Source organism: Eucalyptus grandis, chromosome 3 (genome assembly GCF_016545825.1).
Source record: "Eucalyptus grandis isolate ANBG69807.140 chromosome 3, ASM1654582v1, whole genome shotgun sequence".
NCBI classification, from domain to species: Eukaryota; Viridiplantae; Streptophyta; class Magnoliopsida; order Myrtales; family Myrtaceae; genus Eucalyptus; species Eucalyptus grandis.
In genome coordinates, this window is record NC_052614.1 from 23,331,262 (window position 1) to 23,403,350 (window position 72,089).

Genomic DNA, 72,089 nt, shown 5'->3' on the forward strand with positions numbered 1-72,089 from the left:
GGGCCGGGTCAAATTATGAGCCGCACGCTTGTCACGAATCTGGGCTTATGGGCACAATTCGGGCTTTTATATCCAGCGGCCCGTCAATTCTGACTCTACTGAGCCCAATACACATTATACCTATTTTAAGCCCATTTACCCACATTAACTACTCGAGCCCACTTTCTCTTCTAATTGCACCAAGTCCATCTTTAAGCCCAATTTCTTCTACAGATGGATTGAACCCTAAGCACACGCTAACCCCATCTTATTATTATATTTTTATCCAATTTCATCTTTTCTTGCATCTTTCATCATTTTTTACTATTATTTTCTTCTTTCTTCTTTCCGATCGCCATGCTCTTCGGACTAAACTGAAAATCTACCAGCTCATTCACAATTCAATACGTTAAATCCACATAACATGAGCATTATATTTCATCCTCCATTTGTATATATCCATCACTAGCTATTTCCTCACCGATGAACACTATAGAGACATCACAAAAATGTATGTGAAATTATAAAATAAAAATATTTAAAAATTGATGCTTGGATTTGCTCTTGATAATAACGGATTATAATAAGAATTGAATCTGAATGCTAGCGGACTAACTAATAGCAAGTAATTTATGCTAAAATTTCTTCAGATTGAACTAGATCAAGAATTATTTCACTTATATTACTTTAAAATATATAATTAAACAGTCTACGGGCACTAGGGATTGAATCTAGTCATGAAATCGAAGCTTGGTTTTCGTCTAAAATCAGTATCAGAATCATAAACTGTTACAAATCATCTAATTACAATTTAGAACATCAAGTGATTCACATGAGTTACATGAATGTAGTTTAGTCATGCATCTTTCCAAAACAGGGCAGGAAAGAGGGAGTGAGAAATTACCTTGTCAAGGAGGAGTTCTCGATGGCGGTTATTGGTCAAGCTTGCACGAAGAAGATCTGAAAAATGTCGCCCGTGGGAGTGCGGCTCGGCAATGAAGCTTCAAACACCAACAACATGGTCCGGTTTATGGGCTTTTATGTGTCCGAGTAATGCAAGTTGGGCCTAATAGATGGACTTAACATATGTGGATGGGCCACGGGCTTGGCTTGGACGAATTCGATCGGGCCCAGCGCATCGAATGAATGTCCTTCCCAATTAGTTGATAAATGGAAGTCCCTCTTATGTTATTATTTTTTGCATTATTCATTTTGGTGTTTATTTATTCACATTTTTTTTATATAAAAACTGCCTAAATTGCCGATTTTGCTTAAATTATTCACTAAAAATCAGGCGTTGACACCACCTCCAACATCTCAAAATTGGGTGAAGCAATTTCCTAAGAAGCTGTAGTAATTTTGAAGGGGCTACAATTGCGAAATATTTGCTAAATACCTCAAAAAGTTAAATCACCCATCTTTTGTAGCCGAAGTTACTGTTAGGAAAGCTTATCAAATGGTCTCTTTTAAAAAAACAAAGTTCTTTGTACACCTAGCATTAATTAGTTTTACTCTTTCCAAAATCATTCATATACTTTTAGATAGTCATAATATGAATCAATTATATAATAATTTCTATGAGAGTCAAATTGTTACTTCTAAGCCTTCAAGCAAAGAATTATAAAAAAGGAGATCGTCAATGGCATTGGAGGCAATTTGGTAAAAGTAGTATTTCTATGTCAAAACTCGACAAAAACGTCCACGGAAGTGTTTAATTATGAATAAGAAGAAGCAATGCCATTCACTAAGGGAGAACTCATGCAAGCAGAAGGGCGGAAGCAAGGGAAAATGGCCCCATCTTCGGTCATCTCCGGTCACCATTAGATAACCTTTCGTTATCACAAGTTCCGATATAGCCACTAGCTACCATTGCCCGATCATTACAAGTTCCAACTCCTTCGCTGGTTGCCGCTGTCGATTATCGATCTCGGAAGGAACACATTTGGTTCATTTCATCGAGAGCACCATTCCAGAACCAAAAAAAATAATAATAATAATAAAACATCGAGCAACGAAAATTCATCTCAAACGATTCCGTTCGATTCAGTTGGCGATTTTAAGCGTTCTCAATTCATTCCAGTGGCCATTGCTGGCATCAACAGCCTCTTGAATGCCGCAACTCATCTCCTTCGTTTCACTCTGTTCCGTGGCCGGTAGCTTCGTGAATGTTCCCGATCTGCTCCAAGCTTCTCCGCCAGCTCAGGTTTTGATCATCGACATGTTCTAGAGCTTCTTTCAGTGATTTGTGCGCCCAACTGTGGCCTCAGTCCCCTTAATTAACCAGGTAGGATCTCCTGTTCTGTCATCACACATAAGAGGCGGAGAATCCGATTCTCTAATTATGATGAGATTGATCATATTTCAATCTTTTTTTTTTAAAAAAAAAAAATTATGATGTACTGATTTAGCTTGAGTCTAGTTATACATTTGAGTTCGAAATGGCTATGATCTGTTCCTCAACCGATTGACCATAATGTGTTAGATGAAACATGCTAAGACCTTGTTGTGAATTGGTTCCAGTACTCGTCCAATTTGAAAGCACATTAGTGATGTTCACATGATATTGTTTGATTTGTTCATCTTTAGACATGATTATGAGTGTATGCCATAGTTTCCAAGAATGAGACCGACCCTCCATTTGTTTTCTCTGTGCTTCTTGTGATCCTTTAGTGATCGGTGCCAGTCGCCGGTAAGAGGAGGCTTGGAGTCACTTGCACTTGCATTGATCTTTGGTGATGATCATAGTACGCCCTTGGACAGAACCGAGATGACGTCACTGAGCATTAATCGTGATCATGCCAATTCAGATCATGAACTTCGACCGACACCTGTTACGGTCACTAAGAGCAATGTTATGGCCGGTCGCTATCCCCGTCCTTGTTGCTGAGTCACCGCGCAATGCCCTCGACCACCAAGCTTTGCTTCTGTCCATGCCTTGCAGTCCATTCTTATCGCTGTGGTAAACGTAAACCTTACCATAATGTCTTGATACTGCCATAGATTACCACCGCAAGTGATCTCCACTTGTGACAGCATTGTTATCAGAGGATACTGCCATAGATTACCGCTATGGATTGATGTGCCAATAGCCCTATATCCACCGCACGTCGTTAGAATTGGATCGCCTCACACCACCAGGTTATTTCTGTTCCGACTGAGTTTAGAGTTGATTGTATGTTCAGATTTCCTTCACTGCTTTGTTTCCATGCTCAGCTTTCCATGCGTCTTCTTAAACCGATTCATGGGAAAGCTAAGTGGTTTGAATTCCAGTCATCACGGGGTCGATATTTTGTTACAGAATCACTGTGCATTACCTGCCTCACGATTCCTGTCTCGTCCTTCAGTTATTGATTACTCCAACTTCGTCAATTTCATTGTCCAGAAGCAGGTAATCAATCTAAGAGCCACTAAAATCACATTTTGTCTGGGCCATCTGCTTCCTGCTTCATTCTCTGTGCATGACATATTATACTTCATGCGTCCTGTGGGGGGAAATCGATGGTTGACGATCACTATGAAATGAGCAAGTTATGCTTATCCCGTCTTTAGTTGATAGTTCCGGCACAATCAGTGAATTTTAGTAAATTGAGGATTTACTTCTTTCTTGGAAGTGTCAATGCCGTCGCTTCGTCTCTGATATTGGAAAGAGTTTCATTGTTGTTTTTGAACTTGCCTAAGAATTGATGGAATGCTCATGGAGAATGAGTACCGAAATTTACAAGTTATGAATTGGCGGTGTCCTGTTGCTGCATATGCTGGAGTTTAGCGGTTATTGTTCATTTGTCTGCTGGACCGTTTGATTTATCACTTCAATCGACAAAATTCTGATAAAGACACATGACAATTGCGAGAGATCTCGAAACTAGCGCTTTGGTGATGATAGTACTCCTTCATGGCGACTTTATGTGCTTGTTTTAGGAAAAATCATTCATGATGTTGTAGAAGTGAATATGCGTCGAATGTACCTTGGATTCATAAGAGTAAAACCCTTGTGATTTTGGACCCACTCATTGAAGAAATGGAAAAGTATGAACGTAATTACTTTCCTTCTCTTTGCAACAATTTTCTGCCATTCCCATAGAAGTTGCGAGAGTACAACGAGGTCACTTAAAAATAAGAAAACAGAAAATGGAGAAAACATTTTGAATCAGAAGTAACTAAACTAATGTTCTATTATGGTTTTCTCCTAAAATATGTGGTGCTTAGAACCATTGAATACCTAAAGCAAAACACAAGTGAGAGAGAGCTTTCAGGAGTAGTGCTCATAGCGGTGGCTGATCAGTCAAATGGTACATTGAACTTCGTACAAGACTATATGTTAAGCAGGGAGAATAAGATACGTATAGCCGTGCTTACTTTTCTTTGTGCTTCCAGCTGAGTTGAAGCTAGATGTATAGAGTGGGCGTGCATCTACAAAGAAGTATATCTACAGTGTCAGAGTAAGCGAGGGAAGTCTGATAATTACAATGGAAATAATATAAATTTTCCGGGCCCAATAATGAACATGTGACGTTTGGCCAACAAAATGAACATATGAAACGCAAAACCAGAAACAGAATCTTTCATTGTCACCGTCGGCACCAGTAAAAGCATCACGCACCTGCAAACTTCAAACATCTCACTTTACTGAGTCCAAACTCCAAATCTTTGCGTGGAAAGTAGAATTGGATAACAAAAATGTTCACAGCATACAAATAACAAATGCGCCCTCTAATTTGGGAATCCTCACTACAACAGCAACTACCACAATTTCTTTCAACCGCAACTGTTGCTTCAATTTTGCTGCTGAAGAGCACCCCACTAATTTCGGAATCCTCACTACAACCGCAACTACCACAATTTCTTTCAAGTGATTTACAGTATGAACTCATCTCCCAAAGCTTTCCGTCCACTTTTGATTCATTGAGTCGATGAACGTAAGTGTCCCCAACATAGTCCCAAATATGCTGTGTTCTTAAATCTAGAGAATAGCAATAATGTGTATTTTTCCAATAGCTGATTGCATGCTTATCTTTGCGTCTGCAAATCCCAAAAGGAAAAGCTGTAACAAGACAGTTTATCAAATCGCTAAAATATAGAGAGAGCGAACATTCTAGCACATCATACACCTTCCACATCCTACAAAACCACATATCAGACAAACCCAAAGAATTTGCATTGTTCCACAAATAAAGCAGGCTGGTACCTCATCTTGCTGTTGGCATGGTCGGCAAAACTGAGATAGAGCAGAACGAAAATATTCTTCAGTCAGTTCACAGATGGGCATCCCTGATGATGTTGCAATATGAAACCACATGTCTAATAATGTTTAATTCTCGCAATCAGATCAAGTATGTGCCATGCTTGAAATCTTTAGCAATGCAATTGAACCTTGCGATAAAATCAAAGGAAGACCCTTGGCACATCACCAGCATGGGAGAACATCATATTGAGTTATTTTAAACATAAAGATTGACGAATCAAGCAAAGGGTTAGTAAGCACATGTCCATCGATGTATATCTTACAGTGTCTACTGTTTGTGTCAATGTTGTTTTACTTTATTTCTTTAAATGAATAGGATGAAGCGATGGTCATACAGAGAGAAGACAATCAATTTGTCATAGAGATGCATCATAATGATGCCACCACTCAAAAGGTACTTTAAAACTTATTTAACTAAGCGACTCTGTACTTGAATGATTATAAGTGCCATTTTAACATGAGTATTGTTTGGTTCTTAATAGCATGAATGGGGGAGGCAGTCGAGTCATTTCTCTGTTAAGAGATACCAACAACGTTGTGTACAATGCTGATAAGGTAGAGAGTGCACCTCGAATATTGATCACGACAGTGGGATTAGAGGTACAGCTTTATGGTAGTATACGAGTCCGTACGTAAAGATTTGAAATTTGATTTGATAGCGTGCATTTATTTCGTCCAGCATCAAGAGGACAGTATGAAAAGGGAAACAAAAGAAATGGAAACGAGGGGCAAAGCATTTGAAGGACATTAGAAGTGTTGGATCAACAAGACCTCCGAGAAAGAGAAAAATTGACCGTAAGTAGCTGTTTAAAGAGTTGGGAGTCTGGTAATGTTTTAGCACCTTTTGTTGGTATGATACTCTTCAGTTTAAGATCAAGGGATGGAGTCTGCTTTTCACATTTTCTGCTAGTGTTTAAGATGTGGGAATGATACTGTTTAAGACCACAAGCATTCTAGGCAAAGGCTATTTGTGCTTGGGAGTATATTTGACATTTGGAAAGAAGTGCAATTAGCATCATCTTCGCCTAATATGTTGGTGTTATAGACAAGGCTCTGTCCCCAGTAACAAGCCAAGCTTGTTTAGAGGTGGGACATGAATTTTCTTTCCTAGCAATTTCAACAGATTTCATTCTGAAACATATCAATTTTCTTCGCCAAATGAAAGAATCTAACAATTCCCTTCTAACAATTCGATTTTTTATTGCAAAATACCAGCTATTTTATAGACATCGTCACTAGTAAAACTGGAGATCCTAATCTTCCAATTATTCCGCAGTTCCAGCCGTGGAACATTGATATCGTCCAAGTAAAGACCAAAATGAAAATCCACACCATTTTTTCAATATCTTTCCCAATAGTATTTGCTTTCCAAGACCTCAATGTAATCTCCACGCCAACGACACCAGCTCCTTTACAACAAAGATGAGCTCCGTGGCACAAGCGAGCTCGTCACCATCGATCCATTTCTCCCTTCCATATTCCTCAAATTCAAAGTGCCTAAGCAATGCAGAATTCTCCGACTTGAGCAATCTCGCCTTCAATTTGGTTGAATTTAATGGCTTCACCTACACGGGCATATATAGGTGGTGCACCGTCCACAACCTCAAGATTTGCATCGTCGCCGGCTAGACCTCAACCCACCAAACCATCTTCGTCCTTGAGGCTCAAAGCAGGTCGTGTGAGAAGTTCGAAGTCTGAGTTGATGAAGAAGATGAAACGTTGATGTCGAGGAAGGGGTTTATTTGAAGCCCAAATGTTTTGTTTTTCCTCTTTGCCAAGTATGAGAATAAACGTAGATGGATAAAATAATGGACGTGCAGACTCGGCACTTTATATATCCAACTGAGCGCACGAGATTTTATGTCATTAAATAATCTCTTATTTGTCTTTTTATCAAACGGAGTGACGTTATAAAAAAAAACACACACACGCACACCAAAAAGAGAGAGAAAGACGTCCGATACTTATGTTACAAAGCCACGTGCACTAGGTGTAACAATAAAATATTATGTTATTAATAGATTGAATCAGATACATATTCCATCTTCTACCAACGTCCTCAACTTTATCAATATCAATAGAACACCAAGAATGGTACTGTCTTATTGGGCTTTAATTGTTTTAGACCAATTTAAATCTTTTAAACCAAAGTTAGGTAAACCATAGTCTTAATTACCAGGTAATTGAATCTGAATTGCAGAATGAGTTTATCATCCATATTCTCACCTCTAGTGGTTAGCTGTGTAATGTGCATTAATTCTTCAATGGATCTTTCGTGTTAAAAAGGGATAAACAAAAGTAACGTATGAGCCAAATTGAAGCATGTAGTTGCATCCGGGTAGGTTTCAATTTAAAATTTTATGTAAAAACCAAAATGATTTACAAAATTTCGAATAACTATTTTTTTCTTTTGGTCAGTAGAATAACTATAGATGCAAAGGCGCTATTTAATTCAAGATATGTGTGTGTGTGTGTATAACAGCAAGTTTTCATTGTTTAAGCTGTAATAAAATTATCGCTCACCAAAATCCTATATGTCTGTTGTAAAGTTCATGATGAGGCATCCTAACTTGTTGAACTTGGGTAAAGGTGATGTATCATAATAACATAAGATATGCACAAGATGACTTTGTTATTATGCGGAAAGTGAAATGAGTTATGCACGTTTAAAAAGGAGAAAGATGAAGTTATAATTAGAGCTAATGTTCTTATGTGGCTGGCTTCCTATCACATCAATTATTTTTTACCTTGTTAATTAGTCGGGCTTTATTATGTAGCTAGAAAATCACGGCAAGTAAGAAGAATATCACTAATTACAACTTTCTAATTTGAAGAGAAAAGCAAAAAGAAAAACTTTAGGGTCACATTTTTTCCACTCTCGCTGTGACTAAAACACTTCCTATCACAATATTTTGACAATACTGAGATTTGTGTATTCACCTTCTTTAAAGCATTTCATTATGTGGTGTTCCGTTTGTTTTCTTCTCTCTTTTCTCATGAGGCCTACTTTTCTTTAGGTATGTCCCTCTGCTCCTTTCCATTCATTGCTTCAACATCCTCAGTAATGAAATGACCAATATCTGTTCATGGAATTTAGAGTAGAATATAGATTAATAATTCATATAAATAATTAATATATACGTGTTCTTTGTAATGTAAGACATAAAGTAGGGATGTATGGAAACTTTGAGTTGAGATATAATAAATACATGAGGTTGCACGGAAAATGATTTTTGCACCAATTTAAAGCTCGAAAAAGTTTGTAGAAGATAGAAAAGGTCCTTTGCACGCCTTTGGCACTCTCTTATGCCGTACTTGTTTTAAGGCCCGGTGGCGATACTGGGGCTCACAGGCTTTGCTCTCTTGATCCTGGCCTGTTCCAACCGAAGGCTCTCCGGCAACAGGAGCAATACCCAAAGAAATGAAGAAAACAAAGGCGAAGCCCTCGCCGCCGCCGTGCCTGTGTAGCAGAGGCCCTTCTTTTGGCGATTCTCAAGGCAACAGCAATGGCGATGGTCAGAGCTTCAAAGCAAAGGCTAAGAAGGAAGACAGTTTCGACAAGACCAGGGAGGTTAATGAACATCAACAATGATGATGGCGATGACTGATTTTGGCAGTCATGTTGCTCATGGCCATAGTTGAGAGGTGAAGATGTAAAGCACCACAACTTTTCGCCGGTGGGGAAAGACGAGTTCTGGCCGAAAGCCTCTCCAGCCGAGAGGAACTCTCAGCGACAACCAATGAGGAAGAAGCTGGAGAGGGAGGCGTTCTTGGCAACGAAGATGAGGGAGATTGAGGAGAGAGGCGAGGTCGGGAGCTGCTGGAGATCGGGAGGTCGATCGGTAGATCGGTTGAAGCACTGAAGCTTGCGCTCGCGATGAATGCACTTGGAACCGATGATGTGGACAGTGATTTTCGAACTCGATTCTGACGAGAATTTTCGATCGAGAAGCTTTTGTGTTCTTTTTACGTTGAATGAGAGACTGTCGCCACTTTGATTGCTGAGAAAGAGGTCTCATATCAGTCAGATACCACCATGGCTAAAACCATGACCGAAATTAAGAGACAACGAAGAGAGAATTACAGAAGTGGAGGAGGAGGAGAAAGTGGGACCCACAAAAAGAGAGCAGAAAACCAACGGGATACAAATAAAAAGAGGAAATACTTTTTGTGGAATAGCAATCAAAGGATGCTTAAAAAGGTAGGACCCAATATTGTCAGAACACAGGGGAGCGTTTTAACATGATAGGGGTGGAAAAAGCGCGATCTATTTAATATATTTAAAACAATTTTTTCCACATAGTAATAATTATTTTTGGTTAGGTAAAAAGCAATAGAATGCTGCGTTAAGAAATAAAAAATAAAAAATTATTGCAACTTCATCGAGAAGCCACTTCACCGATTTACTAGCCACGCCCCTTCCATCTTAGTATATATAAGATTCATGCGCCTTGGATCACTCGGAATTTAAACACAAGTACATGTCAAAAATGGATCACTAACTAAAATTGTGCTCCAAATTTCACAAATGGTCTGCTTGCTAAGTTTCTATTTGTTTTACAATCAAATATCGAAAAAAAAGTCTAGTGTGTGATTCGATTTCAGTCTAAAATTGTCAACAAATACATCGATGAAAGCCAAGTTATCATCTTATACGCAAAAAAAAAAAAAACAAAGACAGTCTATCCCCGAAACACCAGACCGTAGTAAACGTCATGACATTGGGAGGCAGAACTTAACTCACTTTCTTGTCTGGCTCTTCATTATAGTCAGATGGGTAGGACTTCCATTCCACTATGGCATGCTTGTAAGATAAGTCTGTTTTGTGAAAAAGAACTTGAAATTGCAGTCAAGTGTGCCGCCATGTATCGAGTTGAGGACCATCATCTTACGGTCTGAACTGGCTCGACGCCGATACCAGTGCTTCGTCAAGTTCCACTTTCCATCCCTTCACATAAGTTATAAGCAATCCAAAAGGGAACTCAGTTCTCCACTTGTGCTAGAAAATGATGAACAGTATAAGCTTAATGCATAATCTAAAAGCTACAGCTCAAATACAGAGAATGCTCAAGAAGTAAAAAGAGGGCATAAGCTTCAGAGACGCATCGCCCTATGTACAAGTAAGAAGATAAAAGGCATGTCACATGATGATTAGTCATTCTGCTGAACAAAGTTACAGTCTGCAGATGATTACAAGGATATCTGAGGAGAACAGGCTCTTAAAGCATCGAGCAAATTCTTACCAAAACCAATTAAGCGTGGTCAATCTCTTCATTTCTTGTTTTTTTTCTGATTTGATAGAGGGGGTGGGCTGACTGTACAGAGAATGTTAGCAAAAGATTCTACAAATTGCTCTTGCAAAAAAAAGAAACACGACAGGCAGCACTAATGAGGGATGCACTTGCTGCTGGTGTAAAAGACTACTGGAATCACTAAGGTATTGCAAGGATTGACTAGAAAACTGCCAAAATATCAACAATTGAATGTAACAGAACCAAATATTTCTCTATTTCAGGCCTCTCCATAAACTTTTCCTTCAAAAACTGTGCTTGGTGAAAGGTGCACAAGCATCGACGAATCAAGGACAAGCCCCCGACTCAAATAAACATTCTTTGGGGTCAAATTTATACCAATTCTGGTCAAATTTAATGCATGCTTCAAATTAAAAAGAATAATGGAATGAATATATAATGAGCAATCCTAGGATACATAAAAACTAAAAACCCTTGAAAGTCCACCTGCAGCAAACTGCTCCATCTTCACTTGGTTGAGGATCGCGAGTTCGGATTGAAAGTTCGTCGTTAGTTGAACCAGACTCGTTTGAGTTCTCTACTGCCTTGTGGTGGATGCTTTGAATTCTAGTGTCTCTGAAAGAGGAAAGATCTTTGTGTGAATCGGAATCGATTTGTGGCTACCTGTATCGTGTTGAGGAAGGGAACGAGAATAATTCGGATGCATTGAGGCATTTGTCGTCTTTTCTTTTATTTTTTTTTTCTTCTGATGCAGTTGAATGATTGGAATTGGTGATGATTTCATTTGAACCGAGTTCTTGCGTTCGTTATAGCGTTTGATTACCGGTCCGATTTGCTGTTTGGAAGGGGCAGAATAGGAATGATAAACAATTTCTTCGCATTAGGATGACCCGTCTTACTTTCCTCTTCTTTTCTTTTTTCTTTATTTCTTTTCGTTATCACTTTGCCTTTTACACATGTGCAAAGGCCTCGAATCGAGATTGATCTCTACCTCGAACAAGCCTCGATCCAAGCGATGGTGGCATCGTGGGCTTGGAGCTCGAAGCTATGCTGGGCGGCCGACGAGGACAGAGATGGGAATCCACCCCGAAAAAGCTAGCATCCACTGGCTCCACTCGAGAGCAAAGACCAGTAAACAAGTAGAAGACTTCCGCGTGGATTCAGGATCAAACCCTTTTCGTTGTTCGGAATATGGTTCCGATGGCTCCTGTCCGGCGAGCTTTCGAGGATCTGATGATCTCCGTCATTGTTGGCGGGGGAGAGAGAAAGATGAAGGAAGCTGCAGCTTTGTACGGGAGGGGATTGCTCAAGTTGGTTAGTGGCAGTCACATGATATGAAACAGAGGCCTACAGAAATCCCTTTTCAATTTTGCTCTTGGAGGGGAGTGCTCAAGTTAAACCTATATTTGTCACACGACATTGCTAACAGGAAATTCTCATTTTGTGGCGAAATTTCACGCGAGTTTATGCGCGCGCACTATGGAAAGACAGACAGAGAGACAGAGAGAGAACCTGCAAGGGAATAGCGTGGCGTGGCGTGGCGTGGCGTGGCGTCGTGGCGTCGTGGCGTGAAGCGAGAACTGACGAGAGAGAGCGAGAGAGACAGAGAGAACCTGTGAGAAAGTGGCGTGGCCTCACGCGAAGCGAGCAAACCGACAATTGGCATCGAACTGAGATAGAAGCCAAACGGGCCTCGCCAACACTCCAAACCGACCCTTTGAACTTTTCTTCTATAAAAGAAATGCCTCTTCTTCGCGGCTTGCGCAGGATCACGGTGGCAGCGATTGTCGTTTGCTTCTTGCGAGACAAAGAAGAAGAGTGGGGGAAGAGAGAGAGAGGTGAGGTACCTGGGATATTTTTAAAAGAAAAGAAAGAGAGAAAGGGAGAAGAGGCCGAGCAGGAAGAGAGAGAGACAGCGTGCCGCAGAAGAGAGACAACAGAGAGGGCACGTAGTTAACGAAGAGAAAGGACGCAATGAAGGGCTCATCATCCTACAGTCTGAGCCGCCCCGCTGCGGATACCAGTGCCTCGTCAGGTTCCACGTTTCATCCCTTCGCGTAAGTTACAACTTTCAACCAATCTAAAAGGGAACTCAGTTCTTTGCTTGTGCTAGAAGATGATGAACAGCATTGGCTTAATACACAATCTAAATGCCACAGATCAAATGCAGAAATTGCTCAAGAAGCGAAAAAGAGGCCATAAGCTTCAGAGACTCATCGCCCTATGTACAAGAGAAGATAAAAAGGTATCGCATAGTGACTTGTCATTCTGCTATTCGAAGCCACAGATGATGACAAGGATATCTACGCAAAACAGACTCAGAGCATCAATCAGGTTCTGGCCAAAACCAATTACGTTTGGTCAATCTCTCTTCATTTCCTTTTTTTTTCTTTCTTATTTGATAGAGGGGGTGGGCTGACTGTACAGAGAATGGTAGGAAAAGATTCTATACAATGCTCTTGCAAAATAAACACGACAAGCAGCACTAATGAGGCATACACTTGCTGCTGGTGTAAGAGACTACTGGAATCTCACTAAGGTATTGCAAGGATGGACTAGAAAACTGTCAAAATATCGACAATTAAATGTGATAACCAAATATATCTCTATGAATACCCTCTCCACAAACTTCTTCAAAAACTGTGCATGGTGAAAGGCGCACCAGCATCTGATAAAATCTTGGACCAGCTCCCGCCTCGAGAAATATTTTCATGCCATCTGCACATTCTTCGGGTTCAAATTGAGAACTATACCAATCTGTTAACTGATAATCTTCAGATAACCTACCCATCATCCTTCCTATCCTCCGAAGACGCTTTCATCGCTTCAGCAGTCATGAGAGCAACCACAGCTCTGTGAACTGCTACATCTGCTTTGCAAAGAAGTCTCTGTGCCCTCTCTCTCTTAAGCTTAGCTAAATTAGATGCATACCGTGCTGCACCAGATGCATCCAACAATTTATATTCATCCATATCCATCCGGTCCCACTGCTCACTAGATGGTCTCTGAGAGCCTTCGGACGAAAACTGTTGATGAGAATTCCAGTGATGGGTATTCTTATTACTGCCCGTGGCTCCCCTGCTGTAGGCAGTGACCACCTGTGAATGTCGAGGAGATGCAACAGCACCAGACTTCTTTGACTTATATCTCTGTAGTCTCGGAGGATAATTTCGATTGAATCCATCATTGCCAATTGGAAAATATCCCTGGCCAGGGACATCTCGTGGAGAATATCCCAATGGAGACGTCTGTGCCATTTGAGAATTGTCTGCATGTCCATAGTTAGGTCCCAAATAGACGGCCCTATCATCTCCAAAACTAGGTCCGTTCAATCTCCTCCCTGACAGGAACAAAAAGATAACGACGTCAAGATTCTGGATCCAAGAAAAAATAACCTAAAAGTGTTCCGCTTGGTAAAATTCACATAACTTACCATAAGTATGGAAACTGTCCTGATCTCCATGAAAACCATTGCTTTGCCCCGTGACTGAGTATCGTTTTTGCGATCTTTGCTTTGAGCCTTTATTAGGGACTTCTAAGCCCCTAGGTTTCATACAGAAAGCAAACATGGGAGGTCTTTCAGTAGCTGAGGCCTTCTGACATCCATCAGAAGCAGCAGAGTTCCCTTTATTCAAAGCTAGCTCCCACTCTCTCAACTGCTGCTGGTACATTTCCCATAATGGTGGCTGCAAAGCATGAGCATGAATTGAATAAACGATACCATGAAATTTAAATCACAAGTTCAAAAAAGTGCACCTATGTGCACACAAAGGTAACAGACAGGATTAATGATGGCAGGAAGATCTAATTCACAAAAAAGAGACGTACAAATTAGCATCTGATTTTTAATAATACGTCTAACCAACTAATCAATAACTGAATTAATTAAGAGCTAATTTCAAAGGCTATTTGTTTCTTTATTCATGCTCAATGCCCTATTAATTGAAAAACCAAGCATTACCATCATGCATGAAGGCTTAAGAAGTTGATAATACCGTATCAGCCCCATATCAGACGAAATTCAAAGCACAACTCCAGGAAAAGATAAAAACGAAACGGGCATGGAAGAGAGGAACAAAGCAATCACATACCAACAGGTCCCCTGACAATCCTTTGCAATTCACTCAAATAAAGTACACCCCAAATTAAAACAAAACGAGTATCTCAACATGGAAACGTTCATCTGGAAAACCGAGTGACAGAAATTGTTCCCAATGGCGGATTAACAGTAATTGCAGAAAGCCAAATTAAATGCAGCACCTCACGTAAATGTGTATCTGGACAAAATCAATAAACGACAAGAAAAAAAAATTTAAAAGGCACCTGAAGATGTCGAATCAATGGCATTCCCTTCTTTTACCTCTTCTGCCGCCAATGTTCATAAAGACCTCTTACCACAGGTCCTGCACCTAACTTCAAATCGTCCATTTCCTCGGATGTGAAATGGTCACGCTGTAGAGCATGAGCTTTCTTCTCAAACATGTCCATTGTCCTCTCAAACATCTCCACAGATATGTGCCCATAGCCATTATCATTAACATCTGAAGAACTTTGACGAGATGAAATCCACCGCTCATCATCGCTATCCATGTCATAAAGGACACGAGATGGATTCAAGGCCATTTCAATATCTGTTTCAACCTGCTGGCAGTAGATAGCAGAACTGCGAAATGACAGCTCCATTCCATTATCTCATAATCTTCTACCACACGGACACCAGGAATTGGAATGTTCTTGACTGATGCAGCACGGAAGTTTCGGTTGTGACACTCTTCATGCATCTCCTTGAAAAGAGCCCATTGGCTTCTGTCTGAAAATTCGAGTGTCCACTCTTTCCCTTCTCGCCACATCATAGCATGTTTATACCTGTTAGTGGACCCAGGCTGCAGAAACTGATGTGCTTTATGAGAATATTTTGTGGTTCCTGAAACTTTTACTGCAAGGTTCCACTCATTCTCAACAAGTTCAAGTACCACCTCTGCCCCACTCTCTCCCCATCCCTTGTCCCCCACTGTAATTAACAAGTTCGCATGACACGATAACAACTCCCAGTTTCTTTGAGGAACTCGGGCGACATCTGAGGCCCTCTTTTCATTGGGTTTCCTGATTCTTTTGTGAGGAATTGTTCCCTGCTGTGGCTTTGAGCTTGAACCTGAAGCTCCAGAAGGATATGAGTAACATGTGTCCGTGGTTTCTTCGGTCCATTGCCAAAACTATTCAGAGAACCGTCTGATTTTGCGTCTGACCAACCACGTGAGAAGTGTCAATAAAACGAACTACTACTGCGATGCCATAGGCTTCTTGGTGCGGTGGGATTTGGACTGGGAACGAGGCTGCCATTCATATCGCAAGCCATACCAGTAGGCGGCAAACCATGCAGCGATCCATCATCGGCAGGCTTATCACTTCATTATAATGGGGAATATCTATCTTAATACCATTCAAAGAAGAACAAGCACCATTTGTGATCCTCTCCCCATCAAGCAGAGGCCTTGACATTTTCTCTGATGCTGCGTAGTTTCCTTGCCCTTCCTGCACCTGGCCAACCTCATCACCAACTACAGCAGTACCACTGTGAATCCTGCCAGCATGAAGATCACTGCTTTGGTTATCCTCAGGGGTCCTCAAATCTGCACCCCCGCAAACAACTAGCTGAACAGCTTGATCATCTTTAGCACAATGCAAGTACCTATCACAAGGACTTTCTCTTGATGGAGCTTCTTGGCTAGTATGGAATCCCACATCATTCTTTGAGCAGTCATCTATGGCGATGTTAGATTGAGCCAAAATGCTTGCAGTTTCAGTGCTCTTCTCCTGATTAAGCTCAACAATACTAATTTTGGAGACACTATGATTCATAAGAAGCTTCAGGTGCAATCTCAGAAAGAAAGTAGGAGCAGCGGAAAAGGACAGAGAAAACGGAAGAAGCTTCTTGTACTCTGCATCAGAACCTGAAGAATTTCCCCCATTAATGTCGTCATTATCTCTAGATACACCCGAGGGCCGCATTGCTTCACCGGTCAGCTTCTGTAGACCCTGATCAGTTAAGCTTAGGACAATTGATACTGGTTTTACATAAGTAACAACCACAATACTAAGCACAAAGTAAAAGTTTGTGCGTGTGCACGTGCGCATGCCAACAGAGAAGAGGGAAGGGTGGAGGGGAGTCTAAGAAATTGGTTCATGGAAGAATTGTAAATGTTGAGATACCAAAAACAACAGAAAATCATGCACATATTGCTCCACAACCCTAACTCCTGAACAGAGAAATTGCACATTCTGAGAAGAAATTGGTAAAGAGAATAATACCTCTCGCGAAGAGTCCAAAACAGCTGGTGCCAGTAACGGGACGTCTCCATTTTGAAGCGCACTGTAAGTGCATTCAGAAGGAGAAAGTTTCTCAACTAGCAAACAATTCTCCCTCGGTATCGACTCCAAACACAACCTCTTAGAACGTTTTAATCTCAAAACGTTTTAATATCCAAACACAAGTTGGCTTTCACAACCTTGAACACTGGAGAATTTGAATCTAACAGAAGTTATTGGAGATCGCAAGCTTACAAATTTCACCTCCTCGTTAGACTCTCAAGCCAACGCTGTGGCAACGAGGACTTTGGCAAGGGCATTGCAAGCTCTCACCTAGGCCCTCTCTAACAATGGCTTAGGCCAGGGCCATGACGTCCTCGTTGAGGTTGGCAAAGGTTGCAACGCCCTTGTTGGCAATGAGCAATGGCTCACAAACCCTTCCCAATGACTCTACTAGCCTTTACTTGGTGGCTGACAAAGGTTGCTAGCTCTCGACTGCAGTAGGCCATGTGTAAAAAAATGGAGAAAAAAATAAATAAATGAAATAAAAATTGAAATAATAATAATAATAATAATAATAATAATAATAATAATAATAATAATAATAATAATAATAATAATAATAATAATAATAATAAAAATAAATTGTCTATGTTATCATCACCTATGCCACATAGGAAGATTAGCAGTAACGGGGCTGTCGTGCCAACGACATCTAGTCTAAATTAGTCTGAATGACTAAATTGATAATTCGTTAAAAGATTTAAGACTAGTTTGACAAATTATTTAAAGGTCTATAGCTAAATTGACACAATTGAAATGTTTATGATTGAATTAGTTAGTATACAATAAGCTTAGGATTTTTTGAACAATTGTTCCAATATTACGTAGTAGTAAAGAAATTGAGGGCAATACTACCCATAAAAGTCGGGGATTTTGCTTATTTTTCCCTAATTTAATGAAATGCGAACCATAATTACTTACATAATTGGATCTTGGACCAAACTCGATTGCCAACTTCCCCCCTGCATGTGGCCCAACTATATGTATGTCCTCTTTCGTGTCCCAGATTCTAAAGATTAAGAAACTCTACCGCATATAATACAGCCCAAAGAAAGTAAATATGTAGGAACAGCAAAATAGCTCAAGGTTCCTAATTAAAATGATATAGGTGAGAGTAGCTTGCACAAAGAAAGTGGTAATTGTTATATGATATGATTCGGGCCTAAAAATTTAGGGCTGCAATTCGTATATGCAAATTTACCTAAACTAATCTTGTAATATGATATGATTAGAGCCTATGATAATTTTTTTTTAGTCTTGCATAACCAAAAAATTAGTTCTGCAAGGGAGAAATATGATGTATGAGCCGAAAATAGAGCGAGTTATATTTGCCTTCGCATCCGAATTATCTAAAAGCAAAAAAGAATTTTTTGAAATTTTTTGAAATTTTTGAATTATTATAGATGCGAAGGCAATTTTTAGTTCACGATGCCCGTCATATATGTGTTGCGCGCGCATATGTAAAGCTCTTCCTTAAGGATTCCCTCTGAAAGGGTCACAATTTGCAAGGGATTGATTATTCTTCATGTAAAATTCTTTGCTACTCAATCAAATTTACATTAATTAACCCCCGAAATATACATAACGATGAAAGCAAATTTTGGCACATGATCTTATGAGGCCTTTTCCTTTTTTTAGTTGTTGTTTGTTATAATTCTTAAAATTTCTTATTTAGTAATATCAGAGTGGCTACTTTTATTAAATAGTAACAAATTCTTCTCTGATATTTGGTGACGTTTCCAAACTGGATAAACTTGGATACATTCAAATAAAATGCTAAATAAGAAATCCAGTCTAGAGGATGGGATAAACCCAAAATAGATATAATTTTAAAAAAAATCACTAATAGAGTGACGCATCTTATATTGCTTTGTCGGTGGCATTGCACAAGGGCATCGCCAAGATAGCTTATCATCATCACTTCTGACCAGAGCATGATCATTGTCACCTCACTAGGTCGATCGTCACCACCAACCGGCGGTGAAAGGGATCTCAAGACAATGTTGTCCTAGGTTTGCATAGATCATCCTTTCCATCCCAATTCCATATGTCCTTCATGTCGAGCTCAACCTTCCACGGTGACTCACAAGCCGCCTGTTCACTAGTTGGTCGACAAAGAACGGCCAACACACCATTGGCTTCGTGGGGACCTTTCTCTGAAAAATGCCACAACAGCACCGTGATGTGGAATCTCCTCTCGCGGGCCTTCTTCGGTGATGAAATCCAGTTGTACAACCCACAAGAAGTGCCTCTCGTTATCCACGAGGCTTTTCCAAAAATTACGTGAACTCCTGTTGGTTGGGAGCCGTCATGCATCGAGATCGAATTTCCAACTAACCACTCGATCGGAAAGGTTTGAAGCCCTAGGGAGATGGGAATTTCAAAGATTTTCAAACGCTAAGGATTTTCAAAGATTATTAATCCTATTAAGTTGTAGATTTTCAAATATTTTCGAAGATTTTTTTAAAAAGATTCCAAATCTTATCTTAGGTAGCAGAAAAGATTTAATGGGATATATTTGCAATCCAGGGATATTTGGAGGATTTCAAATTCCCCTTTATCCAATTTTATTCCAATTGGAATTTGGACGATGAGACACAGCATATAGATATATATTTTTTATTATTAGTATTATACGCAATTTATTTTTCTTTAATTTTTTATATTTTTCATTTACTTTACATCAAATAATAGTAAACAAGATATTTTCTTTTAAAAAGAAAAGAGAGAGATGAAAAAATACTTCCATCTTTTGAAAGTCACGTGCATTGAATAGGTTGACGAAAAAAAATAACGGAGCCTTTACAGTTCAAATATAATGAAAGTTAAGAGGGTATTAGATAATAGTAGAAAATTTGGGGACTAACATATACTACCCCAAAGGTTCGGAGGGGTTTGGTGGAAGTGGCCACGCTTGCTGGCCATGATTATGTAACGTTGCTAACTGTTGGAGAGAAATTCCTCGACCAGGAGAAATGCTTACTAGACCCTTTTATCTTTCAATTACAATGGAGCAGCTCAAAATCAAACACGACCCCGCCAAATTTAGGTTACCCTTGAATTGGGTCATTTGGTCTAACGCATTTGGATTTGGCATGAGGAGCAAGCGTCACAGGACTTTGCGAGTGAGGGTGTCTACGGTCGGGGCAGCAATGTCGTCATGCTTGGAGTGCAACATCAATTTCGGGAAGCTACAATCTTCTCCTTAATTGAAAGACAAATCAGGAAGAAGATACATGTTGGTATAAATATATTAATAAACAGGCTTTTTGATAAATTAAGGGGCGTCTCTATTAATTGTTGATATACCTTGTCGGGTTATGAGAAAAAAAAGTTACATTAATTGTTGATATTTGAAACTCTTTAGCTCGCTAAAAATTAGTATCTACACTTTTAGGAATTACAGTCATTTTCTTTCCCAAAATATCTTCAAATAATTATTTTGTGAATATTCCCTATCGATGGAAAAATGCCTACATTAATGATTTCACTTTGCCTTCCACGTATTTCAATTCTAAAGTTTTAATCCTTTTTATCTAATAAGTTATAAATAATCTTGCAAAAGAAATTCCATCGTTGAAATAGTTTTCACTTTCCACGTATACATTGTACACAATTCCAGCATATTGTACCAACAATCTATTTCCGATCATCAATTATTTAAATAATTTTTAGTAAGGGAAATTTGCTATTAGTACTAGAAGAAGCCTTATTATTGATTATGAAGATTATTTATTTAGTACGCTAAAATGTATAGACTAGAAATAAAAAATAAGAGGAAAAAACTTTTTTTTTAATGAAAAGAGAAATAATAGTTTTATTCACCGAGAAAGTTTTGAGGAATAATACTTTCATTTACTCAAATTGATGATACGTGCTTGGTTTTTTTTTTGTCTATTTTTTATAATATATAATTAAGCCAAACAGATAGGGTTCTGGTGCTCGAAGATATTGCTTTCAAGACAACAGTGATCCAGCATTCTTCTCTCACCAAAATTAAATATGAAATTTATATTCAAAATTCCATTATGGTACTTCGCATGACATATTCTTTGCTCCTTACCCGTATGGTGACTTTTCTATTTTTATACTACACAAGAAAACGCACCTCAAATAAGGTTTATACTATCAAATTGAGTAATTAAAAGTTTTCTTCTTGGAAGCTTTCCGGTAAGTAAACCTACTATTTCTCTTTTCTTAAAAAAAAAAAAAAAAAGCTTTTTCTCCTTTCTTTTTCCTCTAATTAGTAGGGAAATATAAGATTTAATATTTAATTAGTACAATGTAAAACTTAAAATTACTAAGCTTATACTATCCAATTACGACAACAGTGCTTTATAAAATTTTGAAATTTACAGATAACCCAAAAGAACCGAGATAAGCGCTCTCATCTAACCGACGCCCCGTAAGACTCTCTTCTTCCAGACTAAGCCAAACCGAGAGTGACAGGCGTACGTAGAGTTGGCGACCGAGAAAAGCGCTCTCTTCTTAACTGACCGAGACTTTTGGGGGGCATTCGTTGGGAGGGGATACAATTCACAGCCGAGAGAACACCAGAGCAAGAAGAGTTCCTAGAAAGCTTATCCTGGTTTGTTTTAGATTTTGCAGACCTCCATCACCTATCTGTTCGCCGCGACACGGTAGTCTCGCTCGAGATTTCTTTCCCTCCGGGTCGCCGACCACCGGCGGAGATGCTTCCGGGACTTCGAGTTCTTCGTCCGACCGTTGTTCGTGACCATATGCTGCATCTCGAAGGTAATTATTGCATCTCTGCTCTGGTAGGTCGAGCCCGAGTTATTTGACCGAAGTCGGAGAAGAATAAACGATGCCGATTTGGGATCTAACGTTAGTCTAAACGCACTTTGATGCCGTCAGGATTGTATGGATCTGAACTTGTGCTTCGATGTTGCCTCTGTGTGTCCTCGCTTTCTGATTCCTTATCTTCTCTGATGTCCTCAGGCCGTGGCTACTGCCAACTGTCCGTTGGCGGTGGCGGTCTCAGGCTCAGCCGCAACTGAACCGAGGCCTTTCAAACCAGAACGGAGAGAAAATCCTCTCTCAAACCGTGAAGTTCCCAGAAGCTTCTTCACAAAAGGACAGAAGTTTCTTGCACATAAAAATATGAAATAATAATAAAGAAGTAGAGTTCCCAATTCATTGGTATGGTCTCAATGATGAGCTTCAGTGCTAGGCTTAAATCGAATTCCATGTAGTTTAGGATGTTGTCCTTTGTTACTTCACTGAACACGAGTTTCTCTTGCAGCTGTACCACTGATTGACATGCCTCAATTGCCAATTAATTTACATTGCAAGTCTTGGAAGACATATTTTGTGATTTTTTAAAAGTTGATGACAAATGTCCAACCCTAGTTGATTGAGGACTTCCATCCTCCAGTGAAGTGACGTCGGAAGAAGTACGTCATCGCTTGCTCTGTTGTGGCCTTCACGAGCTCCCTTTTGCTCGATTATGGTCAGTCCACCGAGCAAAAGGGGGTCATGGGGCCATGATGGCGCAAGCAAATGCATAACTTGTTCAGGTGTGGCTTGACCGGAGGATTCGAGGGCTCAATCGACTCCGGTTGGATGTTGCCATCTACTTTAAAATCACTGTGTATGTTTTTTAATACTTGCAAAGTAAGTCAATTGGCACCTAGGTAAGTCAATTGTTGATGGATGGTTGCAAGAAAGTAACCAAAGATAGCAGACCAAAAAGATAAAAATATGACAAATGATACAAGAGAACATGATTCCCTGCAAAAACAAATTGAAAATCTCACTAGAAGAAAGGAAGAGAAAAGCAAACTTACATTGATCAATTTTTTGCGAGCTTCTTAAGCTCATTATTGCCATTACGCTCCTTTACTATGATAGCTCGATTTAGTGCTTCTACGTCCTCAAGATTTCCCTCTTGTTACCTCATATTTGCTAGCAAAATAATTATTTTCAAAATTGAAGTATCATCCACATCTTTCACGTGCTTTGAGACATTTAATGATCCTCTCAATTGTTCGATTTCCAATTTCAAGGCTTGTTTGTGCATCAAGTTGTTATTTACAGTAGAATTATTCGATTGGAGAGTTACTCTTTTTGCCTCTGAACACCATAAGTTTTAAAAAGGAAGAATATGAAAACATATGTATTAACTTCACAAGAGAAAAATATATGAGGAGAACATCTTCTGTCATTCAGCCAGTTTCAAGACTTTTTTAGTGACTTTTCGTTGCTTTAAAGCAGCCTATTTAAGCGAACTATTCCTCAGGGCATTCTGTTATTTTCTTATGTAAAAAGGACGTTAGCACGAGTAGCGGTTAGAGATCCTGATGGCAAGTTAGATTTCGATTCATTGTTGTCTCATATGTTAGTGGTTTAGGATCAAAATTATCAAAGAGTGATTGCACATCATCTTTTTGAATGAAAATGTACAGAAAAAGCATTAGATTTATTTAGCGTAACCAAATCTTAGTTTTATGACATCTCTTGTTTGCAGAGGTAAAATATTTTGGTGACGTTTTCCGAATCAGATAAACATGGATACATTTAGATAAAATGTCAAATAAGAAATCTAGTCTAGGGGATGGGATAAACTTGAATTAGATATCATTTTTTTTAAATCACTAATAGAGTGACGCATCATATATTGCTTTGTTGGCAGCATTGCACAAGGACACCACCAAGATAGCTTATCATCATCACTTCCGACCACAGCATGATCATTGTCACCTCACTAGGTCGGTCATCACCACAAACCGGCAATTATGTTTTGACAAGCGAGGGTGAAAGGGGTCTCAAGATAATGTTGTCCTAGATTTGCATAGATCATCCTTTCCATCCCAATTCCATACATCCTTCATATCAAGCTCAACCTTTCACGTGTGGCTCACAAGCTGCTTGTTCACTAGTTGGTCGACAAAGAACGGCCAACACACCATTGGCTTCATGGGGACCTTTCTCTCAAGCATGGAGTTCCAATTGATGTGCACCGTGATGTGGAATCTCCTCTTGCGAGCCTTCTTCGGTGATGAAGTCCGGTTGTACAACCCACAAGAAGTGCCTCTCGTTATCCACATAGGCTTTTCCCAAAATTACGTGAACTCGTGTCGATTGGGAGCCGTCATGCATCGAGATCGAATTTCCAACTAACCACGTGATCGGAAAGGTTTGAAGCCCTAGGGAGATGGGAATTTCATAGATTTTCAAACGCTAAGGATTTTTTCCTTCCTAGTAAATTTTAATATATGCAAGCAGGTTGGTGCTTTTGTTGTCTTGAAAGAACTTGTGGTTGTATTGCCAGATTGTCTTGTTGACCACATTGGATCACTTATTCCTGAAATTGAAAAGGCACTAAGGCTGCGCATGACAACGTTTTTGGCTGGGGAAGAGTTTTTTTTTTTTCCAGAAATAGTTATTTTCTATTTCTATTCGGGAACAATTTTTAAGTAAAATAAGGTGTTTGGTAACTACACAAAATTTCTACTCTAGGAATAGAAAAAAAAAATAGAAATGCGTTTGGTACGAAACAATTTCTTTTTTTTGCAGTTATTCGTTTTTTTATTCTTGGTCACGGATCGCCGACCACCGACTGTCGACCGTCGCCGCTCGCCGTTGCTACTATGACTGTCGCCCGCCGACCATCATCGCCAATCGTCGCCGCATAGCCCATTTGCCACCATTGATTGCCGATCGTCACCGCATAGCCCATTTGCCACCGTTGATCACCGATCGTCGGCCGTGGTGGCTGTGGCTCTAGGTGGTTGGAGGTGGCCACGACAATAGAGAGGAACAAAAGAAAAAGAAAAAAAGAAAATTGACTTATTTTTAGAAATTGTTCCCCGAACAAGAAGCAATATATATATATATATATATATATATATATATATATTTGTTTTTTGTTTATGCTCCAAATCTATTCCCAAGCTAACTTTCTATTCCAGGGAGCAGAAAAACAACATGGCTTTACCAAACGGAATTCTGTTTTTTTTTTGTTCAGATGAACAAAAGAAAATAAATTGGAAGAAACTGAAACATTGTCATTGTCATGCAAATCCTAAGGGGGTGCATGACAACCCAAAATTTCTGTTTCAAAAATAGTTTTTCTGTTCCAAACCTATTTTTGGAAGAGAAATCCGTTTGATAAACTTATTCAGTTTTTCTATTTCTGGAGAAATAGGTTTGGAAGAGAAATCAGAAGCTAAAATTTTCTACTTCTGATTTTTGAAAGAGAAATCAGAAATAATTTCTCTCACTAAACCCTAATTTCGGTAAGTCCTCCCTCATCTCCTCTACGTCTTTGCCTCCTCCTCCTCCTCCTCCTCCCTCCTCCTCTGCCTCTCTTCATTTTATCAAAAATAAAAATAAATATATTCATTTTATTCATTTAAAAATAAAAATAATTTATTAAAATAAATAAATTATTTTTATTTATCATATTATTATTATTTTATTAAAAATAAATTTAATAAATTTATTTTGATTTGCCTTGAGTGTTTTGCCAAATAAATTTTTTTTTTTTTTTTATTTTTATTCATTTTAAAATAAATTTATTTGTAAAATAAAATAAAATAGAATAAATAAAATATATTTATTTTAAGGATATTTTTATTTTATTTTTTATGATTTATTTTATTTTATTTTATTCATTATTTTTTTTGTTACTAAATCATTTTTATTTTTATTTTTTATATTAAAGGTCGTTGGTTGTCGCCGCCGTCCAAAAGGAAGAAATTTTGTGTGCTTATCAAACGAATTTCTATTTTTAGAGTAAAAATTTTGTGTCGTTATTCAACGGTTATTTTTTGCTTAGAAACTCTTCTAGAAATAGAAATAGAAAAATTTATTTACTGTTAAACTATTTCGAACATAATGGTTGTCATGCGCGCCTAAGTGTATGTACATTGTCATTTTCTAATTTTTTGTTAGTTTTTGACTCCATGATGTAAATGATCTACCGGTTATTTCTCTGGCTACTAACCGTCATGTTTTTATATGTACCGGGACAAGTCATCTACATCAAATTTGAAAACTGAGGCTTTGATCTTTACAAGATTGGTGTTGACTTCACATTCGCCTTCTGTTTTCCATCCTTACATAAATGTATAATTCCTACCTTTATTGTTGTTTGCAAAATTAGGTATTACCAATGAGATTGTTAGGTGCAGAGGGCTTTCTTTTTTTAATGTGTATGCTTTGTTGTCCTTATCAGTCTAATGGCTTTGCATTGTAAGATGAAAGCAACTCTTAGCACATGAGCGACAATATCTGTTGCCATGATATGTTAACTATTTAGAGGTACCACATTCAGTTGCTCATCTAGCATTTGCTATTGTCAAGACTATTTCTGTATTAATGTCTTTTTTCAACTTCTTGCTCCTTGAGCATAGTTTTGTTGTATTGTTAACTTTGGATGTGCATTTTGTCATGCTTTGATGGGATTTTATTTGCTTAAAAGATACATAATTTTTTTGGAAGAAATTCATGCAAATTGTGTATACAAATTGTTTATGTTACCTACTTCCTCAAGAGTTGGGTTTTAACGAAATCAGCTACAGCTGGTGGTGTTTATTTTCTCTATTTTTATTATGACATTTTAGGCTCTTTCCTCCCCTGTTTTATCTGCTGTTGGCGAGAGATATTACAAAGTCACAGCATAAGCATTACGAGTTTGTGTGGAGCTTGTTCGTGTTGTTCGCCTAAATATTGAGGTGGTGTACACTCATCTTATGATTTAAGATTTCTTCGTTGACATGTCAAGACATAACGAGGATCAAGGAGAATATTCAACTACTGAACGATTTGAGAGATGTAGAGTTACATCCTTAGTTCATTCGGTTATATTTAACATGGAATCAAAACTCAAATCCATTTCATGATTTGTGGATGACTTGGGTCAAAGTTTCGCCACCCTTTTAAACCGCCATCCATAATCTAATCTCGAATCCAGTTCATGATTTGTGTATCATCAAATGTGGACTCTACACACTTTTTGCCACATCTATTTTAAAAACAAGTTTAAATGGATCATAAATGGATTACTTAGCATTTTTTTTTTTTGGTTGGTGGATGCTTAGCAATTTAATGGGTTTTAAATGGGTTGGCCAGCGAACCTCTCTTGATGAAAAAAGGAAAAGAAAAAAAGAAAAAGGATTTTTTTTTAAAATTATTGATTAGATTTGTATTGATTGAAAGTATTTTGGTAATATAATTTTTAAAAAAAAAAAAAACATAAGAATAAGTTTTCTTAAATTTAGTTAAATATGAAAATATTTTATTAATATGGGTCGGGTTGGGTATGAGTTGAGTCGAATATGGGTTAAAAATTTATATTAAGCATAAATAGATTAATGAGTTAATTTGGATGAGACCATTAATAATCGATCCAATCCAACCGTTTAACGGCTTTAATGCACAAGTCTCGAATAAACTACTCAGCAAAAACAGTGAGGTCTCTTTCTCAGCAACTCAAAAATTCTAACACGCAAAAGCATCTGCTCCCATAAAAAAGCATCACAGAGAGCTTCGCGTGGCGTCAGTCTCCGTTGGTGTTGTCGATCCTCCACAAATCCGGTGAGTCAGTGACCATAAAACACCGACCCATCAAGACCCATGGTTAGCCGTGCAAGCAACGCGAGGAAGCCGCGCGAGGGGTGCGATCCACGCGAGCCCCGCGAGCAGGGCGGAGGAGCCGCGCGAGCCGCACGAGCAGGGCGGAGGAGCCGCCCGAGCAGCACGATCAAGTCGCGCAAGCAAGCCGCGCGAGCAGCGCGAGGGAGCAGCACAACAGAAGTCACTCGAGGAAAGGTGTCGCACGAAGAAGCGAGAGAAACAGAGAGGTACGCTCGACGGTGACTAGCCGCGGCGGCGACAGCCAACTATTCCGGCGAGTCGACGGCGGCGAGTAGCTGCTCCGTCGTCTAGGGTTAAACCCTAGGCGCTGATACCCTTCTTACTTCTAACACTCATTTTCAATTGCGTCCTTAAACTCATACAGTGACTGCATGGATTGTGGCGACAGCAATGTGATTGACATTTCGGATGACTCTGTCGATGATTTACTACTCATGGATGATAACTTGACTGGCCCGAAATCCGAATACAAATTACCTGGCAAAATTGCGAAGATGTTGTATGCTCATCAAGTTGAAGGCTTAAAGTGGCTCTGGTCCCTCCATTGTAAAGGAAAGGGTGGAATTTTGGGTGACGACATGGGTTTGGGTAAAACAATGCAGGTGCTTATGTGGCAATCGTCAACTATTGTTAACGGCTGATTTTGTATGGTTGATGCAGATTCAATTTTTTTTGCAGATTTGTGGATTCTTAGCTGGGTTGTTCCATTCCAGTTTGATAAGGAGGGCACTTGTTGTGGCGCCAGAGACTTTGCTTTCTCATTGGTTCAAAGAATTATCAGCTGTAGGACTCTCTGCAAAGACCAGAGAGTGGGGCTGCCTGCTTTTTAACTTTAAATACTCTGGTTGTACTTGTGCACTCATAATTGTTTCTAAGAGATATTGCGTCATCATTTTGTGTGCAGATACTATGGGACTCGTCCAGAGGCTTGTCAAGATAGACTGCGATATGTGCTTCAGGTTGTTGTTTTTCTGTTCCTTGGTTAGCTCCTGGGAGTCGGTCAAGATAATTTCTGCATGATCATACGTTCATCATTCAATTAATTATCTTGTTTGCAATTAGTATCTTTCATGTTGCTATTAATGCCAAGTTAGAGTCTGAAATAATTCATGACATTAAGATCAACAAGATAGTTGCATTCTGGTTGGAGTAGTCTTTCTACACTTCTTTATCTAGTAGTTACTAAGCGACTTTTTCTTGCTCTTTATTTGTCAATGCACGTCTTTTTGATGATTGATTTCAATTGTGTTGCTTGTAGGACAAAGTTATTCTTTTAACAACTTATGATATTGTGCGGAACAACTCGAAATCGTTGCGGGGCGATTTTTACTCTGAGGATGAGCTGGATGAGGACAGCATCACATGGGATTATATGATTCTTGATGAGGTGGGTATAAAGCTCTGAAGGATGGTTTCCTTACTGTTGAATTTAGGGAGTTCCTTAATTAACTGTTCACTGTAGACATGTCTTTTTTTGCCTTTTGTGTAGATTATTTTTTGTAGAGCGCTTTGATAATTTGCAACCTGTTTTTTAAAGCATTTGATTTAATTGATTCGAAATGGAGTTGTGGAAGAAACCCTTAAAATTGTTGTGCCTATTCTTGATTCAAAATGGAATTGTGGAAAAAATCACTGAAATTGGTGGAACAAATCATTAAGATTGATGTGTCAACTCTATGTCACCTTAATGTTCTCTGTAAGCTTCATCGCTCATGGAAAGTCGCTGCACCTGCAATATGTTAGTCTGTTATAAATGTGTACGTTCTATTTTTTTCCCAATGCATATCTACTTCCTCTGAAGCCCTTTCATGAGGAATATAAGTCTTATTAGATTAGGAAAAGAAAGAGGAAGGAAATTTATCGGTAACGACAGTGGCAATTGATATGAAGTCAGTAGCTCGAGAAGACAATAACTAATATATAGTCAAGACTTCACGTGGCGTACAACTTTGCATGCATGATGAAAATGGATGGCCATCTATTTGAGGATATTGAAATTATTGGTGATGTTGCACTTGCTGCATTTTAAGGGCCAAAAATTAGAAACCTTATGTTTCTTGTTTCCTTATACATTAATCGCCGCCTTGCATTATTTTTCCTCCTTTTATGTCGAGCATGTTACAAAGGTTAGGAGTTGCACAAAATTTGTATGTGGAGAAAGTGCAGGGAGGGAGACATAGGAGAGATGGGCATGGTTGGCTTCATGAGATGCTTGACAAGATCCTCAAAGACACATGTTAAGCCCTTGACTAGGGTAATGAGATATCAAAGAGTGGGGAGTACTTTACACTAGTGATACTTGTCCTTGTTACAACATCATTTGCATTTCAATTTAATGTTCAACCTCTTTGCGAAAATATGCGAACCAATGCAGAATATCCTAGATGTTCTGCTATATGTGCTCTATGTATTTTTTGCGGATAGTGTTATTTTATGAGACAGAAGTTGGGAAACTTATGAGGAAACTGTACAGGAATTGCTATATGTTTTTGTGCCTTGCCTGTACACCCAGCATATTTGACTCACATGTTATTATTTAACGCAATAAATCTCTTGAATAGCCTATGTCAAGCTAGGAAGAGCCTTAAACACTTCTTTCTCTGTTAGCACTTCTTCTCTATTAAAACAGAATAATTTTGCATTTATCTCTTATATGTAATTAGGTAAATGCTTAGTTAACACTTCTTCCCAACCATTAAGCTGGGAAAGAGCCGCTAGCTTATTTACTAGTGAGACTGTTTTTCTCTTCCTTTTTTCTCATTTAAATCATGTTATCTGTGGGACATCCTCTTCCTATTCCTACGCACAAATAGCATGTGCTTTTCAGGACTTGTGGTATGTACTACTAACAATAATATCTCACATAAAGTTGACAACTCCAGGGACATCTCATAAAAAATCCGAAGACACAGAGAGTAAAAAGTTTACTTGAGATACCAGCTGCTCATCGCATTGTCATTAGTGGCACTCCGATTCAGAACAAACTAGGGGTAATCCTTAGGGCTGCTATTTTATGCAGTGCTTTCATACCTGTATGTCTTAATAATACAGTATACTTTTCTAATATCGTGTGCCATTTTTTGATGCTTGAATAGGACCTATGGGCGCTATTTAACTTCTGCTTTCCTGAACTACTGGGTGATGACAAACTGTACTTCTCTTGGTTTCTAAACATCCTCATTATCATGTCTTAATTTTTTTTTCCTCGGTTGAGTTTGAAATATTCTTACAGCTTTAAAGAGAAATATGAGAATCCCATACTTCGTGGAAATGAAAAAAAGGCTTCAGATAGAGAGAAGTGCATCGGTTCAGCAGTTGCAAAGGTATTGAATTCTTTCTTAGCAGTATGTATTTTGTACTTTAATGTAGTGGTTTCTCCATTCAATGATTTTCCATCTACTTGCCAATGAGTTAGAAATTGGGCATCACTAAGTCAGATGAGTCAGAGCAAGAGTTGGGAATACGAGCTTGACTAAGTCAAATGAATTAGAAAATGCTGTATAAACGGCATCACGGAGTCAGAGTCAGAACAAGAGTTGGGAATATGGGATGAATTACAAGAGCACTGTATAGAGTGGACTCCATTATATCTTTGTTTTGATGGAGGCTGCTCTCTGTCTACATGAATCATTGCAGATTGCCAATATATGCTTTCCAAGGAACAAGTTTAATGGCAGGAAAATTAGGACAATGGCTCTAAAACAGGAGCAACTTACTGAGCATATTTCACACTTCACAGTCTTGCAACTTATAGATTTTCTTTTGGCCAGTGCAGAGGCCCTATAACCTTGGAAAAGGCAATGTTGAACCATATTGTATAGTTTTCTAGTAAATCCTACCAAATTAAATTCTCTGTTGGAAATATGAATTGCAGTCTTGAAAGTGAGATTTTGTCTGTTCATTGTCTTGTGCTATTGTAGTTTCTGTTGACTATAAAGCTTAGTAATTTTTTGTGGTCTATCTTATTATGCGGGGACTTTACAAGTCGTTAGGCTGTCTAATTCTATAAAAGACATAAGTATCCCTGCATGAGAAAAACGAGGCCACTTAAGAAAGTATTGGTACTGTTGAAGTTTGAGCTGAATAGATTTCTCTAAATTGACCTTGTCTGTTGATTATTGTGCTTCACTCAAAACTTTCTTGTAAGTGTTAACTTTCATTTCTCTGTTAATCATGTGGGGTTTTTTCTTTTTTCCTTCTCTGGTTTCATATTGTATATCAGGTGCTTGCTTTACTTCTGTAGAATTTGTGCCCCCCAAAAAAAAGATCAAAAAGAAATGGTGGAGTAATTCCTTTTGCAACAGGAGCTGAGGGAATGCATTCAACCTTTTTTTTTGCGACGCCTTAAGAGTGAAGTATTTCGTGAAGACGATGGAGAAGTTGCTAAATTGTCAAAGAAGAGTGAACTGATCGTGTGGTTAAGATTGACAAATTGTCAGGTACAAGTTGCATTCTTCAGCCTAGGCTCTTATTGCATGGTGTTGGTCCCAGGGTTCAACATGCTGACCCTAAAATTTTGACATTTGCAGCGACAATTTTATGAAGTCTTTCTGAACAGTGAGATGGTTCGTTCTTCCTTTGACTGCTCACAACTTCCTGCATTGACGGTATCCTCTGACTATTAACCTTTGTCTCGTTCTTTCTTATGTGCTCTAACTTTCTCTGTGCACGAGTAATGGCTCATAAAAAAGTGAAATTTATTCAGCATCCACTTATTATGCCTTGCTAATGTACAATACACCAAATGGCATGATGCATTCTTAGGCAAGTGATGAGTGATTGAAAATAAAGTTTCATCTCATCTGTTATTTCCATCTCTTTGATTGCTAAGAGGATAGATGCAAATCCTATTTCCTGACTGTAAGTTTATCATTCTTTCTATGCTACTTAAGCCATTTTTAGCGAAAACTTAACTTGTTAGAGAATGGGCCCCTATATTTGGCATATTTTTCAACACTTACTCTTGTGTTTCCATTGAATCTTACATGTGAAACATAAGTTGTAAATGTAATCACATTGACAAGATAACCAAAGACCAGAACTACGAAAACTAAGGGCTTGTTTTTTTTTTTGTCTTTTAAAATGCAAAAAGCAACTTTTTGCCTTGACACCACAATTAAAATTACTATCCAAATTTCAGAAAATTTCGAAAAAATTGTGTGGGGATCCACGCGTCAAAATTTGTGTACTTTGAACGTTTTTAGGTGTTTTAGGCTAAGGAAAAATGAAAGTGAGTCGGGTGCAAGATTTAGATTTTTTAAAAAAAGTGAAGGGATATGTGCAATGAAAGTCCTAAAACTAGTCACAATATTGCAATTTAGTTCTACAACTAAATAAGTGCAATCAAGTCCCGAAACTTTCAAAATTACAATCAAGTGCTACAATTTGTCACAAAAGTGCTATCAAGTCCTAAAATTTTCAAAAAATGCAATCAAGTAAAACACTTGATTCAACCAATTGAAAGTTTTAGGACTTGATAGCACTTTCGTGACAAGTTGTAGCACATGATTGTATCTTTGAAAGTTTCAGGACTTGATCGCACTTTTTTAGAACGCCATTGCACTTTTGCAATAAGTTTGAGGACTTCTAGTGCACTTATCCCAAAAATTAAAGTATGTCCATACAATGCCTTATTTGAATAATAGTAAGAGAGAGTGCCAAGACTTACTCTTGACCTGTGCTAAGATGTATTTTAGGCAAATTGCCTTTTTTCTTTTCCAAAAACTCAAGTTGTTAGAAGACACGTGGACAGTATATATCATACATTTAATTTGACAGTACTGTTTGTTTTGTTTTGTTTTCAAAACAAAAGCTTGTAACTGTACACTTCTTTTGATCAGAATTTGAAGAAGATATGTGATCATCCACTGTTGTTAACAAAGGGAGATGCTGAAGATGATCTTGAAGGGATGGCAGAGAAATTGCTGATGCATATAGCTGATGGTGAGAGAGATAAATTTCAGGAGACAAGTGACGGAATATCATGCAAAATATCTTTCACAATGTCATTACTGGTAGGTTCCTGCATAACTATATTTGATTGATGAAATTGAAAGAGACTACCATAAATACATTTTGACGCTCTTTTATAGGACAAATTAATTCAAGATGGCCACAGTGTGCTTATCTTTTCTCAGACTTGCAAGATGCTCGATCTTATCCAGGTTTGACTTGGCTATGCTTGGAACTACTTTTGAGAAGTTGCAACAATGATTAGTCAAGTTGTTTTGGGGAATGCAATGTTTATCCTTTGCTGGCACATCTGATTATTCCATGTTGATTTTAAATCTCACAAGGATGAGTGTATATAGATATATACCACTGGTTTTTTATTCTCCACTGATACAATGAGATTCTCCAGCAATACAATGAAACTATGTTTTGATATCCTGTGGTGGTTGATTTGAATATTGCCTTAAGGCTTTTTTTCCCTGCTTCCTCATTTTACGTTTGGTGAAGTGTTGATATTGGTTTTTGAAAAAGAAATTTGTCACAATATAAAATCAGTTGTTGAGAATTGGCTTGTTGGTTGTGAAAGTCTATTGAGATCATACTGAACAAACTATGCTTATTTGGAGCTTTTTTTAGTGCAGTATGCAGTTCGAGATTTTAATTTTCCCCTTTTCCAATGTTCAATATTGATACTGCATTTTTCAAGTTGAAATATCTCCAAACACTTGGGGAGTAGTAAACTGCTGATTGGCTCAATACAGGCGATTGATTTTTCTGAATCTTTTTGCAATTAGGCTTCCTTACTGTCCCGTGGCTGTGAGTATTTACGCATTGATGGTACGACAAAAGCTAGTGACAGGATCAAGATAGTAAATGTAAGTATCTCGCTAATTTATGTCTGGCTTGTAAATTCGACGTGCTTATGTGCTATTCTCATCTTATGACCTTAGAATTTCCAAGAAGGCACTGGAGCACCTATATTTCTCTTGACATCTCAAGTTGGTGGTCAAGGCCTCACCCTTACAAGAGCAGACCGCGTGATTGTTGTAGATCCAGCATGGAATCCGAGGTACCACTGCTTATTTTATTGTCAGCCATGAATTCAACTACTTTTGCAAGTACATGAAAGAGGAAAGAAGAAACGGAGAATTTTTTTTTATTACATTGTAAGGTTATATTCAATGCTATTCCTTTATTATAGGATTATTAACTGTTCCACAACTTTTAAGTAGGAATCTGTGTACCGTTTGAGTTCTAACTAATACTTGTCATAGGTAACATCATTATGATAGATGATACAAGTTCTTACCCAACTTTAAGCTTCACACTGTTATACTAAATAATATTTCATGATACCAATATCACTGAACTAATGATGCAGACGCATGTAATAAACATCATGTCAGCCTTGACTTGATCCATTTGTGCTTGCATTGGCTGTTATTTATTTTCTGATGTCCTAATAATGTTAGCACTTACCGCAAATTCTTTTGGTTCTTTGGCAAAAAGGTGTATTTATTACTTTAAAGGTAAGTTCTTTTTCTTTTTTGTTTGGGGGGGGTGGGGGCAATTTTGCCCATCAGTTTTTCCTCCCCTCTTTTCTCAAACGTAGCTCAGATGTTTTATGAATAAAGAAGCAGATCTTGAGCATATTTCTGTTAGTTTACGTATGCATTTCTTATTGACAGTACGGATAACCAAAGTGTTGATCGCGCCTATCGAATTGGACAGATGAAGGATGTCATTGTGTATAGGTTGATGACGTGTGGAACTATCGAGGAGAAGATATACAGAAAGCAGGTTTTGTGTCATTCAACTATACTATGGTCTCAATTGGTGAAATGGAAAGATATTTTTGGGGCTTGTATGCAAGTTAAGATACGAGAAATGACTTAAGAACTGTTGTGGTAAACAACGTGATTATATTGGAGCAGATGTTACTATGAAATGCTATGATCAGGAGCCTTAGGTGTTTCACTAGAATTCTTTGGCTTTCGTGTGTTGATGAGCACAAACGATGCATGCCTAAAAAATACCGGATGTATCTGCTACTCCATTTTTCACTGCATGCATTGTCAAATAAACCAATCAAAGATAAGATTTCTTTTCTAGTTTTCTCATAAAAAGATAGTATCTTATTTAATGCAATCATGTTTGTTTTTTTATGAGTGGCTCACTATATCATATAAGTAGTGTATTGCAAACATGCCATGCTTGCTCATGGGCATGGACGCACAGGATGGAATTTGCCATGATACCTGTCATTTTATTGTTTCTCCATTCCGTTTGGTTCAGATATTCAAGGGAGGATTGTTCAAAACAGCAACTGAGCATAAAGAGCAAATTCGCTACTTTAGCAAGTGGGTACTTATTTATTTGTATTAGATCATCTCTGATACAACTCTTCAGATTGGGGTTGGGTTTTCTATGTCCTCAATTTCCCTTGAAGAGCACCCAAAATCATGCTTATCTAAACTTGAGGTCAGGGTTGTTTGGACTGATTTCTTTGGCTGTTCCAGGATCTGAAGGAAATTTTCAGCCTTCCAACAGAGGGGTTCGACATTTCTCCAACTCAGCAGCAGTTGAATAAGGAGCATGATCACCAAGTCAAGATGTACTAGCTTTTATTCTCTACGGTTTAGTATCGTCACTGGCCATAAGGGCTATTCCTGTTCTGTGACATGGCTTGCTTTCCTCCACTTTCAAGACATTTGGCAGTTTAAAAGATGAAATATCATAAAGCGGCTGATATTTCTTTCTTTTCTTGAACATTTTTGTCATGCATACAGTTTGGTGGGGACTGGGTATTTGGCTTCTTATTGGTTAAGAATTTTTGTGCTCATAGAACAGCTTCATCATAATTAAATCAGCTTGATTTTTTATCTCTATGGGTCACTTTCTTGTATCGACTTCCTCAGGGATGAGTCTTTAAGGAGCCACATAGAGTTCCTCAATACTTTGGGCATAGCTGGTGTTAGTCACCACAGTTTACTCTACTCGAAGACGGCACCGGTGCAAGTTGCAGATGAAGAAATGGAAGGCAGATGATACTTTACCAAATATTGTATACTTCAGCTACTTTCAATTATTGCATTTAATTCAGTCTAACAAATGGGTCAGAATGGTTTTCCTTTTTTGTGAACTGTTTAGTTTCTTTCTGATTGTCTGCAAAAGCATATCGAGATAAAAGAGTTAAAAGCATTAGTGATATAGTAAAAAAATTTATTCCCTCGTTACTCTGGATTGAGTACAGAAGTGTTTTTTTGTCTTTCAAGTTCAGGAGTTGAATTCAGACCTGTAAGGGTAAAATTGTTTAAGGCCGGGGAAAATAATCAGTAGAAGCTATAGATGGTCATCTGGTGGCATAGCAGAAAAGTAAATGTAAACCATCAAAAGTGGACTTTTACCACTATTACTGAATCCTATATTGTTCAATGTGTAGAACATCTACTATGACATCTGAAATCAATCTCATTAGCCTTCTCACTGTGGTTGCAGGATCAAGGCTTCTGCTCTTGTAGGTAATTCATCATCAGGTGCTCCAGTGGAACGTAATGTTGATGGGTATGTTGAAAATCATCATGCAATTTCTTGAAGCCATTGCTTACAACATTATGCTTGTCCTTACCTTTAAATTTTGTTGCCGGTGCCAGATAGACGTGTTGTCTTTTATGTCTTTTATGTTATGTGCAATTAGTGCATTGGAGATGATTTTTTTTTTTTTAAATTGAATATATTTAACGAGTGTTGCGTGGAGCATTTGTTGAAAAGGATATTTTTTAAATCGTGAAGTCAATAATTTATGTAATGATATAGTGATCCAACTCTATTTATCACCTAGATTGATCTATGTATACAAGTCAAAACTTAAATGCCTGCTTTTTGGGTTTTCCATTATTACCTTTGCATCAAAGTGTATAAAAATCAAGACGAGTCACTGCTCTCTCTTCATCAAGCGACCATCTAATTGATATATGTTTATGAATTATCTACTCAATTAAGTAGCTCTTCAATTTTTCCAAAAAATTGATTATCTGTTGGCAATCACGCATGCTAGTAGCGTGGGTCTTAATACTAGTCTATATTTTTAATCCAAAAAGTGGAGTTTGTCTCACCTTTTGCTTTCCAAAATTACGCATTTATCAAGTAATCACCCTTTAATGCATAATTACCATTTTGTCTCACTTTTCACAGGGGTCGACATTGTCTTTGACAATAAACAAGTTTTTAACCCATGCTTTTAGACATGATCCTCATTTTCTTCTCGCAATGATATCACTAAATAACTATAAAAAAAGTGGAATTATCACGAAGAAGTTTTGCCTCGCTTCTAATTTTTCAAATTAACCCTTGCATTATCTAGACCATCTTTTAAAGGTACGACCAAGGACCAACGAAGAAAAAAATATAAGGGGCCGAAATCATAATTATTATTGTTTTTTTGGGTAAAGCCGAAATCTTAAATATTTTGTGAAAATAGTCCTAAACATTTGGACCAATATGCAATTTTCCCTAATATATACATCCATAGATATGCACAAGATGAAGAGAGTCAAAAAAAAATTTCATCGCTGGCAACATGGCGGCGTTCAAGCTGAGACGCGCCGTCACCCCTCTCACTCCCGCCGTCACGCTCCCTCTACGCCGCCTCTGCGCTGCCGTCTGGACGGCGCGGCCCCCGCCTTTGATGACAGGCTCCCGACCCTCGAGCGACGCCAACTCGATATCCCAAATCTGTTGGGAAAATATGATTCGTATTGGGTAGAACAATGAAGTCGGATCTTTAGAATACTCAAGTCGAACTTTGAGGCGTGATATCACTTTTTTTAAGGATTTATTTGCCCCACTACGTTGCTAATGGTCACCGGCAAATTTCCTCCGATACAACAAAGTCTCGAGTGAGAATACTAGATAAAGAATTCTAGTATTTCTCCGCGCCTCTCATGGGAAACAATTAAAAAAATGTAGTTTCTCTCGAAAGAAAAATGAAAAGATAGAAGAAGATATGTGTTTGATCTCAAAACAAACGTATTTATCTTTTTTTTTTCAAATAGAGGCAACTCTTCAAAAGGTTCTTCAAAGAACAAAGACAACCTTTCAAAAAAAAAAGACGCGTCTCAAAGGTTATGTTGAAAAGATATAAAAATTCGGAATTAAATAAATAATAAATAATAAATAATTGTAATTTTTCATAAACAATGATGACTGTTTCAACAAGATTTTGTAGTTAATATTTTATATAAATAAATCTGAATTTTCTCAATAAATACAATAATGATCGTTGGTTAATGCCAAATCTCGTCCACGCGCGCACTCACATCTTTTCGATGTGGGACAAGCACCTCTCAATTTGTTTTATAAACAAATTACCAACAAAATCCTCCTCCACCACCATAACCCCTTCTACGCCATGGAGTCGTCGCTCCAGATCCACGGCGTCGCCCTCTCCCCTCCCCTCCCCTCCTCCACCAGACCCTCCTCCGCCTCCATCACAGCTCCAAGATCGCCGTCGCCCTCTTCAACTACGCCAAGTCCCTCCCCGACCCGCCTCTCACCTCCGCGTTCTACAACCTCCTCATCGACATCCTCTCCAAGGTGCGGCAGTTCGACGCCGTCTGGCAGCTCATCGTCGAGATGGACCAGAACAACCTCCACCCGACGACCACCACTTTCTTCATCCTCATACGAAAGCTGGTTGCGGCTGGGCTCACGCGCCAGGCCGTGCGTGCGTTCGACGACATTGGTAGCTTCGTTGAGCGTGGACCGGGTAATAAGGATTACTTGCTCGACACGCTGTGTAAGTATGGGTACGTGAAAGTGGCTGTGGAGATTTTTAACAAGAGGAAGGCTTGTGGGGAGTTTGACCCGGATGCCAAAATGTATACGATCTTGATTTATGGGTGGTGCAAGATTGGCAGGATAGACATGGCGGAGAGGTTCTTGAATGATATGATTGAGCGTGGGTTCGAGCCTCATTTGGTGACGTACAATGTGTCGTTGAATGGGATTTGTAGGAGAGCGAGATTGCATCCGGGTGTGAGGTTCGAGAGGACGTTGAGAGCTGCTGATAAGGTGTTTGATGAAATGCGCGACAGAGGGATCGAGCCCGACGTGACTAGTTATTCCATTGTGTTGCATGTGTATAGTAGGGCGCATAAGCTGCAGTTATTGCTCGATAAGATGAAGATGATGAAGGAGAGGGGAATTAGCTTGAGCATGGCGACATATACTTCTGTCGTTAAATGTCTCTGTTCGTGCGGGAAGATCAATGATGCAGAGGAGTTGCTTGAGGACATGGTGAGGATTGGGGTGAGTCCTTGTGCTGCTACATATAATTGCTTCTTTAAGGAGTATAGGGGAAACTGAAAAAACCAAAAAAAAAAAAGAGTATAGGGGAAGGAAAGATGTTGACAAATGCGCTAAAGTTGTATAGGAAGATGAAGGAGGATAATGTCTGTGCTCACCATGCATACCTACAACATTATTATAGCCATGTTTGTCAAGTTAGATAAGATCGGGATTGTGAGGGAAATTTGGGAGGATATGGAGAGAAATGGTGTTGACACCTAAATTTGGACTTCACATTTAGTCATTTATTGTATAAGAAAATTAGGGATTAATTTTTAAGCCCTAAAAAAAAAAATTGCATAACATATAATTTTAGGGGCATTATTGCATTTCGCATTGAATCGGCGATAGTGAATAGATTCGAACGAATGATTCTGAGCTTAATTGACATGGAGATATTCGATTCTTTGATGCAACATATCTTTGTTTAAAACAAGAAATAAAGCAAAAGAGAATGAACATCTTTGTAAATATTTGGGTTAACGTGAGAATCGAAACGGAAGGAAATATTGTGCATATCTTCATAGATCCCATTCTCGGCTGATTAATTGAGGAAAAAAGAAAAGAAATAGAAATGGGAAAGAATTTTTGCTGATCTGGTGAATAAATAAACGTGCGGACAAAGACATCGAAAAGGCCAAATAAAGAAAGATGTCAACATTATTCGGTTGTTTGAGGAAGTAATGGTCTTGTGCTAGATTTGTTCAAAAGGAAAAGGGAAAATACAGATTGAAAGGGGAAGAGACAAAAGGGTAATATATTTTAAATATCTCAAGAAGATTTGGCCTCTTTCCTTGGACCTAAGCCTTCCCTCTCTATATAAGAGCACACTCATTACGAATGGAAAAAAAAAAGGGAGGCACACACCCACAGGGATCTCGGACGATGGTGCAGTCCTCTTGATGATGTTCCACAATCATCATGAGAGTGCTAGTATGAACAAAATAAAGGAGTTAGGGAAGAGAATAAGAACACAGAAATTATAGTGGTTCGGCTTAATCCAAGCCTACGTCCACTCTCCCACGCTAACAGCCTTCTTGGCTGGATTCCACTATGCAATCAATAAGAGATTACAACTCCAAGTGCAAACACTTAGTAGATCACACTATCTCACTAAGTCACTCTCTTGGTATTTCTCTCACGATTACAAACGTTTAAGCTCTCAAGAGACAAGTATATGATCTAAAGTCGCTCAGACTTTGGAATTATAAATTCTACGCTTCGTCTCTTACTTGCTCATCGGTCCATAATCTCCTTAAATACTCCTCCACTTCCAAACTAGCCGTTGGACAGCATCCCGGAGAATCGTCTTCCAATATACTCATTGGACAGCTCTGTATCTAGAAGATTTGGTAGCCGTTGAGTGACAAAGGTAAAATCCCAAATTGATTCCGATCGCCCATACAAACGAAATCTTGGTTTCCATAAGTAAAGCTTCTTCGTATAGAAAGATCTTGTCTTCAAGATCCAATCGTCAATCAATTAGATTGAATCAATCAAATCAATCTTGATGTGGAATCCAAACCAGATCACTAGCCGTTATATGATTGGGCTTGAGTTACGATTCATCGAATCTGGATGTAAAGTCTGAGTCTGTAAACTTTACAATTTGGGTCTTTAGACTTTACAATATGGGTCTGAATATATTAGCTTCTGAACAGATTTAGCTTTAAGGTCTGTACCCAGTTTAGCTTCAGCATAGAGTCTGTCTTCTGGTTCATCATTCACGTTCGATCCTGGAATTTGTCGAGTGAGCGGACTTCTGATGTAGAACAGACTTTGACACTAAAGTCCAGCAGTCTTCAGACTTTGAGTTTCGAGTCCGGGTCTTCGGACTTTGAGTCTCGAGTCCAGCGCCTTCGACTTTGACACAGAAGTTTGGAAATCTTCAGAATATACTTTGGACATGTTACGTTCAGTCTTCTGGTCGTCTTCTGACTTTGATAATATCCTCTACATGTTCTAACATCTGCATGGTCTATTACTCAACCATTAAACATGTTAGTAGCCTTTGATTTATTTTGTCATCTTCAAAACATCATAAGGGATTTCCCTAACAATCTCCCCCTTTTGATGATGACAAAACAATCTCTGAATATGCAGATTTGTAAACACGCTTTTATTAATTTAAATCAAAGGATATCAGAAGATAACAAATAGATTGAGCATAATAATATTTAGAAAATAATCGCAGCTCAATATTATGCAATAAATAATATCAACCAATCAGCACATATGCATATTCATATCTTCTCCCCTTTTTGTCATAATCAAAAAGCGATAATAATGGATTCACGTAGAGAATGATAACAAATATCTTGCATGAATCACAATTTCGAAAATCAGCTTTTATTGAATATTAAAGATATGCAATATAGCTCACTTCGATCATATCAGTAAATATCCAATAAAAATCACGGATGCATCATAAAATTCACGTACCATTTTGTTATAATAAAATGATAATATCAATATGAGATTTGTTAATGACAAAATGTAATAAGAGATGCACTAACCGGATTTTGTAGAATAAATTCTGACACAATTACCTTTCCTTCCATCCATAATAAGATCACGATCAATCAAAAAATATTTTTCCATAATTGATCAAAGCTCCCCTCAATTTGTTGCCTTTTTTTGAGATGATCACGATTCTTTTCCTTTTCTTTTGGATTTGCTTTCTCCCCTGTGATCATGACAATATTTGCGAATAGAATTGTTGCTTGTGCACGTTGAGCAGAATATTTTTTCAGTATTTCCTTTGTAGCAACAACATCTGCAACGATCATTTGCATTTTGAAATTCGAGGAAAAAATTTATTTTCTTCAATCAAGCTCGTCTCGAATTCAACCTGCATCAACTTAACAAACTTTTTCCACCAATAAGCTTTAATAATATCCACGTGATATATAATACCCTTTTCTTCAAATAGATAAATTGAATAGCATATAAAAAATTATCAGATATTAAAATTCAGAACTATTCAACCTTCCGTACGACACATAAGGATTTCCTCAACAATTTGCAAAAATTTTGCATAAGGAATGGAATCTTTGAACCTCCAGAAGATAGAATAAAATCTTCATGGTTTTCTGATCGAGTTTTCCAAAATCCATATGGAAGATTCTTTTGTGTCCAACTTATTCTTTTCCTTGATTTCCTTGATTTCCTCATCAGATTCTGAGTCTGGTTCTGAATCAGACTCTGATTCTGAGTCTGTGTCTGAGTTAGACTCAGATTCTGAATGTGCCGTCAAGCATATATTTCTTTGCACATCATCTTCTTTCATTGTTCTTTTCTGGCCATTCTGCTTGTATTTTCTTCCATCGAAATATGGTGGCCTTGTGTTGCTTTTCCCTTCCATAAGTCTGGTGCCAACATACTAGCCATAAAGAATCTTTAGCTCAAAAGTAAAAATACTTTTATAAACCGAGCACTTGGCTCGATACCAATTGAGAGTGCTAGTATGAACAAAATAAAGGAGTTAGGGAAGAGAATAAGAACACAAAAATTATAGTGGTTCGGCTTAATCCAAGCCTACGTCCACTCTCCCACGCTAACAGCCTTCTTGGCTGGATTCCACTATGCAATCAACAAGAGATTACAACTCCGAGTGCAAACACTTAGTAGATCACACTATCTCACTAAGTCACTCTCTTGGTATTTCTCTCACGATTACAAACGTTTAAGCTCTCAAGAGACAAGTATATGATCTAAAGTCGCTCAGACTTTGGAATTATAAATTCTACGCTTCGTCTCTTACTTGCTCATCGGTCCATAATCTCCTTAAATACTCCTCCACTTCCAAACTAGCCGTTGGACAGCATCCCGGAGAATCGTCTTCCAATATACCCATTGGACAGCTCTGTATCTAGAAGATTTGGTAGCCGTTGAGTGACAAAGGTAAAATCCCAAATTGATTCCGATCGCCCATACAAACGAAATCTTGGTTTCCATAAGTAAAGCTTTTCGTATAGAAAGATCTTGTCTTCAAGATCCAATCGTCAATCAAATAGATTGAATCAATCAAATCAATCTTGATGTGGAATCCAAACCAGATCACTAGCCGTTATATGATTGGGCTTGAGTTACGATTCATCGAATCTGGATGTAAAGTCTGAGTCCAGACTTTACAATTTGGGTCTTTAGACTTTACAATCTGGGTCCGAACATATCTCGCTTCGAACAGATTTAGCTTTAAGGTCTCAGTACCCGCTTAACTTCAGCATAGAGTCTGTCTTCTGGTTCATCATTCACGTTCAGTCTGGAATTTGTCAGAGTGAGCAGACTTCTGATGTAGAACAGACTTTGACACTAAAGTCTGGCAGTCTTCAGACTTTGAGTCTCGAGTCTGGCAGTCTTCAGACTTTGAGTCTCGAGTCTGGCAGTCTTCAGACTTTGACACAGAAGTTTGGAAATCTTCAGAATATACTTTGGACATGTTACGTTCAGTCTTCTGGTCGTCTTCTGACTTTGATAATATCCTCTACATGTTCTAACATCTGCATGGTCTATTACTCAACCATTAAATATGTTAGTAGCCTTTGATTTATTTTGTCATCTTCAAAACATCATAAGGAATTTCCCTAACACATCATGCTTCATCGATATTGATGACAAGCATAAAATTAAGTCAAGCATTTTTTTAGTTTGATTGTGTGAAATTCCATTTCACTATTTAAAATATTTATTTATTTTTGTGTCTTCATTTCTTATCTAGATTAAGCGCTGAGAAGAGGATCTCATGAAGATTCATATCTCCGTCTCATTCAGCAAGCACTCTCGTGATATCTTCACTTGACAATGTTCAACATATTCCCAAGAGGTCATCGCAAGAGGGAGCGCCGTCGATGCAACCATTGACGCCACAGCGCCAAGCAAGCCCAATCCTCACCAGACTTTGTCGAGCACACTTCCTCGACCTCTGGAGTCTCTACCGGCAGTCCCGACATTCTAGATCAGTCGTGCTCAAACCCATCGCAATCGTCAAGATTCCCTAGCTAGCCTTGCGACACCAGTGGAATTTCTAGCAAATTCTAATTTTACTAGTAACTCGACGAGTTTTCCAATAGTTCCGTAAACTCACGCCGAGTATCCATTTGTTCTTGCAGGCTTTTCAGCGAAATCTTCACTGAGGAATTGTGGCTGCTCACCAATGAATTCCCCCGATCAGCTGTCCTTGCCTCGCTTGTGGTATACTTTGACTGACCTTAATTGGTTTGTGTAGGTATATGGGTTGTTTAACCTTCCATTTGGCTCCATTACATTTTTTATACACAATTAAGCCTCAAGCCGATTTGGTCCTGTTCAATTATTCCCTATATTGACCAAAGCATATTGGCTTTTGGACCTTTAGACATTAATCGAATCCCGGTATCGCTTTGTGTGGCTTGCTATAGTTGATCTGATGTTGTTATTTCTAATCATAACGTGTATATCAATGCATTGTTATCGCATGTCATTGTCTCATACATGTCTAGAGTTTAGAGCGCATCCATGATTTAATGTTTTTTGTTAGGCCAACACATGTTAATAAGAGTACATATACATTTAGAATAATCCATAATTTTCATTAAAAAAATCAAATTAAATGTCATTAGAATTATGCGGATTGCACGTAGTTTTAAAGTTGTTTAGTCTCATAGCATGCATATCATTCTTGCCTGTCATTTAGTGACTAGTGCATAATTTCCTTTTAAAATAAGACTCTAGGACTTTTCCTTGTTTTTGTTAAATTAGGCATGATGATAAAATGAAAGGAAACAATATAGACCGCATGTTAATTAGTTAGAATTTCATGCAAAATCAGGCATAACGTGCATGCATTCCGTCTGCATTTTTTTAATCACAAATGTAGTAACTTGCCCTAATTATGGTTTTGATTATCGGATGTTATCTCATTGTTTCCGTACTTGCGTGGTCATATCTTACATATTAGTGGTATAGTATAAAAAGTGGCAAAGATTACATGCAAAACATTTTCAAAATAAAGAGAAAAGGTACCAAGTCTTCGTACCCATGAATTTTTGGTTCGTGGAAGTAAAATGTACTCCCGCATTTTACTTGGGTGTCTAATCAACCCAAAATCGATTAGTGGCAGCTCTAATAGGCAAGATAATTCAAGTACCAAGTTGCGATTAGTAGAACTTGGGAGAGTCCGTGCTAAGCATTGCGCTTAGTAATCCATTAACTTCCTCCGGGAGGTTGCGACAGCTTGGCGACTCTGCTGGGGACTTGAATTAAAATTCATAATAGACTTTAGGCCTAAATTTCTCTTTTTCAAAAAATGTTTTTGTTTGGTAGCAAGGATTCCAAGTATGTCCCTAATATCAAGTGTTAAATGTTCTTGCAGATAAAAGATATAAGGGGAAGTAGTCTTTGCTAATCCTTATCTTGCAGGGGTTGTTGGGATTAATGATTCATTTTTCTTGATTATAAGTGTTGTTTGCATTTAAATTGTTGTGCATATTTTATTACTTTTAGCACTACATTATTGCGCACACAACCTGCTGTTGGACTTGGGCTATGATAGGATTTTTAAGATGGTGTTGAGAAGGACTTCCTCAAAAGCGAGACCGAGACTGCTATGTAGAGGTTGATCTTCTCTTATTTGAAAGTTTTTTTTTATAGTGTTGACTGTGTTTGTCCATATTCGCAAGACTACGTGATTATAGGACATTCCATTCAACTGAGTCGGAGTTAGGGGGACTTGATACATTAAACGCGAGACTGCGACGGTCAGATCATCCTCTTAGCTCCACTTTGTTAAGCCGTTTAGATAGAAATTGAGCCTCACACTTCATGCATGTGTTTATGTAATTGTCATCCCTTCCCGGTGTGGGTAAGTTGTCTGAACTCTCACTTTGCAATTTACATACTTTGTTGTAATTTTGCTGTTTAATGCCAAAATGTTTTGTCAAGTCTCATTTTATATGCGATGGGGAAAACTGTCGTACAATTCATCTCAATTCTTGAGGTTTTAGATGCTACCATATGGTCTTGGAAGAAGGAGTCAAGGTATTCGAAACCCTTTTGAAGCGTCTCGGAGGTCCTGTTCTATTGGATTAGGGCATCATGAAAGAGGTGAAGAAAGTTATAGAGGGTAGAGACAAGACATGCAAAACTCGCCACTTGAGCAAGGGCGAGGGAGGCAAAACTTGTTGTCTCCCAACATTTGCGAGACATTTCCTAGCTCTCCTAGAATGATGCAAGATGGAGTGGAAGTGATGGACACCCTGGGATAGCCAAGTGACAAGTTCGACTATTACGTGAAGTATTTGGCTCCTTCCAACTTTTACATTGACCCTAAGGATATTGTCTTGGATGGGGCGGCATGGATGATATGGCACCTTCAAAGACAAAGAACCCTGATGATGCATGAGAAGGATCACGAGCCTATTCGATGACCTCCTTATAGGCACCGTTGACAAATGACCATAAGAAGAAATGGGCCCTAGCCCACGAGAGTGACTCATTTATTACTTTCACACATTCCCCTGCGTGAGAATTTTTATTGCTTTCTAGGAAATGTTTTCACTTTCCGTTTAGGGAATGAGCATTGCATTTACCATTTAATAAATGTAATTCAATTGATGAATATCAATAAAATTACAAGTTTTGTTTTGAGGACATAATGGGGTATACCAAACTAGCCTTGTGACAATATCCAACAATGAAAATAAAATATCATTCATGGAGAAATTCTGAGGACTGGGCTCCTTCATGCTTTCTCATCCAAAAATTCTCAAATAAAAAAAAATCATTTTTGAAACCATTTTCAAAAACATACATTAGGTTATCTCTGTTCAATTTTCTGACTTAATTACTTCATGTTTCAAAGCATTACTTTCTTGGCTTGATGAGAAAACATATGAAAAAGGTACATCAGGTGGCAACGATAGATCGATTGGCTCAATTGTTACTTAACAGATGACGAATTGGGAGCACTACCAGATTCTAGTAGTGATATGACTGAGATAAAATCTTGATCCGAGCGAAAATAGATGTGCAATTTGAATTCACTTTAATGTCGCATAGTATCCTATTCATGCACGTTCTCTTGTGTAGGGGCAAAAGCGGATTTTCAGTCTTGACTGATAATGACAACCCAAGGACATCCATTGCTAAGGCAATCCCATTGTGGAACAATCCTCTGCATGAATGTTTGAAACCATTTTTTTTTTAGCATGGTAAATTGTTTTGAATTCGACAATTTTTCATGCTTAAAGTTGTCGGGCTCTTTTACAAAAGGGATTTTGCATGGTGACTTTTACATGTTTTGTCCACCAATTCCACTAAAGAATATCAGGATGGACTAATTTAATGAATGATGTGGAATGGATTAAGCATACTAAATGAGACGAGTCAGGATGATGAAAGACAAATCTTATCCTATACATAGTCCCTTACCTATATACTTATGAGATGAGTGTAAGAAAGTTCCATATCCGCAAGATGAAAAGTTCTCTTGCAAAAGGTACGATAACCGAAATGATGAGGGGAAATTCATTTCTCTTTCCCAAACACTATAGATTATCTATTGCTTAACCCTTTTGAGTCCCATACACTTATGGAGATTTTTTCAAATTACCCTTGTTAGGAACCACCCCCATATCGGGGCAATTGAGAGGTAAGATGGCATCATGAGGCGAGGAAAATGAAAAGAAATTTTCTTGCTCTCACTTGTATCAATCTTCAAGCCGTGTTATTACATTGAACTCATGTGATAATTTAAGTGCTTTAGGATGACGAAGAACATTGCTTCCTCTATCCTATATACTTATATCATTTGCATAGCTCACTTGAGCCTACAATTTTTTTTTAAACCCAATTGGTGATCATCCCCCACATTAGGGCAAGGCAAAAGACAATCATTCAAGGAGCATGGTCCAAAGCATCGATAGAGTCCAAATGTTGAATCATACGATATAGAACTAGGGGCATGAAAAAGCAATGTGCTTAGTAAAAGCAAGGTTGATGACCATATGCATAAGATAATGAAAATTTGGGGTATCGAAAAAGCAGTGTGCTTGGTAAAAACAAGGTTTATGCCCATAAAAAAAAAAGTGAAGGAAAAAAAAAGGTGTCAAATAGATGACTATCAATTGCAAAAATTGTATCCCGATGGAGCAGTACTCAAAGAGTTAAGATCAATGATGCATTTATAATGACAATCCTTGGTGAAAGAGAAGACTAGCGACAATGCCTAGATGATCATCAACTTTGACCCTTATACACATCTTTGAGCCTAACAATTTTTCATTTCTCAACCCATAAATCTAGCCTACGTTACGTCCCTTGCAAAGCTTCTTATGATTAGGGCACTTGAATTAACTTAGGAGTTCATATGTCTTAAGCACAGCTCAAAGAAGTGCGGACAATATTATTTCTTTCTCATTTTGCAGGGTTTTTGACTTGTAAACCCGAAGATGATTGTGAAGTTGTTCTTTCAATAGCCTTGACACAAAGAGTCCATTTAAGCCATTGACCAAGCCCATAATACGGTCCCTATTAAAGACCTCTCAGATTGGTAATGTCATATCGCTTGCGAGAATACTCGAACCCTTGTCGATATGGTGAGATGGAGTGATTATCATAAAATAGCCATTCTAAATGAGAATAAGTGAAAATCTTTTTTAACTGAAAGTAACATTTAATATTCTTAGAAAATCCATGTCATGAGTGAAAATTGCCTTGAACGATAATTCTTTCTAGTGGAAATTTGGGTGATGCAAATGTCATTATGCATAAATCTTGGTTGAATTGATGAAAACCTCACTGAACTTTGAAATGTGCATTTTAAAGTGTCTCAGATTGTCTACCTCTTTCATGAATGCATACCAGTTTTTGCTTTAATCATGTCTGACAGATAATATTTCCTTGAAGATGCCTAACATTCAAGTTGCTCTCTAAAGCCTTGAAATTTGTCCCAACCATTCTTGAATTTTATCTCTACAAGTAACCGACACGGCGTGCTTCTGTAGCCCGATGTCCCTCTATATTGACGCGGCGTGCTTCTGTAGCCCGATATCCCTTTATATTGACTTGGTGTGTTTTCGTAGCCCTAAGCTCATTTTCATTGACTCAACTTTTATAGCTCGATGTCCCTCTTTATTGACACGGTGTGCTTCTGTAGCCCGATATCTCTTTATATTGACTTGTCTTGCTTTCGTAGCCCAGAGTCCCCCTATCAAATCGACGTGCTTCCATAGTTGGATGTCTCTCTTGATTAACACGACGTGCTTCCGTAGCCTGGAGTCATTTTCATCGACTTGACGTGTTTCTATAGCCCGTGTTCCTTTTCAGAAATTGAGAGTCTGTGGATTTCACAAAAATCTTTCAATCCGTTGTTGACATCTTAGTTTGGATCTAAATGTTACAAAATATTTTCATGTAAACATTTCACTTTGGATGTGAATGTTTTTGATCTTTCTCGTTATACCTTAGTCTGGATCTAAGTACTTCGAATTCCCAAATCTTAACATGTCAGTTTGGATCTGGATGTCTTAATTATTTTCATTTAAACATTTCGCTCTAGATGTGAATCTTTTTCGATCTTTCTGGTTATACCTTAGTCTGGATCTAGGTACTTCAAATTCCCAAATCTTGACATCTCAGTCTGGATCTGGATGTCTTAATTATTTTCATTTAAACATTTCACTCTAGATGTGAATTTTTTCGATCTTTCTCGTTATACCTTAGTCTGGATCTAAGTACTTCAAGTTTCCAAATCTTGACATCTCAGTCTGGATTCGGATGTCTTAATTATTTTCATTTAAACATTTCACTCTGAATGTGAATGTTTTTCGATCTTTTTTGTTATACCTTAGTCTATATCTAGGTACTTCAAATTCCTAAATCTTAACATCTCAATTTAGATATGGATGTCTTAATTATTTTCATTTAAACATTTCACTCTTGATGTGAATGTTTTTTGATCTTTCTCGTTATATTTTAGTCTGGATCTACGTATTTCAAGTTTCAAAATCTTTATATCTCATTCAGGTGACCGTAGAAAGGTACGGGTCCTAGACTATAGTTGTTTCCCATTTAGGCGACCGTAGAATGGTACGGGTCTTAGACAATGTTTGTTGCTCTAACAGGCACTCGTAGAAATGTACGGGTCCTAGAAAAGCAGCTTCTCCATTCAGGCGACTATAGAAAGGTACGGGTCTTGGAAAAGCTATTTTCCATTTAGGCGATCGGAGAAAGGTACGGGTCTTAAACATTATATTTGTAACTCTAATAGACGACCATAGAAAGGTAAGGGTCTTGGAAAAGTGTCCCGTTTAGGTGTACGTAGAATGGTACGGGTTCTGGAAAAGCATTTTTTGTCAAGGCGAACAAAAAAAGGTTCGAGTCCTAAACAACAAAATACTGCCATACTGGGCGACCGTAGAAAGGTACGAGTTCTAGAAAAGCAGTCTCCTTACAAAGCCTCGTTGCTATTCTGAACGATCATAGAAAGATACGGGTCTTAGACGTGTAACATCCACTATCTTGAATTGTTTTACCCTCTTTAAAGGTAAGTCATTTCAGGTATGTTCCCTTATCATTTCCATGCATTATATAAATTGCATTTCAAAATGGGATTCATTTTCCCAAAAAAAAAAAAAAAAAACAAACAAACAAACAAACAAACAAACAACTTTGAAGGTCATTCAGTGCATGTGCATGATCAAAATTTAGGTCTACAAGCTCACCTTCAAAGAGGGGCATCTGTTGACACCTAAGTTTTGTGCGATCTTAAAGAAATAAAATAAAAATTGCATAGAATATAAAAATTGCATCGAGCAAATAAAAGGAAAAAAAGAAAAAAAAAAGGAAAATCAATCTGATTGATTATGCATGAAGGTGGGATTTCTGACTAGCTATTCTTGCTTCAATTAGATAATCAATCAAGGATCAAGAAATCAAGTGAATAGAAAGTCAAAATGGAAACCAAATTTAAAATCGGTGGAAAGAATGGCCAGATTGATAAATCGAAGGGAAAGTATCAATGAATTATACTCATCAGATGAGATGTTCGCAAAAATAAAAAATGAACTTGGATGCGTTTTTGGTAATGTGAGTAAAAAGAATCGAAATGCTAATTTACAATGGCAAATCGAGGCTGAAATTTAGTAATCCCCACAATTAAGGAAGTGTAGTTTCGAACTTTCTAAAGGTAAGCCGAGGTTTTCACTATAAAGGGGGCCACAATTCGTGTGAAGAAAGGGGGGCGAGGAATTTGAAAAATTTGAGAGAAAAGTTATCAAAAATTTCATAAAAAAGAGAAATGCAAACGTGAGAGGAGAGAAGAAAGAAAAGTGAGAGAAAGTAAAAAAGAGAGGAAGCCCCACTCCCTTTTGTCATCCAAGAAGTATCTTTTCTTTTCCCCTCTGACAAACTGCAGAGGAAAAGAAAGAAGCCAGCAGCAGCAGAAAGGAAAAGTCCACCGAGCAGAGGGAGAATTTTTTTTTTTTTTTTTTTTTTTAAAGAAGAAGATTGCCTTCTTCCTTGGACTCTTGCAGCGCCACCGAACCTGTGATCTCCGTGCTTGAATTGGGTCATTTGGTCTAACGCATTTGGATTTGGCATGAGGAGCTAGCGTCACAGGACTTCGCGAGTGAGGGTGTCTATGGTCAGGGCAACAATGTCGTCATGCTTGGAGTGCAACATCAATTTCGGGAAGCTACAATCTTCTACTTAATTGAAAGACAAATCAGGAAGAAGATACATGTTGGCATAAATATATTAATAAACGGGCTTTTTGATAAATTAACTATAAAAGGGTGTCTTTATCAATGGTTGATATATGAAACTTTTTAAACTAGGCCCAACGCTTTGGAACTATTACTAATAACATAATATCTATATACTTTGTCTGGTTAGGAGAAAAAAGTTACAGTAATTGTTGATATTTAAAATTCTTTAGCTCGCTAAAAATTAGCATCTACACCTTTTAGGAATTACAATCGTTTTCTTTCCCAAAATATCTTCAAATAATTATTTTGTGAATATTCCTATCAATGGAAAAATTCCTAAATTAATGATTTCACTTTGCCTTCCACGTATTTCAATTATAAATTTTTAATCCTTTTTATTAGATAAGTTATAAATAATCTTGCAAAAGAAATTCCATCGTTGAAATAGTTTTCACTTTCCACATATACATTGTACACAAGTCGGCATATTGTACGAACAATCTATTTCCGATCATCAATAATTTAAATAATTATTAGTAAGGGAATTTTACTATTAGTACTAGAAGAAGCCTTATTACTGATTACAAAGATTATGTATTAGTACGCTGAAATGTATCGACTAGAATTAAAAAAAGAGAGGAAAAAATGAAAAGAGAAATACTAGTTTTTTTCACCAAAAAAGCTTTGAGGAATAATACTTTCATTTACTCAATGTGATGATATAGGCTTGGTTATTTTTTTCTCTATTTTTGATAATATATAATTAAACCAAACAGATAAGTTTTTGGTGCTCGAAGATATTGCATTCAAGACAACGGTGATCCAGCATTCTTCTCTTGCCAAAAATAAAAATGGAATTAACTTTCATAATTCCACTGTGGTACTCCGCACAACATATTCTTTATTCATCATCCATATTGCAACTTATCTGTTTTTATACTACACAAGCAATTGCACCTCAAATAAGGCTTATACTATCAAATTGAGTAAATAAAATTATTATTCTTTGACGCTTTCTGGTAAGTAAACCTACTATTTCTCTTTTCTTGAAAAAAAGAAAAAGAAGCTTTTTCTCCTCTTCTTTTTTCTTTAATTAGTAGAGCAATGTAAGACTTAATATTTAATTAGCACAATGTAAATTTTAAAATTACTAAGCTTATACTATCCAATTGAATAAATAAAAGTACCCGTGTTTTTCTCAATTTTAAAATTTAATTACGACAACAGTGCTTTATAAAATTTTGAAATTTACAGAGAACCCCAAAAGAACCGAGATAAGCGCTCTCATCTAGTCGACGCCCCGTAAGACTCTTCTTCCAGACTAAGCCAAACCGACGGTGACAGGCGTGCGTAGAGTTGGCGACCGAGAAAAGCGCTCTCGTCTTAACTGACCGAGACTTTTGAGGGGCATTCGTTGGGGGGGATACGATTCACAGCCGAGAGAACACCAGAGCATGAAGAGTTCCTAGAAAGCTCTCCCTGCTTTGTTTTAGGTTTTGCAGACCTCCATCACCTATCTGTTTGCCGCGACACGGTAGTCTCGCTCGAGATTTCTTCCCCTCCGGGTCGCCGACCACCGCAGAGATGCTTCCGGGACTTCGAGTTCTTCGTTCGACCATTGTTCATGACCATCTACTCCATCTCCAAGGTAATTATCGTACCTCTGCTCTGGTAGGTCGAGCCCGAGTTATTTGACCGAAGTCGGAGAAGAATAAACGATGCCGATTTAGGATCTAACGTTAGCCTATACACATTTTGATGCCGTCAGGATTGTACGGATCTGAACTTGTGCTTCGATGTTGCCTCTATATGTCCTCGCTTTCGGATTCCTTACCTTCTCTGATGTCCTCAGGCCGTGGCTACTGCCAACTGTCCGTTGGCGGTGGCGGTCTCAGGCTCAGCTGCAACTGAACCGAGGCCATTCAAACCAGAACGGAGAGAAAATCCTCCCTCAATCCGTGAAGTTCCCAGAGATTCTTCACAAACAAAGGACAGAAGTTTCTTGCACATAAAAATATGAAATAATAATAAAGAAGTAGAGTTCCCAATTCATTGGTATGGTCTCAATAATGAGCTTCAGTGCTAGGCTTAAATCGAATTTCATGTAGTTTAGGATGTTGTCTTTTGTTACTTCACTGAACAGGAGTTTCTCTTGCAGCTGTACCACTGATTGACATGCCTCAATTGCCAATTTATTTACATTGCAAGTCTTGGAAGAAATATTTTTGTGATTTTTTAAAGTTGATGGCAAATGTCCAACCCTAGTTGATTGAGGACTTCCATCCTCTAGTGAAGTGGCGTGGGAAGAAGTATGTCATCGCCTGCTCTGTTGTGGCCTTCACGAGCTCCTTGCTCGATTATGGTCAGTCCACCGAGCAAAAGGGGGGTCATGGGGGCCCGATGGCGTAAGCAAATGCAAACTTGTTCAGGCATGGCTTCACTACGTATTTCTTTTAATACTTGCAAAGTAAGTCAATTGGCACCTTAGGTAAGTCAATCGTTGATGTATGGCTGTTGAGTAAAGTAACCGAAAATAGCAGACCAAAAAGGTAAAAAGATGACAAATGATACAAGAGAACTTGATTTTCTGCAAAAACAAATTGAAAATCTTGCTATAAAAAGGGAAGAGAAAAGCAAACTTCCATTGATCAATTTTTTGCGAGCTTCTTGAAGCTCATTATTGCCATTACGCTACTTTACTATGATAGCTCGATTTAGTGCTTCTACATCCTCAAGATTTCCCTCTTGTTACCTTATATTTGCTAGCAAAATAACTTAAAAAAAAAAAAAAATTGAAGTATCATCCACATCTTTCATGTGCTTTGTGACATTTAATGATCCTCTCAATTGTTCGATTTCCAATTTCAAGGCTTGTTTTTGCATCAACTTGTTTTTTTCAGTAGAATTATTCGATTGGAGAGTTACTCTTTTTGCCTCCGAAGACCATAAGTTTTAAAAAGGAGGAATATGAAAAGATATGTATTAACTTCACAAGAGAAAAATATATGAGGAGAACATCTTCTGTTATTCAGCCAGTTTCAAGACCTTTTTGGTGACTTTTCGTTGCTTTAAAACAGCCTATTTAGGCGAACTATTCCTCAGGGCATTCTGTTACTTTCTAATGTAAAAAGGACTTAGCACGAGTAGCGGTTAGAGGTCCTGATGACAAGTTATATTTCGATTCATTGTTGTCTCATATGTTAGTGGTTTAGGATCAAAATTATCAAAGAGTGATTGCAAATAATCTTTTTTTGAAAGAAAATGTACAGAAAAAGCATTAGATTTATTTAGCGTAACCAAATCTTATTCTTATGACATCTCTTGTTTGCACAAGTAAAATATTTTGGTGATGTGTTCTGAATCGGATAAACTTGGATACATTTAGATAAAACGTCAAATAAGAAATTTAGTCTAGGGGACGGGATAAACCCGAATTAGTTATAATTTTTTTTTTTAAATCACTAATAGAGTGACGCATCATATATTGCTTTGTTGGCGGCATTGTACAAGGACACCACCAAGATAGCTTATCATCATCAGTTCTGACCACAGCGTCGCCAACCGACAATTATGTTCTGACAAGCGAGGGTGAAAGGGGTCTCAAGACAATGTTGTCCTAAGTTTGCATAGATCATCCTTTCCATCCCAATTCCATACGTCCTTCATGTTGAGCTCAACCTTTCACGTGTGACTCACAGGCCGCCTGTTCACTAGTTGGTCGACAAAGAGCGGCCAACACACCATTGGCTTCATGGGGACCTTTCTCTCAAGCATGGAGTTCCCATTGATGTGCATCAAGAATGCCACAATGGCACCGTGATGTGGAATCTCCTCTCGTGGGCCTTCTTTGGCGATGAAGTCCGGTTGTACAACCCACAAGAAGTGCCTCTCGTTATCCACGAGGCTTTTCCAAAAATTACGTGCACTCGTGTCGATTGGGAGCCGTCATGCATCGAGATCGAATTTCCAACTAACCACGTGATCGGAAAGGTTTGAAGCCTAGGGAGATGGGAATTTCAAAGATTTTCAAACGCTAAGAATTTTCAAAGATTATCAATCCTATTAGGTTGTAGATTTTCAAATATTTTCAAATATTTTTTAAAAAGATTTCAAATTCTTAGGTATCAGAAAACATATAATGAGATATCTCAGCAATCCAGAGATATTTGGAGGATTTCAAATTCCCCTTTATCCAATCTTATTCCAATTGGAATTTGGACGATCGGATGTAGCATATAAATATTTTTTTTTTATTATTAGTATTATATGCAATTTATTTTTCTTTAATTTTCTATATTTTTCTATATTTTTCATTTAGTTTACATCAAATAGAGTAAACAAGAGATTTTCTTAAAAAAAAAAAAAGAGATGAAAAAATACTTCCATCTTTTGAAAGTCACGTGCATTGAATAGGTTAACGAAAAAGATAACGGAGCTTTTACAGTTCAAACAAAATGAAAGTTAAGAGGGTATTAGATAATAGTAGAAAATTTGGGGACTAACATATAATACCCCAAAGGTTCGGAGGGGTTTGGTGGAAGTGGCCATGCTTGCTGGTCATGATTACGTAATGTTGCTAACTGTTGGAGAGAAATTCCTCGAGCTAGAGAAATGCTTACTAAACCCTTTTTTCTTTCAATTACGATGGAGCAGCTCAAAATCAAACACGACCCCACCAAATTTATGCTACCCTTGAATTGGGTCATTTGGTCTAACGCATTTGGATTTGGCATGAGGAGCTAGCGTCACGGGACTTTGCGAGTGAGGGTGTCTACGGTTGGGAGCAATGTCATCATGCTTGGAGTGCAACATCAATTTCGGAACCCACAATCTTCTACTTAATTGAAAGACAAATCAGGAAGAAGATACATGTTGGCATAAATTGTTGAAGATATAATTGAAGATTCTGACCTTGGCGCCGATTGTGATTGATTTAGTAGATTTATAATTGCCTTAGTTAATAGGAAATTATGATTCTTTGTATATTATTTCCTAAATTCCTTGTATTCTTACACTATAAGTGAATCATTGTAATTGTACACAATATATGAATATACAGAAAAGTTCTCCCACTTCATTCATCTTTACTTTGTTTCATAAATATATTAATAAACGGGCTTTTTGATAAATTAACTATAAAAGGGTGTCTCTATCAATGGTTGATATCTGAAACTCTTTAAAGCAGGCCCAGCACTTTGGCACTACTACTAATAACAGAATATCTATACACCTTGTCCGATTAGGGGAAAAAGTTATAGTAATTGTTGATATTTGAAATTCTTTAGCTTGCTAAAAATTAGTATCTGCGCCTTTTAGGAATTACAATAGTTTTCTTTCCCAAAATATCTTCAAATAATTATTTTGTGAATATTCTTATCAATGGAAAAATGCCTAAATTAATGATTTCACTTTGCCTTCCACGTATTTTAATTATAAAGTTTTAATCACTTATATCAGATAAGTCATAAATAATCTTGCAAAAGAAATTCCATCGTTGAAATAGTTTTCACTTTCCACATATACATTGTACACAAGTCCGGCATATTGTACCAACAATCTAATTCTGATCATCAATTATTTAAATAATTTTTAATTTTACTATTAGTACTAGAAGAAGCCTTACTATTGATTATAGATATTATGTATTAGTACGCTCAAATGTATTGACTAAAAAAAAAAAAAAAAAGAGGAACTTTTTTCCTTAATGGAAAGAGAAATAATAGTTTTATTCTTCAATAAAGCTTTGGCGAATAATACTTTCATTTACTCAATTTGATGATATAAGCTCGGTAATTTTTCCTTTATTTTTTTATAACATATAATCAAACTAAACACATATAGGCTCTGGTGCTCGAAGACATTGCATTCAAGACACATTCTTCTCTCCCCAAAAGTAAAAATGGAATTAACGTTCATAATTCCATTATAGTATTTCATTTGGCATATTCTCCGTTCCTTATCCATATCGTACCTTATTTGTTTTTATACTACACAAGCAATCGCACCTCAAATAAGACTTATATTATCAAATCGAGTAAATAAAAGTATTATTCTTCGAAGCTTTTAGGTGAGTAAGACTACTATTTCTCTTTTCTAAAAAAAAAAAAAACAAAAGAAGCTTTTTCGCCTCTCCTTTTTTCTTTAATTAGTAGGGCAATGTAAGATTTAATATTTAATTAGTACAATGCAAATTTTCAAATTACTAAGCTTATACTATCACATAGAATAAATAAAAGTATGCATGTTTTTCTCAATTTTAAAATTTTTATAGTGACAACCTATGTAGCACGGACACTATTCGAAAGCCTTCGTGTCGTGTCCGACACTCTGACACATGTCCGACACGCTCCGACATGCTCCAACACGTGGTCAATGAGTGTCGAAAAATCCGACACGTGGTCAACTCTCTCCGACATGCTCCGACATGTGAGTCCAGAATTTCGACACGCGATTTCGACACGCACGGGGTCAATTTTAAAAATTTCTAATACTTGAGGGGTCAAAATATAAATATGCACAAAAGAAGTAATAAAAGAAGTAATACAATTGTTATAATTATACATGCACGGGGTCAATATTTTTTCAGTTTTTTTTTTAAGAATTGTTTTATTTTTTAAAAAGTCTTTTATTATGAAAGAAGTAATAAAAAATGCTATATATGATAAATAAATAAATTTAAAAATATCATTTCAGCATTTTTTTTAAATAATGTTTTTTTCCTCTAAGTTTTGTGTATTATTGTAACAAATTAAAATAATGAATGATATTATTTAATATTTTTTGTGTAAAATAATTCTAGGCTATTATTATTATTATTATTATTATTATTATTATTATTATTATTATTATTATTATTTATGTATTTATTTATAAAAATATATTTAATATATAACGTGTCGGAACACGTCAAAATACTCTATCTTTAAGAAATGACGTATCGGCGTGTGTGTCGGAGTGTTGCGTGTTCGTGTCGGTCTTCTACATAAGTGACAACAGTCCATTATAAAAATTTGAAATTTACAGAAAACCCCAAAAGAACCGAGAGAATCGCTCTCATCTAACCGACGCCCCGTAATGACTCTTCTTCTTCCAGAACAAAGCCAATCCGATAGGCGTGCGTAGAGATGGCGACCGAGAGAAGCGCTCTCATCTTAACTGACCGAGACTTTTGGGGGCATTCCGTTTGGGGGGGGGTGGGGGTGGGATACGATTCACAGCCGAGAGAACACCAGAGCAAGAAGACAGAGCATCAGTTTTGGAGTTGCAATGAGTCCCTAGAAAGCTCTCACGGGTTTGTTTTAGATTTTGCAGACCTCCACCACCTCTCTGTTCGCCCCTGTTCCGCCAGAGGGTAGTCCGGAAAGCTCAGATCTCGGTTGAGATTTCTTCCCCCCGCGGCCTGGGCCATCGGTGGAGATGCTCCCGGGACTTTTGAGTTCTCCGTTCGATCGTTGTTCGTGACCATCTACTGCATCTCCAAGGTAATTATTGCGTCTCTGCTCTGCTCTGGTGGGTCAAGTCCTAGTTATGTGACCGAGGTTTGAGGGAAAAAAAACCATACTGATTGAGGGTCTAACGGTAGTTTAAACACACTTTGATCCCATCACTTTCCAGGAGTTTCTTTACGGTTAATTGACATCAGCATTCATGGTCCACCATTTCAGGATGTCGTAACCCCGCCTACAGCGGCTGTTCGTCATCACCGAGCTGCTCTGGAATTTTCCTGCTTGTCCCTGTTTTTGGAGTGCCATTGTTGAATGAAGAGTTCGACCAGTTGCTGCCATTGACTCCTTCGCAAATTCAAGCCTTCTAGAGCGCCTCGGTGATTGTTTTGTTCAAAGCCACCAGCCGTCGCTGCAGGTAAATTACCTTTCGCTAGATCTAACTGAGTATCTTCTGGTTTAGATGTATGAAAATGAAAACAGAAGATGAGAATCTAGTTCTTCCTAGCTTTAAAATCATACACGTCAGAGCTTATATCCATGATCTCAACTCCACTGTGATGGTTTCATGTTGAACGTGTCTTGATTTCCACCAACTTGTCATTGTGTTGTTCTCTGACTTGATGCTTACTAATTATTCGTTGAAATGTCTGAACTGCGTTACTAATAGACGTAACCTCCGGTCTGACCATTATCACCTCATCTGTTTTATTCATCCTCTGCGCTAGTTGCATAGGGTAGATGAATTCATTTGTTAGCTAATTCCAAGATCTCGATTCTAATAAGCCTCCCATGTTTGCACATGTTAAGCTCGATTCTCTAGAATAATTCGGTAATGTCAATGTGGTAATTTGAGAAAGTTTGGTGGTTGTTGCTGGAGAATTCATTAGGCATATACTGAAATTGAATAATTATATGATCGTGTGTGAGAGTCAATTAGATATCTCCCGCGTATGTGTTTGTGATGACATATTAGATCACAAATTGTCTTTGCAGAATGTGTCTTCTGTATAAGTGTCGTTTGAGTGAATGCATTTTCAATATATGCAGATACATGCGTTCTCTCTCTCTCTCTCTCTCCATGTGTTCTGGGTGAATCTCTTTTCTTTGTGTGCAGACGACACTTGCCTCCAAATTCATGGGTTTAAGGGTGCAGATATGAGTGAATTGCTTGAAGAATGGTGAGTGAGTTGAGCGAGAATGAGAGAAAAGATTAATGAAGGTTTGAAGAGATGGGAGCTAGCTGAACTTGAGAGTGAAAAGCGTTCTGGGTAAAAGAATAATGAAGAGAAGATTAATTAGTTTAGGGATGAAGGGATTAATTAAAAATACAAAGAAAGGCCAGAAGTTCCGTGCACATAAAGATATGAAATAATATTAAAGAAGTAGAGTTCCCAATTAATTGGTAAGGAATAATGAGCTACAGTACTAGACTTAAATTGAATTTCATAAAGTTGAGGATGTTGTCTTATGTTATTTCACTTAACATGAGTTTCTCTTGTAGCTATTGTACACCACTAATTAACTTGCCTAAGGTGTTAATTGACTTACTTTGCAAGTCTTAGAAGACAAATCTAGTAATTTTTAAAGTCGATGGAAATGTCTAACCTAAGTTGATCGAGTAAAGCTACTTTAGAAGAAGTATGCCCTTGTGTCCGCTGTGGTGGCCTCCATGAGCTCCCTTTTGATTGGTTGTGGTCAATCCCCCAAGCAAAAGGGGGGTCATGGAGGTCACTATGGCGCAAGCAAATACATACTTATTTAGGTGCAGCTTCACCAGAGGATTCGAGTTTTCTGTCGATCTTGAACATTGCCATCGACTTTAAAATCACTATGTATGCCTTTTGATACTTGCAAAGTAATTAATTGGCACCTTAGGTAAGTCAATCAACGATGTACAGCTGCAAAAGAAACTTGTATTGAGTGAAACAACCAAAAATAGAAGACCAAAAACAAAAAAAAAAAAAAAGATGACAAATGATACAAGAGAACATAATTTCCTGCAAAAAAAATTAAAAGTCTCTCCATAAAAAAAGGAAGAGAAAAACAAACTTACATTGATCAATTTTGGGCGAGTTTCTTGAAGTTCATTATTACCATTACGCACCTTTACTATGATAGCTCGATTCGGTGCTTCTACATCCTCATTCCCCTCTTTTCTCCTCACATCCGCTAGCAAAATAATTATTTTCAAAATTTCAGTATCATCCTCGTCTTCCATGTGCTTCATGACATTTAATGATCCCCTCAATTGTTCAATTTCCAATTTCAAGGTTTGTTTTTGCATCAAGTTGCTTTTCCAGTTGAATCATCTGATTGGAGAGTTACTATTTTTGTCTCTGAAATACCAAAAGCTTCAAAAAAGAAGAATATGAAAAATATGTGTATTCACTTCACAAGAGAAAAATATATGAAGAGAACATCTTCTATTATATAAAGCCAGTTTCAAGACTTTTTTAGTAGCTTTTTGTTACTCTAAAGCAACTAATTTTGTTGGGGGCTAATAATACAACCTAAAAGGGTTGAATAGGTTTTTAAAGAAAACTTGACAATCTTTCACGGAAATTAGTTAATGCTAAGTAAAATCGGGTCAAGATGATGTTTCGAAGTTCAAGATCGATTTGTGTGCTTGTGAGAGTAAGAGAGTGTAAAACCTACACACAATGATATATAGTGGTTTGGCTTTATCCCAAAGTTTACGTTCACTCTTCGGACTAATAGCCACAAGTTGGGCTGAATTGTATTTGTAATTTGCTTAGACAGTTACAATAGGCAAGCACTGTAACTATTATAAGATAGATCACACTATCAAGACCCAACTGATGCTCTTACTCTTGTACATTTAATCTAGAGCACAATTACTCAAATAGCATAAATACAAAACTTAGTGAAACACTTTGGACAAGAGCGTATCATTAAGAACAAAGAAGAATGCAAATCTTTAGATAATGTTGTTCTCTCTCTCCTTCTTGGCTTCTTAGGTTTGCTCTCTTATATTCATCTCTAGTCTATACGTTAAAAGAAGATAAAAGAAGCAAGGAGCCATTGGAGTTGCCATTGAGCTACTATCCAAGAATAGAACTAGCCATTGGGGAATAATGCAGTCTGTAAGGCTGTGGAGATAGGAACAATTCGGAATCTGATGCATGATGGGGGTGGTGCGCACATTGACAGATGTGAGACATGTACCAGAGCTAAAAAAGAACCTTATTTCTCTGGGGACACTCGATGACATCAAGTGTAAGTACAATGCTGAAGGTGGAGTACTAAAGATTTCTTGAGGTGCTATAACAATGATGAAGGGGAAGAAAGTGAATACTCTCTATCATTTACTAGGAGAGACCGTGACCGAAACTGCTGCAGTTTCATCAGGTGAGTCGGACTTTAACTTAACTCAATTATGGTATATGCGTTTAGGGCACATGAGTGAGGCGGGTATGACGATGCTGAGTGAAAAGGGGTTTTGGGTCAAAAGACAAGAAAGCTGGACTTATGTGAGCAATGCATCTTTGGGAAGCAGCATCGAGTTAAGTTTACTACAGCTGTTTATTCGACCGAACGACCAGTTGAATATATTCATTTAGACGTCTGGGACTCGTCCTCGGTTCTTTCGAAAGGAGGTGGCCGGTATATGTTAACATTTATCGACGATTATTCGAAGAAGGTATGGGTATACCTTTTGAAGCACACATATGATGTGTTTGATTGATTCAAGAAATTTAAGATATTGATTGAAAGGTAGTCAGATAAACAAATCAAGTGCTTGAGAACCAATAATAATATGGAGTTTTGTGGTAAAATTTTTATCGAGTTCTATGAGAAAGAATGTATTGTGAGACACTGCACATTATTTTGGGACACCATAGCCGAATGGCGTGGTAGAACGGAAGAATAGAACTTTGCTTGAGCGAGCTCGATGCATGCTTTTACATGCAGGACTTGACAAGGAATTTTGGGCCGAAGCAGTTAACATGGTATGTTACTTGGTTAATCGATCTCCATCATCTGCTATCAAATGGAAGGCTTCTGAGGAAGTATGGTCGAGGAAACCTATTGATTATTTCGGATTATGTATATTCGGATGTTCTGCATATGCTCATGCGAGTGATGTTAAGCTTGAGACGAAGGCGGAAAAGTGCATATTTCTAGGTCATGTACATAGGGTGAAAGGCTACTAGTTGTGTTGTACCGATTCCAGATCACCCAGTTTTCTAATCAGTAGAGATGTAATTTTCGATGAGATTGCAATGCTTCAATGAAGGACTTCTGAGACACAACCAGTAGAGAAGACAAATCATGGTGTCATTAGTGAGGTGGAACTTCAGGTGGAGACTCCGGAGGTAACAGAAGTTGAGACTGCAAATGAAGCCGCAATTCTTAAAGTCGATGATAGTGAACAACCAGCAAAGCCGCAGCACACTATAGCCTTAGATAGATAGAGAAGACAATTAAATTACCGGTACATTATAATTATATAGATATTGTTTATGCATTGACTGTAAGTAATGAGGTGGAGATAGATGAGCCTTCATTGTACTTTGAGGTGATGGCTAGTTCGAAGTCATCGTAGTGGCTAGGAGTTATGAGTGAAGAGATGGAATCACTCCATCAAAATCAGACATGGGAGCTGGTTAAAGTACCCAAGAGCCAAAAGATTGTCGGAAGTAAATGGGTCTTCAAACGGAAAGAAGGCATTCCCGGTGTCGAGGCAGCGAGGTATAAGACGAGACTTGTGGCGAAGGGATATACACAACGTGAGGGCATTGACTACAATGAGGTACTCTCTTCTGTGGTAAGACATACTTTAATTCGTATTTTAATTGTCTTAGTTGCTTCACAGGATCTCGAGTTAAAGCAGTTAGATGTAAAAACTGCGTTTCTTCACGGTGAGTTGGATGAGCAGATTTATATGAGGCAACCAGAGGGATTTGCTATTCCGGGTAAGGAAGATTATGTTTGCTTGTTGAAGAAATCTTCGTATGAGCTAAAATAGTCTCTTAGGCAGCGGTATAAACATTTTAATACTTTTTTTTTTGGTAAAGTAAACATTTTAATACTTTCATGGCTAGTCAAGATTACAAAAAAAAAAAAGTCAGATGGATAGCTGCGTTTATTTTAGGAGATTGGAGAATGATTTTTTAATTTATTTACTCTTATATGTTGATGATATGATGATAGCAACTAATAATATATCTCATATTGATGTGCTGAAGAGGCAGTTAAATGCTGAATTTGAGATGAAAAATTTAAGTGCTACAAAGAAAATTTTTGATATGGAGATTTTGCGTGACGAGGTTGTAGGAGTTTTACATCTATCTCAAAGGAAATATATGGAGAAGATCGTAGCACATTTTAATATGCAGTCGGCAAAATCTATATGTACACTTTTAGCGAGGCACTTTCTACTTTTAGATAAATTATCACTGCAGACTGAGGATGAGAAGGAGCAAATGTCCCATGTTCCTTATTCTAGTGCCATGGGTAGTATTATGTATACTATGGTGTGCAATAGGCCCGATATTTCACAAGCCGTGAGCGTGGTTAGTCGCTATATGAAGTATCATGGTAAAGCTCATTAGGAAGCTGTGAAGTGTATCATCAGATTTTTGAATGGGATAACAAACTTGGGTATAGTGTGTTGGAAGGACAACAATTGTAGTGAGACCATTGGTTTTGTGGATTCGGATCACGCCGGTGACTTGGATAATCGTAAATCTTTAGCAGGGTACATATTTACGCTAGCAAGTGGTGTAGTTAATTGGAAATCGTCTTTACATGATCACATTGCCTTGTCTTCAACTAAGGTAGAGTACATGGCACTAACTTTTGTAGCGAATGAGTCGATATGGTTACAAAGTTTACTCTCAGACTTTGGGTTAGAACAAAAAGTATGGATATACACTGTGATAACTAATGTGCGATATATTTGACGTATAATCCAATTTATCACGAGCAAACGAAGTATATCAACATTAGGTATCACTTCATCCGAGATGTTTTAGCTAAGGATAATATTATTGTCAAAAAGATTGCTACAGTAAATAACCCGGCAGACATGATGACTAAGTCTGTTCTTTTGGCAAAGCTCAAGTTCTGCTTGAGCTCTATTGGCATATGTGGAGATTGAGTGCCCGTCGAGGTGTTGGGAGAGCAGCATGGATGATGAGTATTATAACTTGGTTTCAAACATTGAGCCAAAGTAGAGAATTGTTAAATTAATGTATCGAGTTTGAATTCGGATAACGATTTGTTAAACCGAATTTGTTGATAAAGATTTCCCAAGCATATCTCAAATTAGATGAGGAAATTCTCTAGACTCCTTGAAGGCTTACAAAAGAGGAAATAATAAAATAAAAAGGGAAAAGTAAGGGTTTCTTCTATGTTTTTTGCAGCGTCCAATTCTTCGAGGAAAGAATTAGACTATGGGGCCTAGAGTCAACATTGTTGACTATGGGCACAACTATAATAATAAAATAGGAATTCTCCCTTTGGCATGAAGCTGCTGCCCACTACACGTAGAGAAAAAGTCAAAAATAGAAGTGCTGCTTGAGTAAACCCTATGAGGAGCCCCTGCCACACAACGTCAAGCCGAAGAGGAGCCACCCACATGATCAAGAAAAGGAGTTCTTGTTTTTGGCGTTTTACTTTGAGCTTGAATGCGCAATAATTTTTGTGTAGTGAATTTATGTCCAAATGAATTGTTTATTTATAAACACTTTGGGTTTTGGGTTAAATCTAGATGTGGAAAACACTTGAGCGTGTGGGTAATTATAAACGTTGATTCTCTGATTATAGTGGATTATTTGCTGCTGGCTCTCCCCATGAATGTACTAATACTCAGATCGAACCATGTAAATTTCTAATGTTTTTATTATTTCTTGTATATTCTTTTGATAATTTCGCGTTGACGTAAATTGCAAGATCTTGTTGTTTCCGCGTATTATATTCCAACAATGATTATGGACCATACGCTATGCGGTTCTTGAGTGACATCGATGGGAAATTTGAGATTTTGAGTCAGAATATAAGTTTGGCTTCCCGTATTTCAATACTCGACATACCTAATTATGCCCAAATCTTCTTATAAATGTTTTAGAAAATCGATGTTGCACGATAAATTTGTTGAAAACTTACACAATAATTCCCCCTAAATTTGGAGGCAAATAAATATTATATATTAGTAATAAGTTGTCGGGCCCGCTTGTAAGTTATATGTTGAAAAATGAATTGGAAAAAGAAAAAAAAATGTTATGTTTATTAAGATTAGTTTGCAAAAAGGGTGCTAAAATTCTTTGATTAAAAACACCCCTTTATAGTTAATTTATGAAAATGCCCTTCATTGATGTATCCATACTCACATGTATCTTCTTCATGGTTTGTCTTTGAATCAAGGATAATATTTTAGCTTCACAGTGTTGACGTTGCACTCCGACCACATGGCATCGTTGCCCCGACCGTGGACACCCTCACCTGAGAACTCCCATGATGCTAACTCCCTCTACCACATCCAAACACATAGACCACTTAAACAGATTCAAGGGTAGCTCATCTTTGTTAGAAACATGTCCGATTTTGAGCTGCTCCGTAACTAGTAAGAAAAAAGTTTGGTAAGCATTTCTTAACCTCAAAAAATTTCTCTCGGACGGATAAATAGCGCATTCTGATCTTGGAGTTAGCTAGTCGGTGGAAATTCAACAACATTATATAATCATATATAGAAAACATGATGACATCCACAATGAATCGACTGATTCTTTTTTATTATGACAAATAGGGTGAGAATTCAGAGATCTGATGATTATACTCGCAAGAATCGCGCGAAAAGATAGACTAAGTGATAGACATGATGAAGAAGGGTGTTGTGTTAATAACTACATTATTTGATAATATATCATCTCTTCGTGTTCCGTGTTCCTGACTTCAGAAAAAATTTCATCACTTTGGTCTCACTATGTTCATTAAAAATTCCAAAAGACTCTTGCATATTATGCTGACATTGTCAGAATTACTGTTAAGTGGGTAATTCTTTAAACAGAATGTATAGGACTTCCTTTGATGCATTTTATTAACGATGTATGGGAATTTCTTTCCAATTCTTAGAGAATGTATAGGGATTTGTTTCGCAAATTTTGATTTAACTAGTGAAAGCTTCCCTTGTGTGTGTTTTTAACAAGTTCTAATGGAATATGGAATGGGCATTTTGATTAATCACCATGCGTTACCCTTCAAACTTATAAAGAAATTTTGATAAGAGATTGGGTTTTTACTAAAGTCACTATAAGAAAGGATGAATTTGAAGGGCTGTATTCTTTCCACTTCTCTTCCATATACTAACTTAATCTCTTTTGACTTGATTTTGCAAAATCAAGGCAATGAAAAACGGCCAAAGGAAAATCTTCGATCCGAACGTGTTCAAAAACAAGAATGGAGAATGAAAATGAGAACACACGAATGACTAATATGGAGAATCAATTGGATGCTATAGTTTTGCGGAACCAAGTCATTGCTATTTTTCATGACCGGTATGATTCTCCATGATAAAAATGGAGATCAAATTCATTGCTATTTTTCATTTTTGTCCTTTTACGAGAATGGACACTTGAATGGCCGACTAAAATCAAGTGCCGACATTAGTTCACACGTATCAATTTTACTCGAGCATGATTAAAGATTAATAGATATCCATTTAATTTATGGAACTTTAGGGTCATTTGTATTTTTGTTAATTAACAAAGAGGAAACACAAAATTAGAGAGCTTTTCATATAGACTGCATTAATAATTTTTGTAGTATTCGTATTGCACGTCATTTAGTGGGTTTACATGGTGTTTATGGGTGTCTCACATAGATTGTTGGATACATAGAAACGACAAGATCATGTAATTTACGTCAACGCAAAATCACCAGAGAAATAAACGAGAAAAATAAGGATACCAGAAATTTATGTGGTTCGGTCCGAGAATCGGTACCTACATCCACAGGGAGAGCCAGTAGCAAATAATCCACTATAATCAAAGAATCAGAGTTTACAATCACTCACACGCCCAAGTGTTTCCTACACCTAGATTAAACCCCAAACCCAAAGTGTTTATAAATAAACAACTCACTTGGACATAAATTCACGGCATAAAATTACCGCGTGTTCAAGCTTGAAACAAAACTCTCTACGTACGCCAAAATCAAGAACTCTGGTGTTCATCTTTGGTCCATGTACGTAAATCTTTGCATTCCTTTAGAAAGCTTCGTGTGGCTTCAAGGGAACATGCGGCTCTTTCCCAATGGCGTGAATGTCCGGCTCTACGTAGGTTTAAGTAGCTTCTTGCTTCAGCGGCTTCTTTCGGGCAAAGAAAAGAAGACCTATAAATTGTCTCTGCTTTTATACGTGTGCCCAGGTCAAAGTTTGACTTGGGCTCACCTATGCTTTTTTTTTTTTTGGTGCTAGAGAAATTGCTTTGGTCGACAGCCGCCACGTAAACCCCCAGGTGACGCTAGCCCAGGATCCACCACTAGGGCGCCACGCGTAAATCACCTAATGGCCTGCCAGCCTCCTTGCAACTTGCATTACAGGGGCTTCGAACCCCTGACCTTCCCCTCAAAGGTCAGGAGCCTACCTAGCAGAGCCACCACGGCCGGTGGTTGGGCCCACTTATGCTTTGTTTCACGTGCAGAGGCTTACGTGCAGGAGCTTCTCCCTTTTTTCTTTCATTTGTTTCCATTAGCTAAAAGAAGAAAATCCAGGCGTGAAAGTTGTGTGCCCAAAGAAGAAATTCTTGACTTGGGCCCACGAAAATAATTCAACTTCTGCAGGCTTCCACAAATGAGGAAATTTGCATCTATTTTTTTATTTCCTCTTTTGTAATCCTTGTCGAGTCCAATGAAGTTTTTTCTATTTGGGAAATCTTTATCAACAAAATTCAGTTTAACAAATCGTTATTCGAATTCAAACTCGAGACATTAATTAAACAATTCTCCACCTTGGCTTGATGTTTGAAGTCAAGTTATAGTGCTTATCATTCATGCTGCTCTCCTAATGCCACGATGGGCGCTCACTCTCCACAGATGCCAATAAAGCTCAAGCAAAGCTTGAGCTTCGCCAAAGGAACAAACTTAGTCATCATGTCTGCCGAGTTATCTACTGTAGCAATTTTTTTGACAATAACATTACCCATAACTAAGACATCTCGGATGAAGTGGTACCTGATGTTGATATATTTCATTCGCTCGTGATAAACTGGATTATATGCCAAACATATCGCACCTTAGTTATCAAAGCGTATATTCACACTTTTCTGTTCTAACTCAAAGTTTGAGAGCAAACTTTGTAATTATATTGCCTCCTTTGTTACAAAGGTTAGTGCCATGTACTCTGCCTCAGTCGAAGGCAAGGCAATGTGATCATGTAAGGACGCTTTCCAACTAACTGCACCATCTGTTAGAGTAAACACGTACCCTGCTAAAGACCTATAATCATCTAAGTCATCGGCGTGATCCGAATCCACAAAACCAGTGGTCTCATTGCCATTGCTATCCCTCGGTACACTATACCCACGTTTGTTGTTCCCTTCAAATACCTAAGAATCCACTTCATAGCTTCTCAATGAGCTTTACTAGGACGCTTCATATAGCGACTAACCACGCTCACAGCTTGTGAAATATTAGGCTTAGTGCACACCATAGCATACATAATACTACCCACGTCACTAGAATAATGAACACGGAATATATGCTCCTCCTTCTCCTCAGTCTACGGTGATAATTTATCTAAAAGTTTAAAGTGCTTCGCTAAAGGTGTACTTACAGATTTTGCCGACTACATATTAAAACGTGCCACGATCTTTCCAATATATTTCTTTTGAGATAGACGTAAAGTTCCCGTAGTCTTGTCACGCAAAATCTCCATACCCAAAATTTTCTTTGCAGCACTTAAATATTTCATCTCAAATTTAACATTTAATTGCATATTCAGCACGTCAATATTAGACATATTCTTAGCTGCTATCAACATATCATCAACATATAAGAGTAGATAAATCAAATAACCATTCTCCAATCTACTATAATAAACGCAGCCATGAAATCATCAAAACGTTTATACCACTGCCTAGGAGACTGTTTCAGCCAATACAAAAATTTCTTTAACAAGCAAATATGATATTTCTTATCCCGAATAGCAAATCCATCTGGTTGCCTCATGTAAATCTGCTCCTCCAACTCACCGTGAAGAAACGCAGTTTTCACATCTAGTTGCTCTAACTCGAGATCCTACGAAACAACTAAAGTAAGTAAAACATGAATAGAAGTATATCATACCACATGAGAGAACATTTCAATGTAGTCAATACCCTCACATTGTGTATATCCCTTCGCCACAAGTCTTGCCTTATACCTCGCTACCTCGACACCATAAATGCCCTCTTTCCGTTTGAAGACCCATTTATTTCCAACAATCTTTTGACTCTTGGGTACTTTGACCAGCTCCCATGTTTGATTTTGATCGAGTGATTCCATCTCTTCGCTCATAGGCCATAGTCATTGCGATGACTCCAAATTAGCCATTCCTTAGAGTAAGACAAAGGCTTATCTATCTCCACCTCATTAGCTACAGTCAATGCATAAGCAATATTTATATAACCATAACATACTGGTGGTTTAATTTTCCATCTCTATCTATCTACAGCTATAGTGTGCAGTGGTTTTGTTGGTTGTTCACTATCACCGACTTCAGAAACTGTGACTTCATTTGCAGTCTCAACTTTTGTTACCTTCGAGGTCTTTGGAGTCTCCACCTAAAGCACCACCTCCCTAGTGACACAATGATCTATCTTCTCTGTTAGTTGTGTCTCAGAACTCCTTCGTTGAAGCATTGTAGTCTCATCAAAGATCACATTTCTGTTTATTAGAAAACCGGGTGATCTGGGATCGGTGCACCACAGCCGGTAGCCTTTCACCTCATGTGCATAACTTAGAAATATGCACTTTTTCACCCTCGGCTCAAGCTTACCATCACTTGCATGAGCATACACAAGACATCCGAATATACGCAATATGGAATAATCAACAGGTTTCCCCGACCATACTTCCTCAGGAGTCTTCCACTCGAAAGCAGTTGATGGAGATCGATTAACCAGGTAACATGCCATGTTCACTGCTTCGGCCCACAATTCCTTGCCAAGTCCTCGCTCAAACAAAGTTCTGTTCT

The 72,089-nt window shown here is 37.9% G+C and overlaps 1 protein-coding gene, 1 non-coding gene and 1 pseudogene across 2 annotated transcripts; 2 read left to right on the top strand and 1 right to left on the bottom strand.

Moving 5' to 3' along the window:
- Nucleotides 1–12,808: 12,808 nt before the first annotated feature.
- Nucleotides 12,809–15,817, bottom strand: LOC104429057. The gene is made up of 3 exons (XR_005549726.1): nt 14,797–15,817; nt 13,907–14,159; nt 12,809–13,813 (listed from the first exon to the last, which is right to left on the bottom strand). It is a non-coding gene; the product is annotated as an uncharacterized LOC104429057 (transcript).
- An 11,509-nt stretch (nt 15,818–27,326) lies between these two features.
- On the top strand, nt 27,327–37,125 carry LOC104436930 (protein CHROMATIN REMODELING 24-like). The gene is made up of 19 exons (XM_039308259.1): nt 27,327–27,668; nt 27,827–28,064; nt 28,141–28,271; nt 28,367–28,421; nt 28,721–28,849; nt 30,345–30,452; nt 30,558–30,613; nt 30,695–30,785; nt 31,767–31,901; nt 31,992–32,069; nt 33,303–33,476; nt 33,555–33,626; nt 34,209–34,289; nt 34,365–34,483; nt 35,103–35,214; nt 35,710–35,778; nt 35,934–36,028; nt 36,333–36,478; nt 36,913–37,125. Exons 1-18 carry the CDS (start codon nt 27,442–27,444, stop codon nt 36,460–36,462), a joined length of 2,100 nt encoding a protein of 699 aa, XP_039164193.1. The 5' UTR covers nt 27,327–27,441; the 3' UTR covers nt 36,463–36,478; nt 36,913–37,125.
- Nucleotides 37,126–38,782: 1,657 nt separating this feature from the next.
- Nucleotides 38,783–39,984, top strand: LOC120291747 (annotated as a pseudogene).
- The last annotated feature ends 32,105 nt before the right edge of the window (nt 39,985–72,089 follow it).

Bases quoted from the DNA above. Each gene is read 5' to 3' on its own strand.
- LOC104436930 (XM_039308259.1), top strand. From the start codon at position 27,442: ATGGTTAGCCGTGCAAGCAACGCGAGGAAGCCGCGCGAGGGGTGCGAT. The intron at 28,422-28,720 runs GTTGTTGTTTTT...TGTTGCTTGTAG, and splicing joins GACTGCGATATGTGCTTCAG to GACAAAGTTATTCTTTTAAC. The intron at 33,477-33,554 runs GTAGGTTCCTGC...GCTCTTTTATAG, and splicing joins CTTTCACAATGTCATTACTG to GACAAATTAATTCAAGATGG.